The sequence below is a fragment of the Centruroides sculpturatus genome, unplaced genomic scaffold (genome assembly GCF_000671375.1).
Source record: "Centruroides sculpturatus isolate CEXI.00-Female unplaced genomic scaffold, Cexi_2.0 scaffold849, whole genome shotgun sequence".
NCBI classification, from domain to species: domain Eukaryota; kingdom Metazoa; phylum Arthropoda; class Arachnida; order Scorpiones; family Buthidae; genus Centruroides; species Centruroides sculpturatus.
The window spans coordinates 145,500-217,588 of NW_019384940.1; the positions used below are offsets into that span (position 1 = coordinate 145,500).

A 72,089-nucleotide genomic window follows, 5' to 3' on the forward strand; every position below is an offset into this window, starting at 1 on the left:
TGATAGGAAGTTGTACTTCTTGTTTCACTTTTAAAGTTTCGTCATCTTTACGTTTAACATTTTCTTCTATTGTTGGAAGTACAGGAACGGATTTTCCTTCATTTTCTGATAAATTTTCACTCGAATCCAAATATTTCTCAGCGTTTTCAATTAAATTTTTACATTCATTCGTGTGCCAATCATTAATTTCCGAAGAGTTTTTATAGATTGATTGATTTTGTTTTGTCGGTCGATCAGCTGGAGGATTCTTTTCCAAAATTTCAGGAGATAACTCTAATGAAGCAGATGACTTCTTTATAATTGATAAAGAAGAGTTGCGTTCATCTGAATCTTTCGTTTGCTCGTCTTTCTTTTCCTCGGAAGTAGCGAGAGGAGAGGAAATGAGTTTCGAATCTCTTATTTTGATTGAAGGATGGACACGTTCTTCGATTTCTGAATGATGTTTCTGCCGAAGATACCTTTCTTGTTCAAGATTTTTATTATTTTGCCTACAATATTCTTCTGTAGATTGCTGTTTTGGTTTTCCTTTAAAAATTCCATCTTGAAGACTTTCATTTTTTAAAATTTCCTCTTCTTTCCTTCGTTTTTTCAGATAATATATTACTTTCTTCGTCGCCTTCTTCCACTTCATTATCACAGTCCTGGGGCGGCTGTTGCTTGATTTAGTTGTTCTTTTTATATTTTCCTCTTCTTTATTTAATAAATTTTCGTGTTTGCAAGTGATGTCGGAGAGTGCGCTCGCTCTTTTTAAATTAGATTTAAATGAAGTTCTCTTCCTCTGTTCGTTAGAGCTTGAAGATGATGATTCTCTTCCCGAAGACGAATGATGATGCTTTTTCCTCTTAGATTTTTGCCTTTCTGGAATCAAATTAAATTTGGAAATTTCTTCAGAAGAATCCGAAAGTGAAATAGAAATTGATTCGGAAGCAAAAGATGAGAGATCATCATCTTTATCTTCAGGAAACTTTCGACTTTCTTCCGAAACAACCGTTCTAGTATACAATGGTGCATTCTGACGAGTACTCGAACGATTGTTAGTTTTCTGTGCGTGAATTTCTGGCAAAATAATTTCTGTAGAAGAACCAGGATCTTGAATTTTGTTAAGCGATTGTTTTTCGATTTTTGTTGTCTCTCTCGATCTAGTTGCGTGTCTTATAGCCGGAAGAGTTTCGGAACTTTCACTAGACGAAGTAAAGCTGTCGTATTTTATATTTTTCTTACTGTTTTCGGGTATTTTCTTCGTATATTTTGTCTTATCTGCTCGAATTGTTAAATCCACAGCGTTATCTTCTCTGGAATTGTATCTTTCGTACGTTTTTCCTTTATGATAGTTCTCGTTTTCAATGTTTTGCAAATGATCAGAACTAACTTCCAAGATCTTCTTTCTATCTCTTCGCCATTTTTCTTTTTCAGGAAAATCTTTCTGATTTGAATAATTTGCGTTTTTATCAAATTCGCCATCGCTTCTTGACGTTTTATCCTTCTTAATCGTCTTATCTTCTCCACATTCTTCCGTTCTGCTGTCTAAATGAATGGAATTATTATATTCTTCTCTTCTGATATTTTTTTGATGATAAGTCTTATCAAAAGTTCTATTTTCATGATGTTTCCTTTTATACAAATCATCGTCTGTTGACGTCTCCCTATCTTCAATGTTATTCTTCTTTCTCCTTGTTGTTCTAGGTGCATTTTTATACGAATCGTCCTCGTGCAATTGTTTCTTCGCGTACAGAGAAGATTTCTCGTTCCTGACATTCCTATTTTGTATCAGATTGTCGGAATGTCGATCAAAATCGGAAATAGAGAGTGATTTTTTCATTTTCCTTTCAGACTCGTGATCTGCTCCTTCCACATCACTTCTACTCTTTCGTCTTATCTTCGCGTTATCCGCTCTTTCTAAATGATTCTCTTCAATATTTCTTTCCCTGTCGCAAGAGATGCTGCTCCCATTTCGATATTCGAAATTCGATGTTCCGTTGGATTCCCTATTCATTTCCATCACTGTGGGCAATCTGTTGTTTTTTCTATGGCTCTCTTCCGATACTTTAGCATTTTCTGGGGTGCTCCTGGTCTTCTCTTCCTCCTTATACACGTAAATGTTATTTATGATTAACTGATTTGAATTATCGTCTCGTTGATCATCCTCCTCTTTTTGTGTAGTGGGAAGGCGCTGAGAACTTTGAGTGAGAGATTCCCAAAGGTCCCAGATGTCCACTTGAGACAGTCTGACGTGCACACCCGAATCGAGATGTTCGCACCTATCGCGCGCTGGCTGATGAGAAGGGGATGGAAGACTTTCTCCTCCTTCGCTATTGGCAATGGGCGAGGTGGTTCCTTCGCTGCTAGAAGGTCGAGCACAACTTTCAAGGAGGTTAACCAATGACCTAGAAAGTAAAATTAATATTCGTGTTCAAATTTGCAAGCTAAATACATTAAAAGATTGACTACTCCTCCTTCTCCGAATCACTCAGCGTAATCACCGCTTTGGGTATTAACTCTTGCAATGTTAAATCAATAATATTGATTTAGTCGTGATTAGAATTTTTCATGGTCTAAAATTAAAGTGATTTTTGTAAAATTTTGCATTGACCTTGCTTCCAAAAATTGCATAAATCTACTTGGTTTGACCTCCATTTTTTATAACGTCACAATTGTCCCCAAATGGGATTATGATCAGAAAAGTTTGAAGTTCTCTCCAGGAAAATTAGCAATTCTTGGAAAGTTTTCTGTACATTTGAAGAAAATTATAATTTCGACGTTAAGAATTATAGAATATGCAAATGTAATTTATTTGCGCTTCTGGAATTATTTTTAAGATGAAAGAGGGCGTTAAATATGCCAACTGTTTCAAGGTAAAGAGGTGCATATCATACGAAATTTTAAGAAACATGGATAAAAATTAAGTAATTAATCTTACCTGCTCATTTCGCACTTTTCCAGCAGTTTATTAGCAGGTAATGCCCCTTGAGATTGAAGGTATTTGGCACATCTTCGATATCTACGGGAAATTGCAGCATCTAAAGGAGTCATCAATACACTCTGCAATTCAAAAAGTCAGATGTTATTTACATAAAATTATTTAAATATATATTTTGAAGAAAGATTACTTTGCTAGTTTTCATGAGAGCATTGAGCGAAGCCCCTCGATCTATTAAAAGTTGACATAGTTCGATATTGTTATTTGTAGCTACGATATGCAATGGTGTCTTTCCATGAATGTTCGGTGCGTTGACTGCATTGTTTCTTTGGTCTAAAAGCCAGCATACTAAGTCTGGAAGAATCAGAATCAAAATTCTGAAAAATCATTTAAATAATTCAATTTTCTCTCACCTTTTCTACCGAAATGCACCGCTTCGTGAAGAGGAAGATCACCCTTGAGATTTCGTATCCACAAGTTGGCTCCGTGGTTTTCCAAAATCTTCAGCATTTCTAAATGACCCTTAGCGGCACCGCAATGGGCTGGTCTAAAAAATGACTTGTTAAAATCGCGTTTTATGAAAGTTAACAGAACATATAAGTGCATAGCTCACGTCCTTCCTTTCAAATCACGATGGTCAGCATCCGAACCGTATTTCAGCAATAGCTGGGTGCAGTCGGCTTGGCCCATAGCCACCGAGTAGTAGAGAGCCGTGCATCCACTGTTATCCGTTTCGTCAATGTTGGCACCACATAAAGTAATCAACACGTCCACGCAATCGGTGTGACCCCTACTCGCAGCATAATGCAAAGCTGAAAGCCAGAAACTTTAGTAAATCAGAGTGCGCCTCATTATATTTAAAATGTGTGGATTAATCACCCGAAAGTCCATCGTTATCTTTTGCATCAATGCTGCCGCCAGCCGAAATGATGCTCAAAATGGCGTCGCTGCTACCCGAACAGGCGGCCCAAAGAAGAGGTTGCCTTCCCTCTTGATCCCTGCAGTCGACTTGAGCACCGTGTTGTAACAAGAGACGAAGCACGCCCAGAGCAGCCCTTCTATTTGGATTGTATCTTCCACTCATCTGAGCCACGTAATGCATTGGATGAGCTCCGTGGATATCGGAAGTTGATATCTTAGCACCTGCATCGATCAGAATCTCCAGACTCTCTACATCTGCGCAAACTGAGAGTATCAAAATTGTTAAGCTCCCCCTGGTACATACTTAGTTAACCATTTAAAATTACTCACCCGTGGCCCAATGAACGCAAGTGTGTTTCTCGTTATCCACGGCATCGACGTCAGCACCCATTCTGAGCAGGAACCTGGCCATCACTTTATTACCACTGATAACGGCCAAATGCAGAGGAGAATATCCATCGTTGTCCTGAGCATTAACAAGACTCTTTTCTATAGAAAGCACCTGATAGGCGCAAGAAAGGGAACTATTTTCGGCGCAGTAGTGCACAGCCGTCTTTCCATAACGGTCTCTATTGGAGGCCAGGAAGGGCTGAAAAATAAAAGTCACAGATTAATATAATTCTTCTAATAAATTGTAAATTTACGGAGTGAAAATTTGAAAGCTTTCTACTAAAAGGGTTCGAGTTAGATTTTTTAGATTTTGTTCTTTTTGATCATATTTAGGCTCCAGTCAATTAAATCTTTATTATATTCAACAGAGATGGCATTAATAGTAAAGGACAGACGGCCGGGTGACCAAGGCAATTGTAGTGTCATCCTACCGCTCTGGGGAGCCCGAGATCGAATCCGGGAGATGAAGAAACGTGGGAATTTTTCATGGATTGTCTTTCTAGGATATATCAAACCCTATCCCTCACTACTGGGTCGTCCCATTCTGGGCCTGTGAAAACCTACGATGGATATGTGAAAAAAACCCTCTTGGTGTACATAGGGCGAAAAGTGTTTAAAAATATGGTAAACGATAATCACAGTTAGATATAATTACTTTCAAGAGTAAGAAAAATTAATCCTCATATCTAAATTTGTATTTAAACGATAATAAAATGATTTCTGACTTTTAAAAACGCTTTCTTCCTTGTGGACAATAAGAGGGTCTGTTTTTAGCAAGGCCATTATGAGTTCAGTTCAGACACACAATGGGAGCAAACTGCCAGCAGAAACGTACTTACGTATTGCAATTTTACATAACTTTTTAAAGATCTTATTAGAAAAATCTCATAAATTATAATTAAAACTGGCTTTCTGGAAGTTCTCGACCATAAATTTATTATATTTTCTGTTATAAATAATGTTTTATAGAATAAACTTAATAGATAGACGAAGAAATATTACCCAAACGAATTAAACTCTAATTTCAAAGATAAAGAAAAGAAGAAAAAAGTTTTCTGTCTTTCCTGCTCGAAATTAACTTACCGATAACATGCCATTTTATATAACAAGAAATAAATTAAACATAAGCTGACCTCTTTTTTCGCGCTTACGAAACAAAGATCGTTGAACCAAGCCACTAGTACAATATAAATTGCTAATCTTCTGGAAATAAATCTTTCAGCCTCTGTAAACTTAATTTAAAAAAATATATTTCATGCTATGTGACTACGATATTACCTACCTTTTGACTTAGAATCATCTTAACATCTGCATCTCTTCCTTGTTGACAAGCGAGCATCAAGTTGGTAACTCCGGAGGACATTTGCCTTCGATTTCTTTGATCCATCCAAGATTTTTTTAAGTCACGAAAGCTAGGTGGATATCCCGAATCCGCGGATATCCAGCCGATCCGGTAACTTTCTTCATGGCGGCTTGTTATGGAATCTGAAATCAAAAGAATCTCTGGTATGAATCGATACATCTGCTAATTACAAATTGGCTTTATAGATCAAATTTAAGCACATAGATAAAGGACCATAACGTTAAACTATTTACCATTAGTATCAAGATATTCTAGCCAGAGGAAGGAATTAATTCCACTCTTCACTGCTCCTCTACTCCTGTATCACGATCTTCATATCTAATCCGCAAGAAGAGCAAGGTAAATTTGTTTTTAATTAAAAAGCATTATAAATTTTCATAATTACAGCTTATGGCTTCATTTTGTAATCATTTTTTATGTATAATCATAAAAATCTCTCAGATTTACCTGCATCAATGATGATATTTGAGCAGAAAAATGATCCGTTTCCGTCTGAATCGGGGTAACTTTTACCTTGTCACGTCGTTAAGTACATGACGATTGACGTGGAGATCAATAACAAAATTAGTTTTTTTCCGTACAGACCACTTCAATATATCAACTGAATTAATTGAAGATTCATGGAGCTCCTGCAAAATAATTACAAGAAAGGTAAACACCTTGACATCAAAACTCTATAATCTTAATGATAATTACTCTACCAGAAAGTTAGCGACCTTCTCTTCTTCTTTTTTCGTAATCCAGATCGTTTGTCATTATGGGGCGTCTTCTATAACACGTTCCTAATAATAATAAAAAAATTATGATGATATTTTTAGATATTTAATTATTTTTATTAATAACAGCTCACGTATTCACTTTAACTTTAGCTTTTCACTTTCTATCTCGATGCTCTAATTAATTTTGAAAAATTATTTCTCTCTTCCCTCATAAATTTTATACTATTATATTCATCTAATTAAATATTCTAAAGCTTGAAAATTCATTTAAAAAATATATTTTTTTGACGTTGCCAGTCGTGCTTGCTGATGGTTGGCAACATTGACTCCATTTCACGTTTTAAAGGAGGAAGCAATGTTGCCACCTCATTCATTTTCTACGAAATTTAATTAAAAATTTCTACGAATAAAAACTTTTTACGAGAATTCTTTTATAGTTTTATGGATTGATAAATTTAAAATGGAGTAATAATATTTAAAGTTGGGGGTTTTATAGTTAAATGAGAATTAAAATTGTTTAACGATATTCATAATTATTTCAAGAATATAGAAACAATATAAAGGATGAAAGCCCTATAAATCTAGCAGTGGACTTGGCCGAACTCACGTTGAAGACTGGAAGATCTCTGTAAAACTCATTGTAGAAGGTTCTGTAAGTGGTCTTCGTAGTACAATCTACTATCTACACTTACAGGGATGGCTTATAGTTAAAAGGCTTTCGTGGCAGAAAGAAGTTTTCAAAACATGTTTAAAAAATGGCACAAATTAGATGAAATCGGTTCAGAATTTTAGCAATTATTATGGATTATCTACACAAATTGTTAAAAAGAACTTAAACATACTCACTTATGAAACTTCAGCCTTCTATCTGTGCCGCTAACATCCACTTTTACTCATTTGTAGTGTGTTTTAGTAGCCTATAAAGTACGAAAGGTTTTGTATTGGTTCGTAACTCAGATTTTTATTACTAGTTTACGACTTTTCAACGAAATCGAATAAAATTTCCGCTCAAAAAAGAGGTGGTAACGAGCGTAGATGACCCGAATATACAAAACGCCATTGGCTCCGATAACCTACATCTATTTGTTAATAGAGGAAGGAACTAATTTTTTTTAATAAGTCAAAGAAGTAAAATTTAATGGCTACAAAATTGGAGCGATTTGAAATTGAGCCATTTATTTTTGTGTGGCCATCTTTAATATTTCTATGCATGATAAACCATCGAATTATTGCATTATATGATAATTTTCAGCATAGTTAGAGAAGTAAAGGGAGTTCTTATGATATTTCTCTTCTAATTCGAAGAAGAATATCATAATCTAATAATATTTATCAATGGAAAAGTGATGAAGATCTGCATCTTCATACAGTTGAGTAAATTATTAGAAAAATTAATTATAAGTTAATGTATCAGAAGTAGGAAGAAGATCGTCCTAAAATGGCATTTACAGATCATTCCCCTGAAAAAATAAATCATTTACAGGTTTTTCTACGGGTCAAAGAATAATCGAATGACATAATTCAGACTGGCATAACAGATAATAATAATCTCTTTAATAATAATTAAAAGCTAAGTTAAAGATAATCGACGGAAATTGAGGTGATTGCACTCTTAGTTCATTTATAATTTTATCGAAAAGAGATAATTTAACGGCTTAATTATCCGATAATAAATATACAGATTAATTTCTTACGATTAATTCGTGTGATATGATCTAAACTAAAGTGAAACTTTGATGTATTAACAATTATGTACGTTATAATGAAGACAGACATGCACATTGACATTCCTGTAAATCATTAAACCGTTTTTATTTCTAGAAAGGTTCATTTTTATTCTGCAGAAGTCTAAATGTTAAGTAATTCACGTTCTGTTTTGGCTCAAAACATAACTTGATTAGTAATCCCAAAAGTCAGTTAACTTAGAATTGTTTTAAGAATGATTAGAATCGGTTTAATTCGTCATTTATTGAAAACTGACTTTTGGGCCAACCTGTACCTTTAATTTTTCTGTTCTGTTGGATATTTTCTATAAAATCCCAGTCGAATGAAACATAAAACGTTATTTAAAGTGTTTTTTCCCCTCTCTTTTCTCTATTTTCCCAGTGGAATTTTTTTGTTAATCTATACTATAATTTAACAGAAAATTGTAATAATGTCGTCACGGTCGACTCCTATTCATTATCTTTAAATCTATTAAAGTTCTTTCCCCCGAGACGGATCCAGATTCTATTGTTGGTGTGTTTAAATGCCAGATATATTGAGATTCAAAAGAGACGACAGACTGTTATGCATTAAAATAGTTGCATAAACGTTTATATTCGTTACTAAAATACGTAAAAATCTCTCGAAACTATTCTAAAAATTAATTCAAATAACATATCCATACATTGAAGCATTTTCACATATTTTCTAGGCATACAACGTACAGTACAGTACGTAAAACATATCGTAATGTATTTTGCATTACGTTACGTTACATTATGCTGTAGAGTAACATACTGTTACAGGCCATTTTGTTTTATTAAGATACATCTATTCAAACATTGTAGCTCTTCTAGTTATAGAGAAATGAGTTTTATATGTATTCAGATGTTATTATTTTAGTTAATTAAATACTAAATATACAAAATTAGCAGAATTTAATGATGAAAAAAATTCAAGTATTTTATACACGACCATATTTAAATTCATTGTAATCCAGAACATTAAAATATCTGATGATATCTCTAGAATATTAAACGATCTTCCAATTTTATACATCACGATTTTCATCTAATACTCTCTAATGGATTTCTATTTTTAGTAATTTAATCATTAATTTTATTTTTTAAAAACTAACTATATTATTATTATTGTATAAATTCGTTTAATTAATTCATAAATTTTAATTATGCAAATTAACTCTCTCCTGTTATAATCATAAATCTTTGCTCATCTCCATTTTTTTTAATGCTAATTTGTTAAGCAAAATGCGACCTTTTGAATTATTAAGTTTATCAGCTAAGGTAACGCTCCAGTTGGAGACGAACACGCCCGAAACGCGTGGTCAATGATGCAATTATGGACTCGAATACACGAAGAGTCCAACGTGTAAAATTTTCCACGAAAGAATTAAACCTCTATAAACTGTATTTTCGATAAATATCGTGCCCAAATTCATCATTCTTATAAAGGTAGAATGAATTACATCCACAGTTCGAATGTCTTCTTACTAATAAATTATCTAAGTGGCAGGATGACTATTAAATATTAAAGATGATCATCTCTAACCACCATTAAGTGTGGAAATGTTGAAGACTTTGGTACGTTAACCCCTAGACTTTCGTCTTTTAACGGAATATTTGGATAATATTTTATTATTTTCGAACAATTTGAGGTTAATGATTTTGTTCGAATGAATTGGAATACGTCAGTAGCGAAGTTTCTTCTAAGAAAAACTGTAGACTCATTGTTCTGATGTAGAAAATATCGAACCGAATCGATCTCGATAATTTTCGTGTTAAATATGGTTTCTTCTGATATAAAATTTAAGTAATAAAATATATTTTTTTGTTAAAATCTTTAAAAATGTTAATTTTTTTCATTTATTGAGGTTTGCCCCTGATGTTGGTTTCACTGTTAGGTTCTTATGTTTGCAGAGAAGAGTGATTTACAGGAGACACGAATGTTTTATATTTATCTCTTTTTTGGGGGGTTATTTTTATTAAATTTGATGAGTTATATTTAAATTATATAAACCAAATAAACAGACGTTTTTCCTAGTTAAATAATTAATATTTATCCAAATTTAAATTGAATTATTTAGAATTTTTGAGAGCATCTGTCATACAATTGAAAGACTCACTTACTTTAAAATATATTTAAATATTTTCTGTTTATATAAAAAAATTCGTTAAATAAACAAGAAATTTACTCAAATTTATCCTATTTTATGTCATTTTTAATGACGTTTCTATTAAAGTAATGTGGGTATAAAGTAACCTCAAAGATGCTTTTTTTTCTTAATATTATAAGAAACTAAGAAGAGATATTCTTATAATCTTCCAGAATTTATAAGATTTAAGTGACATTAAGAAGGAAATAGTTTCTATAGCGTGTTACAGTTTCGCGTGATGGCACGAAGCATATCTGAGAGAAGAGACGAAGTTATGTTTCATAATACTTAACTGAACTTGAACAGTGATGATAATATAATAACACGACATTGATACATGCTATCATCATCTATCAACTTGTATTTTAAACGTTTTTTTTAAAGATAAAGGTATATTAGCCACCTGCCTAACTGAATAAAAGATCTTCGTGTTTAACTATACATTAACTATTTTAAATTCAAGAAGTAGAATAATCGATGCTTACTAATCTCGATAAAAGTCTATTTGATGAACTTTCTTATATTCTATCCTATTTAAAAAATAGCTTCTATCGTCTCCATCTATTATCTAAAAATTTAAGTTAAAAACTAGGTAAAGTGTACTTACTTTTTATTATATTTTCTACAATTTAAACATCCTTTCCGGGAAGTTTAACCGACAAGAAACAACCTTGACTGCTAGATGGCTATTATCCTTTGATAAAGTTAATCGAAGTTATGTACCTGTCGTCATGGCGACCCGACAGACCTATTTACATGAAGGCTCGTGTGGTGTAAAAACGGCACTCTCGCGGACGATTCTAGAATTATATACTGACTTTCCCAGCTGCACTATGGGAAAATATCAAGCGGTGGAGTCACTAATTTTTCGTATTTTTATGTGTAACAATCTCATTTAACAGGAAAATATTCCATTTGCCTAATTAAAAATGATCAATAGTAAAGGAGGATGCCAATCTATCACGTGAACGAATTAAGGATAAAAGAACGAGATGATTCCTTATCTCTTCAATGAAAATATTATTAATTAATGCGTGTAATTCTCTAAATATTACTCGATTCTAGTTATAATTTTTTATAATTGATACGCAACACAGTTTTATTCGTTACGCGTATAGAATTTACTCAAAGTTCGAGGTCAAGTCTTTGCAATTATCGACTTTTGAAAATGAAGAGTGACATTATTTATAGACTATTTATAATAAAAATTACGCGTGAATTAAATTTATTATAGAATTTTACAGATTTTCTTTTAAAATTTTGGCTTCTTCTCTTTATATTTTTATACATTAAAAGCACTGATACATATCTGATATTATTAATTATAGCACTGATATTATTAATTATTGGATAAGAAAAAGCTTAATTTTGAGGGTAGAGATGAGTTTTATAAAATATTGTAAATGCTAATAACGAGAAGACTTCATTAAATCACTCTTCACTCTAGATATGACACACGACCCCCTCTATCTCCCCATCCATTTGACCTTCAACCACCAAAATTTAACAGAATCAGTGTCCTTTATATACAAATCTCCCTGCAAAATTTTAGAAATTTTCGACAGAAGGTATAGGAGTTATTAAGCCTCAAAGTGGGTGAAGAGGATCGTGCTCCTTCCATATATACACACATACATCCATACGTACATCGATACATACAGAGAAAATCCCGAATTTCTCTACATTTCAAGTCCAAAAAAATGACCCCCATTGATTGGAGTCTTCTTTTGACTCATCACCATACTTTCTTTCTCATATATAACAGCAGGAAAGGAAAAGTAATTAAATTCGATTTTTTTCAATTTATTTTAAACTGTATATTTAGTGTTAAATACCTGGAAAATATTTATAATTTCTAGAAAAATACTGTGAATTTTTCTAGAAATAAACTTTAATCTAGTTGATAAATTAACTCTCAAAAATCCATTTGCCTCTTATGATCCTTCTTCAGAAGATGCTTACTAATTCATCATTTATCATTATCTTTTAGACTAAGGTAAATTTATTTTAAATTTTACAGTTAAAATACAGATAAAAAGTGTAAATTAACGTATTTAATGGCTTAACATTTTTATAATATTACACAAGAGAGTAGAATCTTGCGTGATCATCACTTCTTGAATGATGAATAAACCTTTAATAACTTCCGTTTCCGGTTGTACATCCGTAAGCAAATCGACATACACGATTACGTGGTCCAAAATTTATATATAAAAGCTTAAATTTATGCAATTTTTCTATTATATTAGCTAAAAATAGGGCGCAAGTTTCTACCAAAATTTTGAGAAGATTGAATTTATTTATAGAGTTTCTATAAAGAAATATAACGTGTAGATGACCCCTGATTCTCATTAAAGCAATAGAAATTAGATTTTCAGGTCTTAAGTTTATTAATTAATTGTTTCTAATTATAAAAGAGGACATATTCAATTAACTAATAAGAGAGATGATGGATCACTGTATACTTTAGTTAATTAATTAATAAGAGATATTTTGTTCACTCCACTTTAAAAGTTATTTTTAAAGTGAAGTGAACACGTGCCTTTTGTCAAAAATTTGTCAAATTTCGCACGGAGGTCTGTGTATTTGGGGCACTGACGCTGTTAAATTTTGGGGATTAAAGGTCAAGCGGGTAGGGAGATAGAAGGGGTCGTCATATCTCGAGTGGGGTCGGATGTAATNATACATACAGAGAAAATCCCGAATTTCTCTACATTTCAAGTCCAAAAAAATGACCCCCATTGATTGGAGTCTTCTTTTGACTCATCACCATACTTTCTTTCTCATATATAACAGCAGGAAAGGAAAAGTAATTAAATTCGATTTTTTTCAATTTATTTTAAACTGTATATTTAGTGTTAAATACCTGGAAAATATTTATAATTTCTAGAAAAATACTGTGAATTTTTCTAGAAATAAACTTTAATCTAGTTGATAAATTAACTCTCAAAAATCCATTTGCCTCTTATGATCCTTCTTCAGAAGATGCTTACTAATTCATCATTTATCATTATCTTTTAGACTAAGGTAAATTTATTTGAAATTTTACAGTTAAAATAGAGATAAAAAGTGTAAATTAACGTATTTAATGGCTTAACATTTTTATAATATTACACAAGAGAGTAGAATCTTGCGTGATCATCACTTCTTGAATGATGAATAAACCTTTAATAACTTTTGTTTCCGGTTGTACATCCGTAAGCAAATCGACATACACGATTACGTGGTCCAAAATTTATATATAAAAGCTTAAATTTATGCAATTTTTCTATTATATTAGCTAAAAATAGGGCGCAAGTTTCTACCAAAATTTTGAGAAGATTGAATTTATTTATAGAGTTTCTATAAAGAAATATAACGTGTAGATGACCCCTGATTCTCATTAAAGCAATAGAAATTAGATTTTCAGGTCTTAAGTTTATTAATTAATTGTTTCTAATTATAAAAGAGGACATATTCAATTAACTAATAAGAGAGATGATGGATCACTGTATACTTTAGTTAATTAATTAATAAGAGATATTTTGTTCACTCCACTTTAAAAGTTATTTTTAAAGTGAAGTGAACACGTGCCTTTTGTCAAAAATTTGTCAAATTTCGCACGGAGGTCTGTGTATTTGGGGCACTGACGCTGTTAAATTTTGGGGATTAAAGGTCAAGCGGGTAGGGAGATAGAAGGGGTCGTCATATCTCGAGTGGGGTCGGATGTAATGGAGATTTTATTCGTTATTAGCATTTATAATTTTTTAAAAATGAAATTTGGTACCAGATGGTGCCACACACAATTTTAACTTTTGGCTGGAAGTGTTACGCAACTCTGTATTAGATTTTATAGATGTAAGTCGAATTAATTAATTAAATATCTGATCTTTCATAATTATAGATTTTTGTGTATGCAGAATTTTATACGAAATGAAAAATTTACATGATAATTAAGGTGTGAATATTAAGAATTTTATCTGGGAAATCTGGGAAATAAACCTATTTTTCGGCCAATTTTTTGTAATTTGCTAAGGATAATTGTTTATTTTTATGATTTATAAGATAATTCTTTACTTTTTACTTATAAATTAAAAAGAATTTGATTGGTATCGTCTTTATATTTTCATATAAGATGTATTTCATCCGTTGTTTTCAATAGAATTTTAGACAGGAGCAATGTATTATTGAACGAAAACATTTCCTTGGATTGTTTGCTTAATAAGTTAACAGAATACAAATGAATAATCGTAGTTAAATGCTATTGATCCTAAAGATTTCTTAGAAAGTTCGAAGAAACATCTTTGATTAATTGAACTGTTATCGATAAGAACATAGTAAACACTCACAGAAATTACTTTTATACGAATGTCTTTAATATATATCATTAGAAATTGTAAGAAATAACATTCTAAATTTAATTTCTTACAATTTAAATGAGTAAGAATTTTTTTATCTCTATACAAAACTGATAAAACATTCAGGATAAAGGATTAATGGAGGAGGAATAAAGTCTTAGGATAAAGAATTAATGGAAGATTGTAAAAAGCTTTAGGTTGAAACATAGATGAAAATTAGTAATAAATGTTGAATTTTTTAAGAAACAAGTGAAGGATGCGGAATTTACCTCATAATTTATCATTTCTACGTGATAATTCCAGGCAATAGAGAAGCAGCGTGGCCATTTAGTTCAGGTTTTCAATACAGAGAGACCAAAAATTTAGTCCTTTATGTTAAAAAAATTGCTGGAAAACTTGTTTTATCAATATTATTTATTGCTTTAAATGAGGGATCTTTCTTATCCAACGTAAGAACTTACCTATAAGGTATTAACTGTTTTAAACACTCAGATAAATTCAAATCTGTAATCATTCTTTCAAGTTCTTTTATGTTTATTCTTTATTTATTATTTTCACACGCAAATTTTCAATCTGTTCGCAATAAAATTGTGATTTCTGCATTATTAACGTTCTGGCATCGCACGAATGATCCAAGAACACGCCCTAAACGCCTGGTCGACTGTACAATTATATAGTTTTAAAACAAGAAAGGGGTTTAATTTATAAATTATCTATAAGTAAATAACTAGAATAATGTCTATGTTAATTATATATTTTACAAATGATTAATTATACAGAGTATTCTCGTTTCTTACTCCCTAGAACGCCTAGAAAACTGGATATTAAGCGTATATATTGAAGGATGATTGAAAGATTATATTATGATTTTGTCTCGGTATCTATTACGATGTTTATTAAATATTAAGAAGCAATTAATTGTGGGAAAATCAGGATTAATCACAACCTATTCTCTTGAATTTTCTTTGGAAAATTAATGAAAATATCAAAATATAGAATAATATTAATAAATCTTTCAACGTTATAGCATCTTGATATCATTTCAGCAATCTTTGTTGTATGATAAATGTAAAAAAAACTAATTTATATTATTTTATATAAAATTTTCTTTATAAATTATTTAAAATTTGCAAATTTGGATTATATTTTTTTCAATGAAACTGTAAATACAAGTATAGAAAAAAAAATGACACCTGTTGTTCGGCTTCTCCTTTAAAGTCGAGAGTTAAACAGGAAAGATAGATTTACAGGAGTTGTGGATAAATATTCGATTATTTTATCCGGAGAAAATGCAATTCTATTTATAAATTATTCTTTAGATTAATTTAAATATCAAATCACAAGAATATAATGAAAATGATTACAAAATTTACAAGTTTATTTAGCTTAAACCATTAAATTTTCCTGTTATTTTAATTAAATATAATAGAATATAAAAAAAAAAAACAAAACAGATCTTTTCCCTTTACAAACAGCTTTAACTTAAATTAAAATAAAAAAAAAATAGAAAATACAATATTTAAAATTAATAAAATTGATGGTTCTTTCACTTTAAAATCCATTCAAAATTATAAATCATTTGGATTAAAAGTTTAATTTAATCGCACGAATCTCTTATGTGAATATACTGAAAATCTCTCTATCGTCGTAATCTTTATAATATTAAACTGTAGATATGCAGAATATATTAATTGCGTGCTTAATCGTTGCGTGATGTCACGAAACTCCATCCTTTAAAGGTCATAGACATTTACCATCTACCAGACGTAAATGAACTTGAATAATAAAAATCTCTCAACATTCCTATCGCTTCTTACTTTTATTATTAAAGTGATTTTTATATATTTTCTAAATTTATAATAAAATTGATATATTTTTTCTTTTTCTCGATAGATTCTTTATAAATTTATCTATCTAACGTTTTTCAGCATAACTTATTCTTGCGTGTATACAGTATACATTAAATATTTACAGAATTAAATACGTTAAAACTAAATTATTCTCTTTTTAATCTATTTAAAATCCTTTTAGTTAATAAGTTTATGAAATTTTTTAGTTAATTATTTAAATAAAAAATGGATAAATTCTTATACAAAGCTTCATTCTTTAAGTCTAATGACGTTAAGGATCGTTCTGAGGTATTATTATTATTATTATATTTCTGAAAATTTACATACTTACAGTTTATTGTAGGGTTAATTCTAGAAATTTTAGCAAGTAGGAGTGTAAAACAACCTTGACTGAACGGCGAACACTTTCTTTTGTAAAATAAATCGAAGCTACGTACGTTACCATGGAGATAAGCCAACTACTTATATTTACATCCCCCAATGGTAAAGAAATATTGCACAACACCTTGAAATAAAACTAACTTTAAATTATTTGCAAGAATCTAATAGAAGAGGACAATAAAATACAAATATTTTAGATAAATTCCTCTGTAAGGACACTGTAAAGATTACAATACACGACTCTTATCCCTGATCAATTTAGAATTTCTCAAAAAATTATCAAGAATTAATCGAATATTTATGATCTAGAATACTTAATTTAGCATTTAAAATATAAAACATGTGTTTATATAAGACAAAATACGAGAAAAATCTACAAAAATCGAAGATTTTGAAATAATGAAGATCGATGGAGAATCATTAACGTTAATTATTAATTTACAAAAAGTATCCAGTGTTTTTCGTTCGTTAAAACGAGTAAAATCGTTAAATCGGGGTCCGTTATTTGATAAAAGATTTGTATATATCTTTTAATTTTAATTTTAAATTAATTAAATTTAATTCTGTTGCATCTCGATGATGCGAGGAAGTATCCTTTTGTTTTATTACACAAAACAGGAATTAAATTGTGAATGTGTTTTAGTGTTTAATTTAAGAGACGATAAAAGATAAAATAAAATAAAGGTACCTTTATTTCATATTTAAAAAGAAAGAAAATTGTAAATGATAATAACGAATAAAATTAAGTCCGACATAATCGAGATGCGACATACAACCCCTTCTATCTTCTCACCCACTTTATCTTTAATCACCAAAATTTAATACCATCAACTCCCCTAATATATAAATCTTCCTACAAAATTTCAGAAATTTTGGACAGAAGACACAGAAGTTATTAAGCTTTTGAAACTTACGATTTTGAAACTTAATAACTCCTGTTCCTTTTGTCAAAATTTTGTGAAAGTTTGCAGGAAGAGTTGTGTATTACGGAAATTGATGCTGTTAAATTTTGGTGGTTAAAGGTCAAGTGGGTGTGGAGATAGAGGGGATCGTGTGTCATATCTGGAGAGGGGTTGGACTTAATGAAGATTTTACTCGTTATTAGCATTTACAACTATTTATCAAACTCGTCTCCACCCTCAAAATTAAGTGTTTTGCCACTTTATAATAATTCATAATATAAAAAGTGTTTTTAAGTAAAATCTCGTAACAGATGGCGACACAAGCAATTTTAACTTTTTTGCTAGGAACGTTACTCAACTCGTTACCAGATATTTTACATTTTTAGCACGAAAATCAAAGCAAACGAAGAGAATAAATTATTATTATTTTTTCGTAATTATTCGAGAAATCAAGGATGAAAAAATTATCATTTTCTCTCTCTTATCCTTTCAATTTTCCTTATTTTCTATGTCACATTTTTTTTTATAATTTATAACGTAAAATTTTCGTTTATTTTATATAAATTCGACATTAAAGATTTGATATTAAAGATGAGCAACCTTAAAAGTGTACAAAAATAATGTTTAAAGTCCAAATAAATACAGGGAAAAAATAAAAGCTAACGTTTAAATTAATAGAGAAAAGTCGAAAAACTTTCTACAGTTTTCGTGGAAGAAAAGTCGACAATGTCAGTCCTTTTTTTTCCTTTACTAATAAATAAATATGTCACTTGACTACACTTAAAAATAAATTAAACATAAGTTGACCTCTTGTCACACTTTCGAAACGGAAAACGTTGAACCGTGTCATAAGAACATAAAAATTGAGGAGCTCTTTCATTTATAAATAACATAAACCCCGTTTAAAGTGTCATGTCTAAACCTCCTTTAATAATAATTAAGGCCTGCATATGAGGAACGTTTCAATAGTTTGTGCATTGTTAGCCTTCAATATTATGTAAATTTAATGATAAAATCTTATGTAATAAGGAAATTCTTATAAAGGTTTATAATATGGAATATGTATGACCACGTAAAAAGTGCACGCGCTGAATTTAGGTGGAAAGCTAAACGAGCAAGCCAATGACAGAATCTATTTTGCACGAATCGATGTATGTCATTGGCTGGATTACTTAGCTGCTTGTCGTCTACACGCACCTTATATTTTGTGGATGATCTGGTTACAGTACAGTATATGTTTCTTCACGCATTTACTCAACCTTAAAACAAGAAAATGGAAGAATTACACTTATTTATGCAATAGTTTTCTTCATATTACTCTACTTTTGATTCCTTTACGTCCATTCTTCTCTATTCTCATACTTTCATCCACTTGCTCTAGGTCTTCTTTCTTTACATCCATTCTTCTCTTTACTCAAACTCGCTCTCATCCACTTGCTCTATGGTTTTCTTCTTTCACTAGCTCTTTATACGCTATTTGTGTATATTTTATTCATTATTTTCTTCTCATTCTCTCATAACAAGTCCAAACTACTGACAAATATCTGTAAAAAGTCTTGATTTGCTCATTTTCTCAGATCATCTCCATCACTTTTCACTTCTTAAATACACCTACACGATAATAATAATTTAAAAATAACTTAAAAGTACAAGCTGCATGACTTATATTATATATAAGAATTAATTTTATTTATTAAAAAAAATAAAATAAATTATCTTTCTTAAGCAATTTACAGATTGTTTTTAACATTGATACAACTTAAATTATGAAAGTTTTGAAGAGTTCACTTGCATAAATTAATTGCGTTACTAATTATAAATTTAAAAATGAATTATTAAAGAATGTAAATAAAGTTTTTTTTAATTAATTTAAGTCAATAATTTATGCATTTATACATTTTTTAAAGCAATTATAAAACGTAACGAGAAGGAATGTTAAATTGTTTTTATCGTTTTCTGTGAAGAATAAAGGATTTTTTTCCATTACAAAATAGATATAAACGTCAAAAAGATTATATTAATTAGAAATAAGTAGAGTTTATAAATTATTGTANTCACTATTATGTCCAAAAAATATATATATAATGATCCCAAATATAAATGTGAAAAGGATATTAATGAAGTTTTATGTAAAAATTTTGTATAATTTAAAGAAGAAAATGAGTTTTACAGATGCTACACTGTAACAGTGTAAAGACTGTTACAGTGAATAAATGTATAAATATTTAATACATTTTAAGAGAAAATCTACTCAAAATACCTTAATTTATTATTTTAGAAGCAATTTTAAAACTTTATTTTTTTAAAATAGTTAAAGAAATTCGAAATTTAGAGTTGTAAAGTAAGCTTCACTGCGGTATTTGGGAGTCGTGCAGGAAAGCCGGATTTGTAGGCTAAATTGTTTTATTACACAAAACAGGAATTAAATTGTGAATGTGTTTTAGTGTTTAATTTAAGAGACGATAAAAGATAAAATAAAATAAAGGTACCTTTATTNATCTTTATATATTATGAATAGAAAACGGCGAGTATACAGAAAGGAGCTGGATTTTCTTCTGTTCTTTAGACGGTTCCTTCGTTCAAAATATGAGAATTTCTTTAGAATTTAACGTTGATTTTTGGACCAATTGTCCAAAAAAAATAATGCGTAAAGACACGTGATTTTATAGGCACGACAAATTTATTTATATTCAACAAGCGCATATCTTTATGTAAGAATCATCTGTCTATAATAAAAAAACAATTCAAGGACATACCTTTCACTTCAGACAACTTTGTAAAGTAGGACGTTCATTGTTTTATTATTCACCTTTTTATGATTAATTGCCAATTAAGTTTGACGCATAATTATTTATTATACTTGTATACTAGGCTTACGAAAACATAAATATTGATTATTTCCTACGAAATACAGAGAGTTATTTGAAATTGAATAATAAAAAAGTTTTCTTATTTAATATGAGAGAGAATTTTTGTAGATTTTTTTCTTGCTTAAAAATGAAAAAAAGAATAAAAAATTCAATTAAAAATCGTTCTGAATATAGTTAGTTCTCTGTTAGATAAGTTAGATTAAAAGTATAAATAGTTCATAAAATTCTAAGAGTGATTGGCTGAAAATCTGTGTATGTCTCCGCCTCTTTTAATTAATTAGCCAATCATTGAGATAATAGTAACGCCAATCAATAGACATTAATTTTTTTTTTAAATTTTAGCTGATATATTTCGCAGAGAACCGCCTGTAATAACAATTTCTTTTCTGTTACTTTAAACATCAAAATAATTATGTTTATTAATTAAATTTTCTATCGTTTCTATACAATTATTTAGATAAATTCTGGAGACTATTTTTTTTATAAATAAATTTATAAAATAATTACATAATTAGGAACTTCAGATGACGATCTTTACATTCAGTTCTCAATCTGAATTGGTTTGATTAATGTCTTCATTTGAAGAATTCCTCACTACCTATTGTAATTAAGCTTTAATTTATTAAAATTAATGGCAAAAAAGTATTATTATTGATTTATTTATCAATTAATAACACATTTTATATCAATTCGGAAACTAAAATAGCACAAAATTTATTTTTTCTGGTGTATCATCCCGGATAGATACGTGATAAATAAGAAGAATCTCAAGATTATTGAAAAATTTCAATTTGGTTATTCGAATTTTAGATTACTTTTACAATATATATGAATTTTAATAAAGTTATTATTGATTAAAGTATATTTTTCTTCAATATTTATGCTTAAAATTAGATTAGAAGTATCTGAAAAGGTGCTTGATTATAAGGAAAATGCACTTACTTCTTACTTCTGTGGCTTATTTTAATTTTGTATGATATCAAGATGGATGCAGATATTGTTTTTTATTTTGAGAATTCTTAAATTCGCAAAATGGACAATAAACTTAATTTAAAAAATAGGATTTTATTTTAAATTTAAAATAGGTTTTCTGATTTGCTTCTTAAAATAGTTCTTAATCTTTACAGTTATATAAACTTTATTTATGATGTTTTTCTCCACGAAAAAAGAGTAATAAATATTTAATTAATTAAAACTAATTTTAAACATCAGTATTTGCTAAAATATTAATTTTATAAATAAAAACCAATTGCAAATCATAAGATCTAACGAATAAGTAGAAGACTTAAAATGTAGGAAGTTCTTCGCTTTATATGCAAGATTTAATTCAAAATATATTTAAAATTTTATTTAAAATGATGATTGGTTGTATATTTTAAAACAAAGACGTAGCTCCTCCTCTTTTTTAATTTTTCAACCAATCAAAGAAGTGCTCGAGTTAAAAGTTTGTTTCTTACGCTATTTTGCAGAGGACTGCCTATATTTACAGACCTTTTTTTTGTTGAATTTTGGCTCTAATTAGCGTAAAACTTCTTTCATTTAATAACATATTTTAATATTTAAAAAATTTATTTAGACTTTAAATATTTCTAAACAATCGTGAGTATGACTTTAACTGGAATTTTTCTTCAAGAATTCGTTTCTTCTTATCTCGTTAATAACATTATACAATGCTAGACAAGCTATAAATTTATTTAAAATCATAATTACATAAATTTATGTAAATTTAAATGAGAAAAGCAACATTTGTATGCAAATAACTTACGCAAACAGTCCATTGTTAATTGTTTAAGATGAGGTTTTGCACTTCAAATATTTATTTAAACTTGTTTATGTGTATACAAATCCTGTTTGTTTACTAAAATTAATGGGTAAATCTTATGCAAACGAAGAAAAATTTAGAAGGTTTAAGCCCTTCTAAACTAAGAATTATTAACTTTTAAGAGGAAATTTTACTTCTAACCAATGAAAAATCTCTCTCAAATTTGGAGAAAATAGTAAACCAAGGGGATCAATCATTCTCATTACTTATTTTATGGATAAGATAACTGATGGTTTTTTAGTTTTCTAAGAATTTATTTGTCTTCTAATCAATTGAAATATCACTCTAAAAATCTTTATATATAGAGAGAATAAATCAAGAACAACCCTCATTCTCATCAATTTTTCAAGGATGAAGATAACTGTTACCTATCTGAATAGGGATGAGGATGATTGATGACTTCAAGAGGTCTCAAATTTTTAGAAAAAACGGCCAAAAACACTGTTTAATTGGAATTAAAATTAACTAAATTTGTACAAAATCCACATTTATAGCCTATTATTATACGAATGTGAGAAAGGGTGGAGAAATTTTCTCTTTCTGACAAGCGCAGCGACCACTAACAATAATTAAAGATTGCGGGATATTTTAATCATTTAAACGTATTACTAATGCATTTTATATAAAAATTATCCATTTAAAAGGTAACTTAATTCACGGTCCACCCAAATTTAACTTAAAAGTGGACACATCAAAGAGAAGTCGTCCTCGACGATCATTTCCCCCTCTTCCACTCTTCATATGTGCATTAGTCATCTGTAAAAATAACTTTTTACGTCAACACTTACAAGGATCCCCTCTATTTAACGGATTTTCGCGGATTTTCCCGTAAAATAATACAGTAACACATGCGTAAATACGTAACATAGCAGCAGTAGCACGAAGCATGTTATAATTTTGGCACTTTCCTCCTTTTTACTCCCTCGTTCTGTCGATAGAAGAGGGAGGAAAACGTGGAAGAAAGTGAAACGTATTTCAATTCCGCTCCCTCATACAGCTGTGGGTCAAAGGTGAAGGTTTGGGGGGGTCGTTCGAGTCACCAAGGACGAAATTTTACCGTTAACTTGCCCCAGGTTAGAGAAGATCTTTGAATTCTTGCCCTATTCTTTGTATTCTTTCGCTGTGTTTTCTTGTAAATCCGGTCTGGTGACCGACGTAACAATGTTACGAGTTAGTATTCGTGTATTGCTGCTAATAAATTTGCATATTCGAAATTTAAAAAAAAAGAATTAAAATTAAAATAAACTCTTCCTCGAAAGGAGAAATAAGCTCAAAAGTCAATTTTAGATATAACGTAATTTTGAATTGTTGCCAAAATTCCGAAGATTTTGCATCCCTTTGAGGTGATGCGTAGCGCGCGCGCGCGCGACGTCGCGCCTCTTAGGTGTTTCTGACACGCTCTTATTGTGTAAATAACGATAAAAAATGTATAAATATTTTTAAATTTTTGCACTTTTAATAAAAAACTTAATAATTTATGAGTATTTTTTTGTATTTACTTATATATTCTAATGTTTATACATGTCTCAAATGCTCCGGCGCGTCGCGTGTCGCACATTTTTTATGTGCGACACGCGACGCGCCGGAGCATTTGCGATTGGCGCTGCGTTGCGTTGGTAAGCGATGCGCTTTTACATCTTAAGATTTTTTAATAATTAATTTTTAAAATAAATATAATGAGTATATATTTAAAAATCTTTAAAATTTTTAACAATAAATTTAATACTTTTTTCAAAATTTTCAGTGTGAATTATGTCGCGTGTAGCGAGTTGCGTCAGCGCATCGCGTAGCGCACCAATAAAGATCAGTTATAATATTTGATAATAATATATTTTTTTTAATTTTTTAATTAATTACTAAATTGGAAATATTTCCGAATACAGTTCCATTATTGTATGGCGCATTATATTTTCTATTTAATATGAGTACTTAAAATATATTTTCGTGAGACATGGAGCGGCGCATCCGCTCGCGTCATACCACGCGCCGATAAGTTTCAAGCAGAATATTTTAAAATTTTCAAATAGAACAAAAGTGAAAACTTCTAAACAAATTTCCAGTATAATAATAAATATATTTTGAAGAATTTAGTTTAGAAAATACAAATTTTTAGGCTTCTAAAATGTAAAATTATCACTTAACACACTAAAAAAACAGCTAAGTCGGACGCGCAACGTAAGAAAAATCATTAAATTTCAACATAAATCGTTTGTTACGCATCAAAAAACGCATAGAATTATCTTTATTACTTCAAAATCCTTCTCCATAATTCATTTGCCCTCATAATTTTTTAATATTTGTCATGCAAATTTTGAAAAATTAAACTCGAGTGATGCTCTCTTGTTTATTATCAGTCATGCTTCGTAAGTTTCTTTCGTAATTTCTGTAGTTAAATGGGGTTAAATATAATTTTCTACATGAAATTTAATCTACTAAAATATTTATAAGCAACAAAAATGAACGTAAAGGTCCAAAAAAACATCCAAAAAAAAGGATGAGAAGCACGCAACCAACGTATAACGCGCAGCATTTATAATCAGTAAAAACTTTTAAAAAATCAGTTTAATCTTTAAAGAAACGAGAAAAAATCTTAATTTTTTAATAAATTTTTTGAATTATTTGTTTACTTTTTGGTTATAGCTTATATTAAACGGATAATTAACTTATTATTTTTGTCGAGGCGCGACGCGAAGCGACGCGTTGCGCTATTCAACACGCCTAAAGAGGTAAGGAATAGGCCAAACGAATCCAAAAACTGCTTCCAGCTAAAGAATTTTTTTAGGTTAAAGATTTTTAAATTGCAAATTTTTTATTTATTGTGCCGAAAGGATAATTTTCTAACTGATTTATCTCCTAATTTGCATAGAAAAACATTATTCAAATTGTTACCGGCTTCCTCGTGATTTTATCATCTATAAATTATACAAAATGTTTCCGGTTCATTTTGACCCCTGTACATATTATAATAATGTAAAAATCCTAGAAAATTTCTTCGAGAAAACCATGAAAATTTACCTATAAAATCGGTTAAACAAGGCAATTCGAATGCACTCGTACAAGTAACTTTCTTTCGACTTTCTTCATCAGAAATTCCTAAAATTTCTTTAATTTTTTCTGTTTTATACTTTAAAAATAAGTTTAAAATTAATTATTTTAAAGTTTAATATTGAAAAAAAGAGTTTTTAAAATAAAATTTTCATATTTTTTTAAGCAGGAAACATCACGGATCTCCAAGGAGCTTGGATGATGATGCTATAAAATAACGTTAAAATCACATTTAATTCTCTGTTTAAATCTGATAAAATTTTAAATTTCTAGTTAATTTTGATCAAATTTTAATCATAAAGCTGAAAAATTAGCTTAATTTAACGTGTGTCACTCGAAGAAATAAAAAAAAAATCGATTCTTTCTAGTAGCATCATGCTGTTAGAAATCGTTAAAATATCTATAAAATTTAACAATTTTAATCGATTATAAATAATTATTAAACCATTAAAATCGTATAAATTATTATTTTACAGTTAAATTATAGAGTTTAAATTTATTATACACAATTTTACTTGCAAAAAAATCACGTATCGGTCATGCAAATACGAAATTCCCTTATTGAAACGTAAGAATTTCTTTAAATTTTGCATAAAAATTAATAAAATTTTGAAATTTCTGTACAAAATTTAGCTTTAAACGTGTATCAAGTAAGAAATTCTCAATTTTCCAGCATCATTCATCCTCTTCAAGCGATTTATCAATTATATAACACGATTTTTACTTGAATTAATTAAATTTATAAAGTGGAGAAGAGTTTAAGTTCATTTTGCTTGCATAAAATTTTATTTTTTTTAACATTTTCTTTACAAAAATACTACATCAACACGACGCGCACGATATATATAAAAAAAATAATAATCATTATTAAAATATGGAGCAGACCCGCTGTACAGAAACCTGAAGATTCCTTTGTGTATACTTGTATGCATTTTTTTTACATGAAGAAGGTGTCTTAGGAAGAAACATCCCACCAAAAATGACATAGACAAACTACTGCCGAGGTCCGAGAGCCAATGAGGTAACCTGTTACAGCAACAAATAAGAAAAGTTTATAACTGTCGAAGCTGGTTATGTTTTTCAACGTCAGCATCCTCCAAGATGGGGGTATCAGTCAAACCGATTTTCTGGTTTAATCTATAGAATTCTGGTGCGGATTGGCACGGTGTTGCCTCCTCTGGAGTGGCGCAAGTCATGGTAAGTTGGCTGAAGATAGTTTGATTACCACAGATAAAACTGTAGTGGAATGTTTCCTTGGATCCATCCTCGTGTTCTACTTGATTGCATACGTGAAACACCTGACATCCCGTATCCAGATCGGCGTAGTAGCCTGTAGCCTTGTTTGTACAGTCGAATGTCTCTGGTGGTTCCTTACCCAACAGCAGGAAGGCACCATCGGGTAGTTGGAAAGCTTGACGCTTAGTCTACGTATAAAATTAAAGGTTAAAAAAAACACTAGAAAGATACTAGATTAGGTTAACAACAATAGATAAATCTACTCACTCGAGGAAAGGCTATTACAACTGCCAGAAGAGCAAGAGCTGCGAGGAAGAAAGTGAGGAAAATGAAGCTTATATCCAACGATATGAGGAAATTAAGAAATTTTACACTTACCTAAAAGTATATACTTCATCTTTCTGTGTTCTATCAAAAGTTAAGTAAACGTTAGAAGGGTTGGAATAGAGAAAAAAAAGAGGATGTAGAGATATGTGCTGAGCTTACCTATTGAGGGTGCGTTGAATGAAAAAGTGATGCTAACAGCTTACAGCTGGATATTTATACAAATGGATGACCCTATTGAGGTCAAGAAGGTGAAGGTTTATTAGAAAACCTTGTTCTTCTGTGTCAGTTAAGACGTGATCGTGTACCGTTAGACTCTCCTCGAACAAGAGGAAATATTTGGATAAATGCCTAATTTCTGTTGCAATCGAGTTGTTAGTTATCGTTCACGGAATCTTTTTGAATTGTATTTTTTTGATTTTCATGATTTATTTTCGTGTAGAGTCATACATTTTTACTATATTTTCGAACTTAAAACTTCATTTATAGTAGCTGGAGAAGGTCGTTCGAAGGACGTATAACTTGGGTTGATACTTCTTATATAAAACCCAATTTTACGTGTTTTAATGCAAAATTAAGGCTGTAACGGGTTTTAATTACATTATAATTAAATAATATCGTCATTACCGAGAGTTAAACGTAATTAAATACCCTACGAAAGATTCGGTTTTGAGGATAGCGTGCGTAAAACTATGCAATTTAATGGAAATTAAATAACTTTACTGCGTAAAATTATTGAAATTTAATTAAAACTTTGTCTTTTTTATGAATCTTAATTAATTCCATAATATAATTAATTAGAATTTACTCAAAAATATAACTGAAACTCTTCGGAAATATCATTTTTAGCTTCGTAATGCGAGAATTTAATTAAATTTAAGCCAATTAAACGCTTTTCCATAATTAAAAACTGTAAAACTTAATTAAAATTCAATTATATTTGATTGTCATTTATTTTAAACGTAATTAAGGGTATTTAAACGTAATTAAAATCGATTGAAAAAATGGAATATATCGGCTTAAAACAGATTACATTTTTAAAAATTATAATTAAGAAAATAAGTAATTTTTTTCATTAAAATGTACTGTAAATACCTTCTAATAGTTATAATTAGTTTTAATTATAATTAACTCAAAATGTAATTAAGTGGGATTAAACGAAATTCATTTATTTTCAAAAGAAAATTATTTTAAATTCGAGTTTCATTCATTAAAATGCATTAAAAAATTAATTTTCAATTAAGAAAATAATGTAATATAATGGTAACACCATTAAATTCGAGTTAAACTTAATTAATTATTAAATATTCAGAAACTCCATTAAAACTTATGCAATTTGCGTGTGTAAAGAGCATTATAGAAACGGGATTAAAATTAAGAAGATTTAAAGAATTAAATAATATAATTGTTGACTGTTAAATCTAAATCGTGATTAGAAAGACAATTAAGTGAAATTAAAGGCAATTAAGAGCGTGAAATCGGAGAGTTATGATGAATCTTGCGTGTAGGAAAGCCGTTAAATTTGAGGGAAAAAAACGTTAAAAATATTTTTAAAAACGTTAAAAAATTAAAAAATAATCTGAAATAATTGTTTAAAATGTGTTTAAGAAGATAATTAAGTACAATTAAAGGTAATTAAGAATGTAAAGACGAGGAGGAGGATGCTTTCTTTCCATCAATCTGCAAGAATTTCTAGCAGGAAAAAACAAATAAATTCGAAAAAATACGGTGTAAAAACATAGAAAATGTATTAAAAAATGCTGAAAACGTTCTAAAAAATCCGTTATATCCTAGAATAAATTATTTTGGGACGTGTTATCAGTGCCATGTTCACCCACATTGCCAAACAGGATTAAGCAAGATCCATAAAAGTTCATGTCAACGTGTCGTGACTTTTTGCTCTTATGCCAATAATAAAGCTTTTATAAGTGAAATATTATTTCATTTTTCTTCTTCCAAACTTTATTTATAAGTATTTTAACACGAATTTGTTGGAAATTTTTTCCAATTTTTTTAATCAGTTAAATTGGGTTTTCTTAACGTTTCTCCATTTTCTTTTCCCTGTTTTCTTGGGGATTTAAATTATAATTTAGGGATTTTTTTCCTATTGGAATTCTACTGTGACGTCTCTAAATTTACTGTTTTGTAACTGGAAAGTGTCTATTTTGCAGAGGAAAGTCATCTCTTTTGCAAAAAATTAAAGAAAAAGCAGCATTTTTTACTCTCGAAAAGTATAATTTCCCCTATTTTCAGAAAAAAAACCCTTTTACTTTGCAATAATTTTTCAAATTAGATTCGTTTTATGCATAAAAATTAGCAAAAAATATCATAATTTTTCAAGAAAATCTGTCACATTTTCACAAAATCTCTTTTGTTTTGCTATAATTTTTGCTTTTTTTCAGTAATAAACCACTCCAAATACACAAAAATTCGCAAATTAGTCTCCTTTTCTGCAAAGAAATCTTCATACTTTGCATAAAAATCAACAAAAATGTCTAGAAATTCGCAAGTATTTTCATCAGTCTGCAAAATACACTTTAAAAAATCTCTTGGTTTGTGTTAATTTTATAAATTACAGTGGTATTTTACACGAAAATCATCAGAAAAACTTCAATTTTCTTAAGAAAATCAAGGGAGAAGTCTCATATTTTCGAAAAAATTCCCTAAAAGTCTTCTTCTTTGCAAAAAAAGTACGCCGTATTTAGCAAATCACCTTTAAAAACAATTCAAAGAAGCCTTCAATTTTGCAAAATTAAAAAAAAAAAAACAAAATTATTGCTTAATCTTGCAAAAATCTTCAGCAAATTAAGCATTTAACCAAAACAAATTCCTTTTTTTACTTGGTGTTTACATTGAGTCTAGACTTATATCTACAAGTTTTGAAGGTTTCGAGTATCGTCGCCACGTTTTTGACCCCCTTTCGACGGACAGAACGGCGCCATTCGATTAAAAATCCAATATGGCGACGGGTGCACGGTGCGTAACTTTTCTGTTTCTGTCGGTAACCTAATTAATTGTTCTCTGCTCGTGACCTCGAACTAGATCTTCGAAAATATCGGGTTCTCGACCCAGAACTTGTTCGTCTGGTTGTCTGTTTTCACTTTTAAACTAGTAATTATAAATTTTTCTTTTTATGTTCTCGCATTTAGCTGTTGCGACACGATTACATAAAAGATAAGGAAACGAACGGAGGGTCGAGGTATTTTATAAATTTTTCAGCGATTGTGTAAAGAATATTAAGTTTTTTTTTATGATAAAATTTATATTTTTAGCTTTCTGTAGTAAATTTTTTACTTGATTTTAACACGTTTTCCTATCATCAGCGCGAGGAAGATGCTGAAAAAAATGTGAAAAATTGGCGTAGAATTTTTATGGAAAAATGTAGCGATATGTCAGGACAGTATGCGTAAAAAGTAGGAAAATATTCTAGAAAATATGATGCAAAATTGTGCCAGAAAATCAGCAAAAATTCTAGAAAGTAGGGTGCAAAGTTGTGCAAAAAATTAGAAAAAATTCTAGAAAGTAGGGTGCAAAGTTGTGCAAAAAAATCAGAAAAAATTCTAGAAAGTAGGGTGCAAAGTTGTGCAAAAAATCAGAAAAAAATTCTAGAAAGTAGGGTGCAAAGTTGTGCAAAAAATCAGAAAAAAATTCTAGAAAGTAGGGTGCAAAGTTGTGCAAAAAATCAGAAAAAAATTCTAGAAAGTAGGGTGCAAAGTTGTGCAAAAAATCAGAAAAAAATTCTAGAAAGTAGGGTGCAAAGTTGTGCAAAAAATCAGAAAAAAATTCTAGAAAGTAGGGTGCAAAGTTGTGCAAAAAATCAGAAAAAAATTCTAGAAAGTAGGGTGCAAAGTTGTGCAAAAAATCAGAAAAAAATTCTAGAAAGTAGGGTGCAAAGTTGTGCAAAAAATCAGAAAAAAATTCTAGAAAGTAGGGTGCAAAGTTGTGCAAAAAATCAGAAAAAAATTCTAGAAAGTAGGGTGCAAAGTTGTGCAAAAAATCAGAAAAAAATTCTAGAAAGTAGGGTGCAAAGTTGTGCAAAAAATCAGAAAAAAATTCTAGAAAGTAGGGTGCAAAGTTGTGCAAAAAATCAGAAAAAAATTCTAGAAAGTAGGGTGCAAAGTTGTGCAAAAAATCAGAAAAAAATTCTAGAAAGTAGGGTGCAAAGTTGTGCCAAAAATTAACTAAAATCATAAGAAAGAATGGCATAAATTTTATTCATCTTATAATTTAAAAAAAAAAAAAACAAATATCGACTCTCAAATAGCAAATTTTGCATAATTTTTATTATTAAATCTGAATTTATTACATTAAAAATCCTGCAATTTCTCATACATTCGACCTCATCATTCTTAAAAATCGAAGATGATATTTAATTTAATTCAATTTTCATTAACAAAACTTAATTAATTTTTTTATTTTTTAAAAAATCAATTTGTAACGAGTGATTTCATTCGATGTCGTTATTGTTGTTGGATGCGATTATCTTTCTGACAGAGAATCTTCTATTGATGAAGTAGTAATTGTGAGCATCTTGACAAGGAACCGCTTCGTCTGGGTGGGTGCAAGTCAAGCTAATTTGATTAAAAATGGTTTGATTGCCACACAGGAAACTGTACTGAAGAACACCATTAGGTGAGGGATGACAGATGTGAAAAATCTTACAATCCATCCCCTGATCTGCGAAGTATCCTCTTCCTTTATCTTCACAGTTGAACGTCTTCACTATAGGAGCTCCTATGATGGCTTCTGCTTCTTCGGGTAAGAAGTAAGCTTGTCGTTTAACCTGTTTGATGACAAGATAACGGGATTTTAATCACGTTTTAAGGCTTTTTAGTGTCGGAAATTTCGAATTAACTTGATTAATTACCTTTGGAAGAGCTGCCACTAAAGCTAGGAAGGCTAAGAAGGCTGCAAAGATAGAATATTTTTGATTTAAAATTACTTCATCTTGGTGCTCTTCTGTAGATTATCACTTACCAATTGTGAGGAATTTCATTATTTATGGTTTATTCTGTCTCCGGAAGGATGCTAAATAGAAAAAGAAATTGTTAAATTGTTAATTAAAATGGTTTAAATTAGCGAAAATATAGTGAGGATTTCGCAACAGATTTCAAGTTATGTCGCAATATCGAGGGAAGAATTACCAGACCTGTTTCCACCCCCGTTATTTCGACGTTGCGTAGGTGGATTGGACGGGAATTTTGTCAACATAACGGCTTACTAACGGTTCCTATTAATCAAATTCTAGAGATTATCGAAGTACGAGTGCACTTAAACTGAATATAAACTTAGAGAAGATGCTGCCCTACTGACCCTAATCATCCTTAGAAAATTCATATTAAGATATTTAGTATATACTACTGTTGTTATAATGTAAGAAAAACAAAGGCGTATCACGTTTGAATATGCCTGTTTGTTTGTCTGCTGGTTAGCAAGTATAATTTATGGGTGAGACATAATGCACTGAAGTAGAAAAGTGACTCGACAACTTAATTCTACGACAGGGACATTTGTCTACGTCATTTTTATCTCTTTACTTACAAAAAACACACAATTTTTCATCTACAAACAGTTCGTTTACGTTTATAAACACTATAGCTAACAATTACTTAATTTACAGCGTGATTAAGGGTATAAAACTCGTCACACACGATAGTCCCTTATTAGACTATGTCCTAAACACGTGATTTATGGTATTTAAAATGACAGAGGGGTATAAATTGTGCACGTGAAACGATTCACTTACCTAAATTCGATAGCCTGAGGAAGCTGTGAAAAGCGTAGTTTTCTTCTAACTTTTCTTAGCATTCGCCAGTAAACAACTTCATCCCCGGTTAGCCAGACGCAAGAAGACTCGTTATTGGTTAATTTCCTCCAATTATATGCAGCGTGTGATGTTACACGAGACACCAGATGATGTGGAATCATTAGACAAACTTCCTCATTCGTCTACTCCCTTTTTATAGAATTTACACACGTCTCGTGATTTATTTTCACTTTTACCTGTTTTTAATCGATAAAATTTAAGTTTAAATGCATTTTTACATGTAAAAATTGTGAAATTTTAAATATAAGAGGGTATGATTTATAGATTTTCAATCGGTGGTTCGCGAATCCTCGAGTGTCTCGAGGGTAATGACATAGTTTTTCCAATCGATAAAACGGGGTCGCCACGTGACAAAGGTTGAGAAATGTCGCTTTAGGGGGGTAATACTACGGGAGCTTCTGTATAATCTCCATTTTATAGTTTCGTTTAATGATACACGTGAGGGAATGAAGCTTCAAACATGACACTTCTTAGGAGGAACGTACTTATTTTTTTCCAATTCGCTCTCATTTCACTACTTTTTTAATGTTATAAAATTCAAAACAATTTAGTAAAATGAATTTATGAAATATTATAAATGTCATTCTACATTTTCCACTAAATATTTTCGATTAACGACTTATAAGAGGGCTAAAATTAACCTTCAAACGTGTCGTCTTCGGAAATTCAGATCACAGAGTTGACGATTATCCACCCAATTTATATCCAATCATTTCCTGTTTTACACTTAAAATTTACTTTCTACAGCGTAGAATCGATAAATATTTAAGATAAAACATTTTTATTTACATAAAATTATAATGTTTTGCAGTGAATTCGAGTATTTCGACACCATTTTTTACTTGGCAAACTGTCAGCTCTCGTGTAAGAATCTCATCCTTCTTATCATTTATTTCATAATTATGTAAGGTCAAGTTAATAAATATTTGACTTTTTTGACTAACTTTCTATTGTGCTGCTTAAGTATTCAAAGAATAAATGTTTCACACATGTAAATTCTGTTTCATTTATTCACATTCGTATGCAGTTTTCACACTTGCAACTTGCTCGTTTGAGTTATTAATATTCTAGTATGACGTTTAACGCGTTATTTATGAAATATGAAACAATATCTGCTTTAAAAAAACTCGTAAGAATTTCTTTTATCTTGTTTACCATCAAAAATATTCAATCAACTTCTTCCAAACAACTTAATTGTGAATTAATTCAGCTTTAACATCAATGAAGTCCGGTTATCATTGAACTTTTCAGCATCCCCTACAAGAAGCAGGTTAAGTGTAACTAAGTAACAATATCGTCACTTTGTTGCTTTCATTTAATGTATACTTTATACCATCGTAACCTTGATCTTGTTACGCTTCTTCTTCGTTTATTCGAGACGTTCTCGCGCTTCTCTCAACGATTCTAAAGTGATGCAAAAGATGATAAGGTGTTAATTTTGGATATTGGAAGTTGTGTAACGTGTTTAATCATATGAAAATCTCCATAATTAGTCGTATTTGCAATTACGAGTCTCGGATAGTGTTTTACCACGATATTGCTCTTCTTTATCCATCTTTAAAAGATTTAAGATTCAGGAAACATTAAGATAATTGCAGTTTATTTATATAAAAATTCAACGATAACAAATTAACCAAGGTTCCACAAGCATTGTACCATAGTACCACAACAAGCATTGTTATATTTGCAATAATAGGATGATAAATTTTAACATATAGATGAGGATAAACTATAGAAATTTGATCAGATTTCTTCATCCTTCAAGAAAACTTCCTCCTCATCGAAGAGACGTTCGTTAAGATGGAAAAACTCGTGAGCTTTGTTACAAGGTACAGCATCATCCGGATGACTACACGTCATAGTTTGCTGATTGAAAACTGTCAGATTGCCACAGATGAAGCTATACTGTTCAGTTTTCTTCTCGGTGGGGTGGCAAACGTGGAAAATTTGACAATCCATTCCCTGATCTGCATAATAACCGCCATCTTTGCCTTCACAACTGAACGTATTCTGTAGGGTTTTACTCAAGATCAGATCAGCTCCAGCTGGTAAATAGTAAACTTGACGTTTTGCCTAATAATAAAAGGAACCATTCTTAAATCACTCCTCTGAAAAATGGTAAGAAAATCAAAGAAAAATGCAACTTACTCTTGGAAGAGCTATCACAGCAACCACAAAGATGGAAGCTTTGAAGAGAAATACGTTAAATTTAAGCCATTAAAAAGGTATAAGAATGTAAACTTAGACATGCAACTTACTCAGGATTAAGATCTTCATGGTGGATTCCACTCAAACTTCTAAAAAATTTTGAAAAAATAAGTAGATATAACTATAGTATAGTTAGTGTTGACGTTAACTACTCACCTAATTGTAAGAAGTGAAAGTATGGAGCCGATGAAGCCATTCTTTATATAAGAATTCTGAAGATCCCTGCAGAGCGGACAGGTTAAGAAGGGCGTTGTATGTGTCACACCACCATCCTTCACCCCTCACCTTTTCATTTATGATGTCATCGGATATCTTACTAAATACAACATTTGTAACTGATAGCAAATAATTTCATTATTCTCTCCAACAAATGGCTATTTTGCATATTTGACATTATTTATGTAAATTCTTATTTCGGATGTCAAACGTCACCCCCTTTTTCTTTCAAACCACGCTTCGAGTTACTTATTTAGGAGGAAAAAAAGAAAAACTGAATATTAATGTGTACAAAATTTGCATCTTTTTCCTAATAGTCACATTGCAATTCGTGGAAGAATACTCAGAAAATGTAAGAATTCTATAGAATATTAAATCTCATTCCTGTAAAAAGATGTAGAGTCAGTTGGAAGAATCCGGATGTAAATTTTTGTTTTTCTTACATCCTACACTTTTCTCTTCTTGAAATTTTATCATTTTCATTCGATTTTTACCTATTTTCTGCTGATTTAAACATGTATTTAATATCTAATCTTAAATCAAGTGATGCGGATCCAGCATCCCAGCATCTTCTCTACTAAAGTGTATTTTTGAGTCTATAACTTCAAATTTTTTGAAAATATTTAAATTAATCGAAATTTTATCAACTATTATAACTCTTTTACTGTTAAAACGTATAAAAATGTAATTATTTGGCAAAAAAAATGCTTTAATTTAGCTCATATTTATGTGTATGTCATGAAAATGGCGTGTTATTTTTAACTTTTATCAACTTTTCTTGCCAAGTTTTATGGTTTAAAATAAACAATTCTTGTATTTAACATTATAAATTATTATAAAATTAAATAAAATGTATAAAAATATATTATATCGAGATTTATCTCTTCTTTAATTGAAGGGAATCTGAGAGGAAAGTAAAAACTTTTCTATCAGATTTTTTTTTCTAATAATATAATATCTATATAAATTACATTTATAAAATTTAAAAATTCCATTATATATTCTAATTTATATAAGCATTTTAATGATATAAATATAATAAATTAATTAAAAAACAAACAAAGAATTGTTACATTCCATACATTAGTAACACTCTTACATCAAACGAAAACAGCTTCTTCTCTAATTTTATTCAAGTTTTTATACGAAAAATACTTTAAAATTAATTAAGCAACACGTTTTTAGATGAAATAAAATTAATTTTCCTTATTATAAATTAATTGAACGAGGAAAATTTCATGGTACTGACACCTTTTGCATCACTCTTAGCTTAAGTTATTTCTCTTAAACATACACTAAAATTTATTAATTTTTAAAGAATTAATTCAATTTATACACTCTTTAGGGCATAAAAATCACTTTTAAACATAATTAGAAAAGTTTAAAAATTTATTTTATTAATTATAAACTGTAAAATTCCATGATATAACACCTTCTTCATCACCTGTACTTTAATCTGTTCCTCTTAAATATATAATAAAATTAATTATATTATTATATTTTTAAGTATAAAAACACCGTTAAACGTTATAAAGAGGTAAACAGGGGCCATAGTTACGCCCTAAAAATTGTTACTTTGCTTTAAAGTTCTAACAAAGTAACGTGTTGAAAGCTAATTAATAGTCAAAGCATCCAAAACTTTCAACCCTGGTCTTTCAACAATTTAATAAATTCATCGTCTGAAAGATGAAATAAATTTTTCTAAACACGTTTGTAATACTTTATATATATTATCCATCATCGCCTTATTTTAAGTTTTATTATATTTTAATTCGACAACTAACTTATATAGTACCACAACAAGCATTGTTATATTTGCAATAATAGGATGATAAATTTTAACATATAGATGAGGATAAACTATAGAAATTTGATCAGATTTCTTCATCCTTCAAGAAAACTTCCTCCTCATCGAAGAGACGTTCGTTAAGATGGAAAAACTCGTGAGCTTTGTTACAAGGTACAGCATCATCCGGATGACTACACGTCATAGTTTGCTGATTGAAAACTGTCAGATTGCCACAGATGAAGCTGTACTGTTCAGTTTTCTTCTCGGTGGGGTGGCAAACGTGGAAAATTTGACAATCCNAAGATCTATGGTAAAATTTAGTACATACAGAAATTCATTTATTTTTACTGAAATACGGCATTAAAAATGAGGCAGAGATGAGGAAATATGCCGTTATTTAGGTATAATACGAATTTCTTTACATTATGCGGCTTATTATGGAAGCGGGAACTATTCGTATTCGTTGACAAAATTATGGAAAACTTCCGATTCCGGTTCCGGATCTTAATAAAATTTGGCAGTTTCGAAGCCTCGAAACTAAGGAATTTTTTGACATCAAAATTATTTTTCTATAATAAACCGTTCAGAAGTACATATATATTGTTTTCATAACCTCTCTAATATTTACTCCATATTACTCCTTTATAAAACTTTTATTATAAAAAATAAAGCTTTTGAAGTTTTTTATTGTTATAAAAACTCTGTAAAGGGAGAAAATTAAAAAATACATGTTTATTTTATTGTTATCGAATAGATCGCGAACGATGAACACGCTATATTGCATGACTATGTTTATTATTTACCATGTTTTTGAAGATATAACAATTTAATTTAATTATTTAACAAATATTCTTTTCTAGAATATACCTTACAGTGATTTACAAAGAAACATAAACGTAATTTGATTAGTTTCTTAGAAATCATCAATTTTCTTGACCCTCGTATAAATATATCAAAAATTAACTTATTGGTATCAAATAAATAAAAATTATTTTATTAAAATTTTAATTAAAAATTTTAGAGAATATTTGGAAAATTTGGCTAAAATCTCTCGGAAAAAAACCCATCTCATCCATCTGTAAAATTTGATACTAACATTTTATTGAGGTCATTACTTCTGAGGTAGGCACATCCCTCGGAAGAATATGAAAGATTTCAGTGATTTAAATGTCAAATTTAATATTTATACAGATAAATTTTTACTGGAATATTTAATAATTTTGTGTTTTAGTTCCATAATAAAGAAATACTAAAATGTCTATAATTTCCATAATATATTTGATTCGATCACCAGAGGGATAACGTCGAATTCAAAATTAGTAGTAACGTTTCAGACTTGACCACTAGAGGGCCAATGTCAATTTCAAATTCAAAAGTTTGTAATTTAAATTATGTTTCAATCGTGACCACTAGAGGGCTTTTAACTTTTCAATTATTTCGTGTCTATCACGTGATAGGGCTCACCAATTGAGAGAGATCTTACATATTCAAACTAAACTTTTTGAGCGCCACTATACAAGTTTAATATAAAGGCCAAGATGTCAGCCTGCCATATTGGCCTTTATATGGTGCCAATAGAAGACTAACTTCCTATTATTATCACTCTCCTTTGGCATATTTATAAAGCACACAAATGACGTAATCATCCGTGTAATTCAAGACATTGATTCTCAAAACACGTGCTTGCTGTTCCACCTTTCTTTGACCAATCAGGAGCCAGTTTCCTGATTCTCCAATTAATTTACGATCCTGGCAAAGGAAAAACTGACAATTGGAAATAAGTATAAAAGTGATGTCATATTTTGAATTTACACACGAAGTGGTCAAGTATTTCTTAATAGCCGAGGCAGAAGTAAGTGAAGCGCTATAAGGGAGGTTACAAAATTGCATTTTTTAAGTCTAGTATATTAGCTAGAAATCTAGAATCCTCTTAAATATATAATCTAGCTTGTTTTTATGCTTTTTCATTTATTTATTAAGTTATATTTTACTTAATATTTAATAAATTTATGTTTGAATAATCAGTGTTATGAGGCTATCGATCGGAATACAGTAAAAAAAAAATGAGGGTTTTAAAGAATATAATGGGATTTTCTGTGTTATATGGTGTGTAATTAGTGAAGGAAGGGATATTAGGTAACTTGTAAAGTGTGTAAAATTGTGAATTTCCTATTGTCTAAGGTAAAATTACACAACGATTACTTAAATTCTTGTAGATAAAATGCAAAAATGTGAACATTTTTATTTTAAAAAAATGCAAGCAACGAAGCGTTTATAGATTAATTTATACATACAAGAGCATAAATTATAGAGATCTTTGCAATTTCACATTTTATTAGCTGAAAGGTATTTTACATTGCTAAGGCAGACCTTCACATTCCTATACAACAAGAACAACGCGCTGGCTAGAGGAACGAAGCACAGGATCGGATCAATTAGAGAATGATCGAAAAGTTCTTAAATTTTACGAGCCCTTAAAACATCATCTTCTGTCAAGAAAAGAGCTTTGGGATCTCCAATCTTGTCGTTAACGTAGAAGAAATCTTTAGCCCTGTCACAGGATACAGCTTCGTCTTGTGTGCTACAAGTGAGACTGAGTTGATCGAAAACGGTTTGGTTGCCACAGTAGAAACTGTAGTGTTGAGTTTCTTCGGTTCCGTCGGCATGAACAACAGGGTTGCAGACGTGGAAGACCTTGCAACCATTGGCTTGGTCAGCATAGAATCCTAATCGCAAACCATCGCACTTGAACGATGTTTGAATACTTCCTACAATCAGTTCTGCTCCATCTGGCAAAACGTAGGCTTGACGCTTCATCTGGAAGATGGATTTATCATCATAATTAAAAATAAAAAAACCTGTTGTAATGAAGGTAAATTGTGAAATCCTTATAAGATCTATGGTAAAATTTAGTACATACAGAAATTCATTTATTTTTACTGAAATACGGCATTAAAAATGAGGCAGAGATGAGGAAATATGCCGTTCATTTGCCTACAGTAAGTTATAATTTAATATAAAAAAAAATGTAAGGTTGTAAATTGACTTACCCTTGGAAGAGCGATGGCAACGGTTGCCAAAACAATAATTGCTTTAAAAATAAAGAAGAATATTTAGAAAAATAATGGATAATTCTTCTGTATTTTTGTAATTATAACTTACCAAAAATGTATTTCATGGTTTACAATTTGTATGAACAAATATGGCGAATGAAAAAAGTAGCTAATCCCGGAGGAAGAGGAGGAGAAGTAAATTGGCTTCTTAGAAATCACAAGCTAGTGATGTGTTGGATCCACTCACTCACCCTTTTATATACCGTTAGGAATTCCTAAAGGGTTACAAAGGTGAAGGATGGTGACTCGAAGAGGTTTCTGTGTCACTCATTGATTTAGTAATTTTCTGCCGCTCGACAACTGTTTTGTACGCCGCTCCCACTCTTCAACGCTCGCATATTTTGATTTTTATCTGGTTTTAACATTCTTTTGCAATTAATTCATGTAAATTTTTAAAAAAAAACCGTTAGAAGAGCTAAAAATAACAATAATTTAATACGGATAAATGAAATGTAGAAAATAAGAATAATCCAAACCCGTTTTTCGGTTTCGCATTCAAATAGATGAAACTGGTTGTCAAAATCTCCCCCCTCCATCGACGTCCTTGCATCTCTCCTGCCCGGGAATCTGTAAATATGCTGCAAGGGTCAGATGTTCCATAATTTAGATGCCACTTTATCGATCATTTCCTCATTAAACCCATAATAATTTGTAAAAGATATATCCAGAAGTTGGAGGATGATCATCCCAGGAAGAAAGAACTCATAACCATGTAAAGTGTTAAAAGTTTGTGGCAAAATGTACCAAAAGTTTAGGCTAAACTGTGCGAAAATTTAAAGTAAATTGTGCCAAAACTGTAGTAAAACGAAAGTCATAGTAAAACAAATGGACTAGATGATAATTAAGTGAAAACAATAGATACAATATGGCACAATTGGCACGAAAAAAATGCCTTACATACAATGCTAAAATATTGAAAATTGATTCAATTTATGGTACATTCAACTGTATTTTAGACAGATTACATCGTTATACAAGTGGTTATGTCAGCATAAACATTTGCATAACTGCAGTGATCTTATGTATTGCAGCATTGTATTAGGACCCCACTTGAAGATGACAGGTATTGCTTTTACACAGGATTGAATTTGGGAATTAGCTACAGATTAGAGCCCTAAGTTATATTATTTTATGGAAAAGGACTTCATACACCTTGTATCATAAGGCCACGATTCCAAATCCGGCTGTACTATTATAATTTACAAGAATATCAATGCTAAATATTTTCGATTATTTAGTATATTGATATTTATATGGACAAGCAAAGCTTATAAATGTATATAATGTAATTATTTTATTACTTCTATTCTACGAGAGCATTAAAATACAGGTACTGTAACATAAGATATGCAGAAGAGCAAAACAATTTACAAAACATATTTTTTAAATTTTCCTTAAAGAAAACTAACAGGATTATCGGTAAATTTACCCGATTTCCCGTTTAAAACGAGCTGTTCCAGTTTATAATTTCCATATTAATGCCATTACAAGCTACCAGTAACATAAATGCAATATCGGAATCCCACGCTGGAAAACCTGTAATTAAATGTACCAAAAAAAACCTAGGAAAATCTTTAATTAATTCCCCAAAAATTCGAAATCTCCCTTTTAATTGATTTGAACAAACACACTTGAGGTTCCATCTTTGTAGAAAGTGATAAAAAGTGTAGTACTGTCACGTTCCAGGTTTTTGCCTAATTACAGCAAAAATCTAGAATTAACTGTGCAAAATTGTCATCAAATTTGTTTAACGTTCGTAAAATCTGTTAAGTTGTCTGTCCGTATCCTTCACAACTATGCAACGGAGCGTGAATTTTAAACTTGTTTATGTTCTGCACGTTAAACTATAAAGTATGTCGCATGTTTTTTCCTGGTTGAAGTTCAAGTATCACTAGTAAAAGTATGATTAACGTGCGACGGTGGTATAGTGGTTAGCATAGCTGCCTTCCAAGCAGTTGACCCGGGTTCGATTCCCGGCCGTCGCATGTGTTTTTTTAATTTCAATAACACTACACAATTTTTCTTTATCTTCTTAAACATATAACAAATACATTTTTAAATCGATTAAAATAGTATTTCTTAATCTTATATTACGCTGCGACCCAGTTTTAACGTACTGGAAGACCGTGACATTATCAAGAATATAGTTCGCGACCCACTGGTTGAGAAAGATTCGGGGATTATCTGATGAATGTGCACTTAATATTATGGATACGTGCTTTAAATAACGATGTTTAGTAGTTTTAAATGGGGGGAAATGTAGGATTTTGTTGAAATTTTGCCAAATTGATGGTAACTTCCATCAATATCATGAAATTTTCGCAGATTTTTTGATAGGAAATTGATAATTTTGGCAATTTATGACGACTTTCGGGACAGGCTTAGATTGCAGCAAAGTTTCTGGGCAACAATCGATAATTTTGGCAATATTTTGTGAGTTCTTTTGGGCCACAATTCGTCTTATCTTGCGTATCCTTCAATGTGCCACACGCAGATAAATTCTTGGCAGGAGTTTCGAACTGGATTTGTAGTTAATTTCTCTTCTTTAAAATTCAACGAGTAAATTATCAAAAAACAAACAACATGTAGATTATATGGAAAGACAAAAGATTATAATCATTAAACCATTGATGTGGTTTTTACCTGTTCATAATTGGTTATGCTGTAGTTTCGATTTTTTCTTTCCTCTCGACCTAGAAAATCCCAATGCCTGGGGATGTGCAGGTGTCAAGAAACGAGTTTGTAGACAACTTTTCTTTGCTCCACGCATTTTTTTCTCCTGTTTATTTATTCATACCAATAAATATCTGACTAAAAACTATAAAAAAGAATAACTGTTCGTATGCATTGTTTTATTTAAAGAAGAGAACCTGTGATGATGTCAAAGACGTTTTTCAATTGCGGAATTGCAAGGTTATAAAAACATTTGCCAAAAATTTAAATGAGTTTGAGATAAGAAAGCGTTAATAAATAACAAGAAGAATCATATGAATCTTCTCCTATTTATAAAAAATTCCTGAAGTACTTTTTCAGGTTTACTTCCTTATTAGTCATAACGATAATGTTTCTAGGGAAATTATATTAATTTAACTGTAATTTATATAATTTTTTTCCTCTAATTAATCAGATATCTGTCTCCTTTTGCTATTTAAAATAAAATATTAACCGTATGTCCTCAGTTTTAATTGTGCAGTTCATTTCTTTCATCCTTAATGACCCTTATCTAAATATGAATACAGCTAATCTGCATATGAATGCATCTCATTTGATTATGAAGGCGTTTAGGACTTATTAATTATATTTTTTACATCTCAAACTACTAATAAATTCTAATAGGATCTATTAATTATGATTAGGATGAATATTTAATGAATTATTTAATAGAGCCACGATCAGACTTTAGACTTGTTGTGGACTTTAAGAGGCCTTTTCCTTCCAGCAAATGATACCGTAATACGCGTAAATGCATGTTATTATCCTTTATTACATGCATACCCTTTAAACTATAGTCTCAACGCGAAGTAACTTGTTTGGTTCATATAAAAATTCGGCTCTGATTGCAGTGTATCAATTGTGATGCCATTTTTACGCTCGTTTATTTGTGAATTTTATATAATGTAAAAAAATTGTGTAAATAAACATTTATGGAGCAAAAATATCCATGCGACGGCCGGGAATCGAACCCGGGTCAACTGCTTGGAAGGCAGCTATGCTAACCACTATACCACCGTCGCTCGAGTGGATATTTTCCTCCATAGGTACTTGAATATAAATCAGGAAATAAACGCAAGTCACGTGATAGTAATTTCTTCTATATCACGTGATATAGGTTTATTTTCCTGATGTATGTTTAAGTATTTGAGGAGGAAAACGTTCTTTCAAGCGACGGTGGTATAGTGGTTAGCATAGCTGCCTTCCAAGCAGTTGACCCGGGTTCGATTCCCGGCCGTCGCATGCATTTTTTGCCATTTTATTGATATAAATATTTATATATTTTAATTTTAATCAAATATATTCACTGTTAACGAACATAAAATACGATAAATTATGTTTATTTACATAGAAATTTCAGTTTCTTGAAATGGTAACGGTCTTGAGTGACCATTAAACGAGCTTTACAAATGCTTCAAAAGTTGCCTTCTCTGTAAATTTGTCAAATAATTATGCATATTTAAGACTTTTCGAGGTATTTCTATAATATATTTTATGCAGTTTTTCAATTTTTATTTAAAAACACTTCTGGAAAACTATCATCCAGAGCATCTGGAGGATGTTGCTTATATCTTTAAAGCACCTTCCTAGTCATTTTGAAGTATATTTTATTAAATAATTTTAAAATTTTACTTCAAAACATTATAAAGGATCTATCTGTAAGGTTCTTTATAATTTTCCAACCTAAGAAAATAAAGATACACGTATTAACTAAATACAATCTGCAGCATCTTAGGAGATCGCTAACTACTGATTGAGTGATGCTGCTCAATACATTTTCTAACATCCTTCTACGATACGATACAAGTTTTTAAATGTCATTTAAGTAGTTTTTTTTATAGTTATAACCGCGTTATAAAGGTTACGTTATATCTGATGTTACACTCAAGAATGATGGTGTTGTTGGGGGTGGATCTTACTCTCTGTTTCACTCGAGTGAATAAAAGCGCCTAAAATTAAAATAAATAACTAGTTTTGAGTGAAATTTTGATAAAAATTCTTAAATTTTCTTGGAATTGTAATACTAAATCAACCAAAAAAAGGGGTGTTTTGGCTTATTTTATCCGGAAAGATGAAATTTCAAGCACTCCTTCGATGATTAATTTGCATATAATTGTAGATTTCAGATAAAATATCAAAATTGCATAGGGTCTGCCATTAAAGTATAAAGAAAGGAAGACGTTTGCACCATTCATCTCGTGCTGAAGATTGCAGGAAGCAATCTTCAGCACGAGATGAATGGATAAGCAATGGTTTTACGTGACGTACGTGACTGCAGTTACACAGTATTGTATCTATATTTATAAATTATCACGATTTTAAATCCATAAATATTGATTTAAAATCGTGATAAATTGATTTAAAAAATAAATAAATAAACACCCCATCATTCAAAAACTATAGAAACTTATAATCATGTCACCTCTGAGGACGTGAATCCTCCATTAAAGATTAATTTTTACAAGCATTTATATATATATTTTCCCTATTCATTTACTTTTCTAAAGTAAAATTCGTTAGCCCGGGGTGGTGCAGGTGCGAATAAAAACCAGTTTTAACGACATTTTTTCCTCCTTTCGTAGCATCACATCTTTCGTAATTTACCTTCCGGATAGGAAATTATTTATAAATGATTTTTAAATTGGAATTTTATATGAATATTTTATTAATTTTTGGGAATAAAATTCTTAAAATTAATTATTTAATTGATTAAAATTTACTTTTATTTTATTTTTTTTCAGGTGGAGAGCGAGAGGAGCATCACGACGTCGTTTAAGGATGCGGATCAATTAGTTATAAATTATATTTTTTTAATTATAATTATGCTAATATGATTTTATTTATAATAATTTCGAGCTTATTTTATAGTATTTTAAGTAAAAAAACCACTTAAAATGTTACAGATTGTGCTTGAAAAATAGTTTTAAAATGATGACTTGGAGCATCATCAAGATGGAAAATATTGTTGTTTTTTAAACAAATTTTCATGTTTATGGTAATAGATAAGTAAATTTACATAAGTTTTATAATTTTTTTAAAGATTTTTGGTAGAAATTTGCTTTATTTAATTCAAATTTTACATTTTTTACAAGTGGAAGTGATGCTGCAAAGTAGGTATTCATCATACACTAATTTAGCAGAAAGGAGGGAGAAGTACATAAAATAGAAGACATATATAAAATTTTATATAAATTTTCAATTTTTTCAGTGGAAAAGTGGCATTTTATTGAAATATTTTGTACACAGTAACGGTTTGAAGCTTCCTTACTTTGAAGCATACAAGTTAATTGCATTATTTTCTATGGCAAATATATATAAATGTTAAGCAGGTTAAAGTAAAATCACGTGACATCTCCATATAAACACGTGCTTAACTCCTTTTAAACTTATCAGGTGTGCAATAATAGGTTATTCTTCTCATAAACCTGAATTTTTCCTCCTTATCTTCGTGTTACTAACAATGGAGAGAACGTACTAGAAACTGTTTAAAACTTCTCAAAAACTTGCCAATTGCTAATTAAATTTGATTATTTTATGATTTAAGCTACTAATTTAGCTTAAAAATTATTATATTACAATAAAAAATAGGCATTAAATAGGTTTAAATTAATTATTAATATGTAAAAGTAGGATTTTAAGCATCAGTTTGCTACTCTACTCAAGTATGTAGAATTGAATGATCTCCACAGCTGTGTGAAGTAATAAGTTAAAATTAAATAAATTTTATGTTTTTAATAACTTTTTCTCATTAAAATTTCTTAAAATAAATGTTTTACATTTGAATTCTTGAAGAAAATAATACATAAAATGATGAGAAAAGATCAGCAAGATCAGCATCTTTATCTGGATGCTGAAAGGATGCTGACCTTTCTTTGTGATCAGAAAATGTCAGCATCCTTGTAAATTTATGATTGTTTACCTTGTTAAAAATTTCATAAGGTAACTTTTTATATATATTTTATGTAAAAGAATAGTTTATAGAGTTTTATTGATGTTCTCCAGTTAAATTTCCAAGTGTGAAGCCACACTGAGAGGTTATTTGCGATCTGACGAGTATGATGTTTAGGTGACAGATAATACTCGATTATCATCACCTCCTGCAGCTTATTTTCATGTTTTTAATCACAGCTTGACTTCTTAATGTGATAAATTCACATTTTATTTAAAGTAAAGTATTATTTAATCAAGAAACAGTTCATTTTCAGTCGAAATTTCTATTTTATTTATGACTAGAATTCTCTGTATTTAAATTAATTAAACTTAAAATTTAGTGATCTAAGATATGCAAAATAAATTCATTAATTCACTTTCTTATTCTATAAATAGGGAGCTCCTTATTTTTCCTTATTTATAGTGTTCTACCTTGAAGAAAGACTCGCTATACGAAGGGGTCAAATCTGACACGATTTTGAATCTTTATAGTATTATTATGTTAATCTACAGTTAAATAAATCCTTAAATTCAAAATTTGAATGATTTTTAATGAAAATATTATACTTTTACACACTTCTAGGATGCTCCAAAACGTAAGAATGAGTTTAAAATTCGTCAATTTTTCAAGAGAAAGATGCTTTAATGACAAACTTTCCTGGTACTCCAGAATGGATGGCCAATATAAATTCAAATAGAAAAATAAAAAAGAAAATAAACCTGTACTTGCATCAAGAACTGCATTAATGAATCTGTCAGGAAAATAGGTCTACTGCATTTTTATCACTAAGGACATATTTCACGTAAGACGAAGGTAGACAAGAATCCAAGATGAATGGCGCCCACTTCGATCACTGCTATCGACCATTCCTGTTGAATCAGTAGTAAAATTAATCACTAGATCATAAAAAAGTAAAGTTGAAGAATCAAAATTACACTCGTGGATCTTTTTAATGGGTTAAAATTTAAGAGAAGGATGCAACATCCACCTCCAAACTCTGAGGAAAGTAGGTCTCGGATCTTGTGCAAATGAAGGGTTGAAATTGTGTTTATGGCATTAAAATCGTATGAATTTATGATTTATGTGGGGGTAGAATTGAAGAAGAGGATGAGGAATGTAGGTTTGAAGTTAAAATCTAGCAATAAAAATATATAAAGAAGAAGAGGATGCAGTTAGATGAATACAAAACATCTGGAAGTTAGGGAAAAAAAAAACATGAATAAACTCTGTTGTAAGAATACGAATAATAGTAATAAAAAAAATGAATTTAATTGCTGTTTAACTTTAAAATATAAAGGAAAAATGCGGTTAAACTAGTAATTATCCAGCTGTTAACTAAAGAAAAAAGCAGTTATAGTACAGTTTATGCATCATAAAATAGTTTTATTTGTTTGTTTTTAACTTATATTTTATTAAAATAAATCTTTTAAATTGTAAAATATAATAAAATTTATTTTAGAAAATATTATAAATTTATTTTTGGAACAAAATAATTGCAGAAATATCAAAACTGGATGTAATATAGTTAAGAAATTTATGCTAATCTCCGGATTGATGCGGATTTATTGATGCTAAAAGCATCAAAAATCCAATGATGATGATGACAAGTAAAAAATTAATTCTTATTTTGTATTTAAAACACGAAAATATATATTGTATATAATCATCTTGGCATTTATTAATGGCAATGATGATGATGCTGAGAAATCTCGAGGAATCTCCAGCATCAGAAGTGATGGAGATTTATCTGAAAATCAGCATTCGCTTCTTAGAATGTGCTTTTCTAGTAGCCATTTTGTACCAAAATTTTGATTTTTTATACCATATAATTATAGATTTATATTACATTTATTAAAAAGTATCCAAAAATGTATACATGTAACGTTTCTACTCTCCAAATTGAAGAAAATCTTATAGATTTTGAAGTTGACACTCAGAAATCGGTTTGAAGCTTCCTTACTTTGAAGCATACAAGTTAATTGCATTATTTTCTATGGCAAATATATATAAATGTTAAGCAGGATAAAGTAAAATCACGTGACATCTCCATATAAACACGTGCTTAACTCCTTTTAAACTTATCAGGTGTGCAATAATAGGTTATTCTTCTCATAAACCTGAATTTTTCCTCCTTATCTTCGTGTTACTAACAATGGAGAGAACGTACTAGAAACTGTTTAAAACTTCTCAAAAACTTGCCAATTGCTAATTAAATTTGATTATTTTATGATTTAAGCTACTAATTTAGCTTAAAAATTATTATATTACAATAAAAAATAGGCATTAAATAGGTTTAAATTAATTATTAATATGTAAAAGTAGGATTTTAAGCATCAGTTTGCTACTCTACTCAAGTATGTAGAATTGAATGATCTCCACAGCTGTGTGAAGTAATAAGTTAAAATTAAATAAATTTTATGTTTTTAATAACTTTTTCTCATTAAAATTTCTTAAAATAAATGTTTTACATTTGAATTCTTGAAGAAAATAATACATAAAATGATGAGAAAAGATCAGCAAGATCAGCATCTTTATCTGGATGCTGAAAGGATGCTGACCTTTCTTTGTGATCAGAAAATGTCAGCATCCTTGTAAATTTATGATTGTTTACCTTGTTAAAAATTTCATAAGGTAACTTTTTATATATATTTTATGTAAAAGAATAGTTTATAGAGTTTTATTGATGTTCTCCAGTTAAATTTCCAAGTGTGAAGCCACACTGAGAGGTTATTTGCGATCTGACGAGTATGATGTTTAGGTGACAGATAATACTCGATTATCATCACCTCCTGCAGCTTATTTTCATGTTTTTAATCACAGCTTGACTTCTTAATGTGATAAATTCACATTTTATTTAAAGTAAAGTATTATTTAATCAAGAAACAGTTCATTTTCAGTCGAAATTTCTATTTTATTTATGACTAGAATTCTCTGTATTTAAATTAATTAAACTTAAAATTTAGTGATCTAAGATATGCAAAATAAATTCATTAATTCACTTTCTTATTCTATAAATAGGGAGCTCCTTATTTTTCCTTATTTATAGTGTTCTACCTTGAAGAAAGACTCGCTATACGAAGGGGTCAAATCTGACACGATTTTGAATCTTTATAGTATTATTATGTTAATCTACAGTTAAATAAATCCTTAAATTCAAAATTTGAATGATTTTTAATGAAAATATTATACTTTTACACACTTCTAGGATGCTCCAAAACGTAAGAATGAGTTTAAAATTCGTCAATTTTTCAAGAGAAAGATGCTTTAATGACAAACTTTCCTGGTACTCCAGAATGGATGGCCAATATAAATTCAAATAGAAAAATAAAAAAGAAAATAAACCTGTACTTGCATCAAGAACTGCATTAATGAATCTGTCAGGAAAATAGGTCTACTGCATTTTTATCACTAAGGACATATTTCACGTAAGACGAAGGTAGACAAGAATCCAAGATGAATGGCGCCCACTTCGATCACTGCTATCGACCATTCCTGTTGAATCAGTAGTAAAATTAATCACTAGATCATAAAAAAGTAAAGTTGAAGAATCAAAATTACACTCGTGGATCTTTTTAATGGGTTAAAATTTAAGAGAAGGATGCAACATCCACCTCCAAACTCTGAGGAAAGTAGGTCTCGGATCTTGTGCAAATGAAGGGTTGAAATTGTGTTTATGGCATTAAAATCGTATGAATTTATGATTTATGTGGGGGTAGAATTGAAGAAGAGGATGAGGAATGTAGGTTTGAAGTTAAAATCTAGCAATAAAAATATATAAAGAAGAAGAGGATGCAGTTAGATGAATACAAAACATCTGGAAGTTAGGGAAAAAAAAACATGAATAAACNTTTTCGTATGTAATATTAATTTAAATGTTTAAAAATAATAATAAAATTTGTAAAATATATTTAAGGAAATAAGGTTTATTTTTCCAGCTTTCTTTTTCTTCTGTACATTGTAATTTATGAGGATTTTTATGGATATATTCTACACTCAACAGATGTTTTCTCATTAATTGTTACATGTAAAACTCTTCCTGCTATCAAGTAGGTCAAAATTATTTACTGTTTATCACTTAATTACTGTAATATATATATATATATATATATATATATATTACAGATATAACAATAAGCATTTCTTAAATCAATTTACTGGTTTTAAACGGGTTTAACTTGTGTAGGTTTTTTTAAACTCTAAATATCTATAATTATCCGCGTATAATGCGCACTAAAATGTAATAATCTTGATTATATTTTTAATTAAAATTAGATAAAATATAATTAAAATTTTAGCTTACCGATCAGTAAATATTTGACCATTGTTAAGTAATCCTTTAGCGAGAATTCGTAGAAGACAGTTGGATTTTTTTTATGACCTTCCTCACTAGAGAAAAGCGAGAGAGGTTCTGAGATGGTAGAAGGACCCTCTGGGATTTTTTATATCTTAGGGACCAAAACTCGGGGGATCCGAAAGGTGAAAGGTCGTCGAAGTCCTCGTTCATTTCTCGAAAGAAACGTGACGAGAAGACAAGAAAGGGGGCAATTAAACAGGTAAAGGCCCCATAGACTCCGTTAGAAAACGGCTCCTCGGGCTTTTGTCTAGAGAAATTACCGAAAAATAGAACTATTAGAACTGTTCTAAATTGTAAAAAAAAAAAAAAAATGTGTATTCAAGCCAAATTGTAATGGTGTTTGAGATTAATTTATTTTTTTCTCTTAAATACAAAGAGTTTATAGATAGGTTTATTTGAAAATCTTTTAGATTATTTTCCGGTATCTTTGAGAAAAAATATATATATATCGAATTATATATTTTAGAACAAAAGAAGAAAGGAGGAAAAAGTAAAATGGTGTGGCCTCTAGGACATAATATCAGCATTCAAGGCTATGCGGGTCCTCCAATTTACTGTATAGTAAAAATGGGGAGCGGTTTGGGTGTTGAATGTCTACCCTAAATTGAAATAGTCTCCAGGCAAATTGGATGAGATAAGAAAGAATGAAAAGTTGGCTTTATTAAGCAACTAGTTCCTTTTTTTTTTAATGAGTCATATCTAGTTCAAGACAAGTCCCATCACTCTCAACTTGTCTTTCTTCATTTACGTTATACAAAAAAGAATTTTAATTATTAAAATGAGAGATGATATTCGTGTTTAACAGCTTAATTACTTACCATACAGGATTTAATGAGGTTATTATCATAAACAATTCGTTTTTAATACGGTTGATGGATGAAAATGATTCGTAGTAGAACCATCTTTATTCTCTTCGTTATGGGAAGATTCAGAATAATTATCTTCAGAATTATGCTACTATTACCTCTAGTTGACCCATTGTTGTTTTATACACTAATTACGCATGTAATAATTCAATTCTTTGAAAGATTATGAAGATTTTTTTAAGGTCTTAACCGGGGACACTTCCTGCTCACTTTCATACAAAGTGTCATGCCTTTCTCCGCCCATATAATACCAATACTTATAATCACCCCCGCCTAAATACTTTTATAGGTTGGATGAAACGTTCTACAAGTAGAAATTACCAGACACACCAAGAATCTTTCGAAATTTCGAGGCCTGAAAAGGGGTGCTTCTACTCCACCAAATTGTCCTCTTCGTGGTAAGGCCTCTAACGTCAGAGCCCACACGCGTTAAAGACCTTTAACTTTATTAACTTAACGGTAATTAATTATATTTACAGCCATCTCGGAAGCGATAATTTATAACTAGATCCATCCTCTTGTTTATAATATAAGATTTAAAATGATAGCGTTGAAGATAGAGATTAAAATCTTTGTGTGTTTCCAGACGTAAATTAAAGTTTATTTTCGGCAGGTGCAGACAAACTTCGTGACAGACATCCCCCAGGCAACACCCTTCATGGCCCTTCCTGTACGGAATGGTGTCTGCGACCTTGTACTTCAGTACAAGACTTTACTAATAGAGTTTTTTTGTGTGTGTTGTTGTTCGACTCCTCCTAGAAGAGGCCCGAAAATTGAGGATTGAAATAATATTTTGGCCTACATTCACTAAAATACAATGACAGAAAGTAAGGAAGACTCGTTCTTCTCTATAACAATGTAAGAAAGTATCTTACAACGCTTAAAAATTGGCCCAGTTTGATTGACAAGTCATGTCAGATATTAACAAGATCCATAATTTTAAAGTAGTTTAATTAATTTTATATGAAATTTAATTGTTTATAACCGATTAAAAGTTTATTTTTATACCTTTCTTTAATATTTTGTATTAATTTTTATAGAAATTTCATGAAAATCAAATTTAAAACAAGACTAGGCATTCAGGAAACCATCTTAATCTTCATAAATCCGTACAAGTTAGTGGTATTTTGTTACGAATATATTTAAATTTTGTATAGAATTTTAAAAAATTAAGTTTTTTATTTATAATTTAAAGTCTTTCTAGTTAAATTATCATCAGTATTTTTCTCTTTAAACGTTGAGAAAGAGTAAAAAGTAGGATAATGTTCGCCATAGTTATGTTACATCTTCAGCGAACATTATAGAGAAACAAGTAAAAAAAGTGGGTTACGACCATAATTCACTTTAAAAAATGAGAAAAAAATCAAGAGAAACTCGAATTGTTTTTCAGTTTGCTTGCTTTTTATTATTACATGAGTATAAAACAATATATTATATACATGTCTTCAACAAACAACAGCTACCATTGTGAAAAATGGGATTTTTTTTTAATAGAACGAAATGAGGCGATGCAGTCTCACAAATGTGCACAACATGGAAAGCAATAGGCTTTCACCCAAGCCGACTTCGTGAGTCTCCTGGTAAACGTGTCTTACCACCAAAAAATTGGACAGGAAAGGGATGGGCAATCCCACTAAAATGCTTCGACAAGGACATTCCGAGGACAATACATTTTTTTTTTTTTAATATATTTATATATATATTTTTTATGAGTTTTGATGCTGTTATGCGCTGTGATTACTTACAGAATGCAGTTAATATTGACTCGTTATTGTTTGCTGGATATACAGTCCATCACGACAAACAAGGATCCAGTAAAATTGCCATATTGAGATCATCGACGTCCTCTTTGAGATTCGATGGCCTGGTTGATTCTTTGAACGTCTGAATCTTCTAAGAAGTATGCCTTTGGATCTCCGATTCTATTATTGAGATCGAAGAAGCTCTGTGCTTGATTGCAAGGGACTGCAAAGTCTGGATCAGCACAGGTTAAACTTCCCTGATTGAAAACGGTCTGGTTGCCACAGAAGAAACTGTATTGCTCTACTTCCTGAGTTCCATCCGGATGCTCTATGGGGTTACAGACGTGGAAAATTTGGCAATTGTTATCGACATCGGCGTAATAACCGTATCCTAAACCATTGCAACTGAATGACGTCTTGATGCTTCCTACTATCAACTCTGCTCCATCTGGCAATTCATATGCTGCACGTTTTACCTATAAAAAGGGACGTCTAGATATAAATTTTACACGAAAAACAGTATAAGAGTTTAGATTAGAGAGCTTTAAACAATAATCTAAGCTTCTATCAATCTTTAAAGTCGATTTAAAGTGAAGTTCTTTCAACCCGTTCTACGGGTGAATGCACTTTCACTAAACGATACTCACGAGGTGAGGTCAGAGAGGAGGTTATAGATTAAGCTTCCTGATCTCGGAGAAAGGATAGAAATTTCTAAGAGTTAAATTTATCTTTGTAATTATTAAACTTACCCTAGGTAAAGCAACAGCCAGAACTGTAATAGCGAGAGCTGCAAGAAAGAAAAATTCATGTTAATACTCAAATTGGCTTTAAAAAAACAGTAACATAACGTAAAAAATTTACCAAAAATCAAACTTTTAAACATTTTTCTTATATAAAGTGACGTAATCTGTAAGGAGAAGATGTAGAAAGTCTTGTTAAAGAGATGCCAAGGGAATAATAATGAAAGATTTAAAAAGTTGGCATGGGATCAAGTATCCAAAGGGTTGCTTACCTGCGACGTGAAGTCGTACGAGCAGACGAAATGGCACTGTACATGACCAGAATCCGTTAGGTTTTATATACACCTTGACAGCCCACCCCTGTCTGTTGGGGTCAGCGAGTTGAAGGGTGAGCGAGCGTCCTCGTCCCTTTGAAGTGTGTCAGCAAGAACGTGATGAGTCAAAAGAGAATCGAGACCGGTATGACTGGTAGGGCACAGGTCCCGTTAAGCTTAGAATAGATGGGGTGGAGGATAGACTGATGATGCTTAAAGTCTTCCTTTCACTCGTCACTTTCAGTTCCGCACTCTTCAAAGGATCCTTTATTGAAATTGCTCTCTATTAATTAACTCTTTGCTCCTTCTCTTCTTCCTCAACTTTATCAACTTACATTTTAAAAATTCATTTTTAAAATATTATAAACAATTAAATCAAAATACATTAAAACATTTTTTAATTCTAAAAATTCGCGTAAAAACCTGAAAAAATTAAGTAAAAATTAAGTAAAAAATTAATTAAATAAATATATTTGAGACTTTAATTTGCATATAAATTGCTCTTCTTAATGTTTAATTTATTTAAATTTATTTAAATAATAAAATAGTATATTTTATATGAATTTTATTCTTTATTTAAACCCATTTTAATGTAAGGAGCACGTTTAACATACCATAAAAATGATTTAATGCTTATTTTCGTGTATAAAAGAGTGAGATAAGTGGGAGTGGTGTTGCATCATATTTACCTATCAATATAATGTTTAAATTGTATTCATCCTCCGTTCTCGGCTCACCTTGACAGATGAGATGAAGTTTTCTCCTTGGATTCACATAAAAGTTTGGTAAACAAAATTAATTCACGTGACGAAGTGATTTATTAATGTAATTTCCTGTGGAAAATTGCATTAAATATTGTTATTCTTATAGAATTACATTTTCCTACGGGTCAAAAATTTCCTGTATAATTTATTATTCACACATATTACAATTTCCTACGAAATTTCATATTAAAATTATAATTTCCTGGATCCAAGAGAAATTGAAATTTAGTAGGATCCACAGGAAGAATCTTGTAGGTAATTAGGTTAAAGATTATTCTTCTTATAGAACACGTAGAAATTTGGTTCCTGTGGAATAATGAGAAAAATGGCTTAAAAAACTGAAGCTTTATAGTATAAATCTATGGGCTTAATAACAATTTTTACATTATATAATTTGTGGACTTCCGTCTTAAATTACAATTTTATAGACACAGAATTCACAAATTTCCATGTCGTATCTCACCTTAAGAACTTATATAATTCCATAGATTTCTATGTAATTTTGTATACTTTTTACCCCATAACTTATGAGATAAATAAGCTATGAACTATATAATAATATAACGAAGAGAAAAATAAATATCGGTTAATTCGGCCACGAAAAGAGATTTATCAAAAGGAAAATGAGCATAAACGAAAGTAAAAATAGAGGAAATTTTTTTTTAACAAAAAGGGCATAAAAAAACTATATATATGTCCCCCTTTCTTGGACTCATTCGCTTGTTTAATAAGAGTTTTAGTAAATGCACCCGCGGGCCGAAGAAGCTCTATGATGCTGTGTCACGAAGCCAACTTGTCTGACCTACATACTACTTGTTCACTCCACCTGCGGCCAGGTACAGTACTTGGTTGACCTTTAACCTTACTCACTTTCCTCGTCTGACTTTACTTACACAGCAAATACGACTTTACTAAACGACTGGCGATCATCAAGAATCTTAAAATCGAAAGTCGCGTGCGTAGTTTATCACCCTTTAGTATCGAAAAATACACGTATATACACAGAAAATAATGAAGCGTAGATACTGTGACGTAAGAAAAATGGAGTGAAGAGTATTATGTTAATAAATTTTTTCGAGAAATTTAATTAAATAGAGCGCGATGCTTCGCATCACCCATTTCGCATCATCGCATAGCTTCACGAAAAGATGATTATAATCATTTCGTGTCACTTTTTTTTTTCTTCTTGTCGTGGGAAGGATGATGATGATGATGCAGTCGATAGGATGAGAATTTCCATAAAGTATGACGCATCATTTAAGGGGGGGAAAGGTTGATAAAAGTAAATAGCTAACACGCAAGAGACGAAAACATTTTAACTCCACTATACCGAAACATCCGCGTGTTTATGTCCTTGACTTAATTATTACAGGTTTTCTAGTATTTTTCCACTTTTCTTAACGTAATTTTCATGATGCCACGAACGAAAAAATAGTAATTTTACTGTTTTTTTCTTTTTTTTTAAGTAATATAAATGATGATACCGGGAAAATTTAATTATTATTAATTAATATTAAGTCCTTTTTAATGTTTTTTAAGATTAGGGGAATTATTTCTACGTAGGGAATGAAATTATTCCACGTTGAAACTCTCGTACCGTGTATAATGCGCACTTTTATAAATGCGAAAGGATTAAGTTATCTCGAGCTTACATCAAAACGGGTAGTTAATAATTGTTAAGTTTAACAATTATTAGCGTGTAGAGAACAATTAATTTTGTTCTTACTTGCTTAGCTTTCGGGAAATTCCGATTTAGTAAAGGGAACTTGGCATCTCGCGATCTTTCTGACCCACTTCCTTCCGAAATACCGGTTTAACGGTAAAGAAAAGGTTAATATGGCAAAAAGGAGAATCCGTTTGTGTTTCTTCCGGGTGCCTCGTGTCCGTTTTGAGCCTCATATAATGCGTGCCTCTTCCTTCTTATAAGTTTATGACGTGCGACACGATTTCCTATCGAGGATCGCTTTAATAGAGAAGAAAACCGAATGATACACTCGAAAACGTCATTTCCGGTTCTTAAGCGATTTCGGCACTTTGATATACGCTAAATTTTACAGGTTACTTATACGTAAATCGACTCGTCTCATAAGGAAGAGCACTGACATATATACAGATAGCATCCTCCTCATTAAGTAATTCACTTGATTAATGAGTTCTTTGTTTACTATGCTAATTGATAATGCAAATTTAATATGATTTACGACCGCAACTACCGAAAAAATTTCTATATGTTATGGAGAAGATGAGAATTTCGGAAATGGAACCAGGATAATACCTCAGTTACACAATCTCAGATGAAGACCCTCGTTTGTTACATAAGAGGTTAGGAAACACAATGCGGTTTGTAAGACGTTCAGGTTAGAAAATTGTATGAAAGATGATCATTCTGGCTTGTATTTACAATTGAGAGAGGCCAAGTTTAATAGAATCACGCTGCAGCTTTTTTCGTGATTGCTCCCACTGACTCAGAACTGAACAATGTGTGTTTCCGCTCTGTAATTTGGTTGCAGCGATGATTCACGCTAGTAAAGCAAACGTCTTTAAATTTATTATGGATTTCACGTGTTCCCGCTTTCTCTACGCGTGATACGCGCGCGATTTTATCGCGTCACGCATTCTTAAACGAGAACGAAAAGGCATCGAAGCGCCTTGCAAAGAAGCGCCGCGACACGCGCGCTCTACTCTTCCTTCCATTTCCTTTTATAGATACGAATTGAAAGAGAAATTACGTAGGTAAATTACGTTTCCTTTCTCCTGCAGCTCGTACATTACAAATTGACTACGCACCATAAGCCAAGAAGCATATTATCTATGCGCGCTTTCGCATCGCGTAAGTTAAAAATAGGCTATAAATACTGCTAGTTATACAATCTTCAAGCAAAGAGAGGAGCGCATACAAGGTAAAATATAATAAAACTTCCTTGAATACACTAAAATCGTGAGCGACATAACGCATTGCAAATTGGATCTTGTATAAACTACGCGGCCTGAATTCCTATTATCAGTTTTTAAGAAAGAAAATCAACCATTAATCTGTAATTATTATTAATTACTTCACTCTTAACAGCTGACCCCAGCCTACGCCTTTAATAATTTGGCAATTTATCTTTAAAAACTCTTTTGTATAGAAAGTAGCACAAAGGATTCTCGGTATAAAGAGATTTTCTTTTATATCGAGGTATATTAAATCGATCTTTAAAGTCGATAAGCTCTAGAACATTTTCAATTAGTAAAAGAACATAAAGATGATCATTGCAAAGTGGACTCGACAAAGATTCAGGGCCAATTTTCGTACTTCAAAATAGAATAAATGGATCCAGAAGTTTTTATGCTGGATCTACAACAAGCAATAATGAACACTGAAAAAGGGGCACTGAACAAAAGTTAATTTATAAGTGAAAATAATATATATATTTTTAAGGTTATTTATCTTTTTGATCATCTGTTGACCTAAAAAAATCTTTCGAAAATTCCATTACAGTCATTTTTATCATTCGAATGCTTTCTAGATCCGGTGTGGGCCTCTTGCCCTTAATCTCACTTTCTAAATAAAAAGCGAAAAGATCGTAAATTATGTCTTAACAATGAATCAAACTGAATCCTAACTTCTACTAAAGAAAAAAAAAGGCCTTCATCCACTTAAAACTTTCCTTATTCTCAGAGGGGGATCTTCAGAAAGAAATGAGTTAATAGTTTTTTAAGAGAATTTAGAAAAGTTTAACACATAAACAAAGGTATGAAGAATGATACCCCCCCTTTTAATGAGTGAAATATAAGTGGCACATGACCTCTACCCAATTTCCATTTACTAAGAGGTATTGTTTCTTTCCTTTTTTTAATATAGAGTCGACTCCTTCAGGAAGGGCGATGCCAACAGTGCCCTTACCAATCATCTGTGGTACAAAATTATGGAACGATGCCAAGTGATAGTGTATTATTTAGTGTGTAATAAAGGTCCAACCCTTCTGTCATATGCAAATTATTCCATTCTTTTGACTAATTTGGCCTCTTGGGGTACTACTTTAGTTACAAATTTCTTTTTTTCTATTGTTGCGAGGAGTAACGAATTCATTTAAACGTGTGTAAACACGCATAAAGAAGAGGAACAGAGTAATTAAACGTGTATAAACTTGTATAAAATAGTGTAAGAGATTAACTTGTTCTTTGAATAAACGTGCAGCAACGTAGATTGACTCTGTAAGCGTGTTTCAATGTGAAATAATATGTTACACCTTAAAATTTATGAGAAAAAATGTAAGTATATGATAAAAATAAATAAAATTCCCATACTTTTGAATTAAATTTAAAATAAAACTAACATTCAACACGTGTAAGAACTTGTGCCAATTTTTAGACCAGGAGTGCCCATTTTCGGCATCACCAAATTTGGTTCATATTTTAAGAAACGGAGGCTTCATTAAAGAGAAGAATATTACGAATTCAGCATATAACTCGTGTTCAGTTGACGAAAAGGTAAAAAGTTCGTGGAGTTCCTGAAACCTCTTGCCCCATTTATAGGTGGGGTCGGAAGAAGGAGCAAGAACAAAAACCTTCTGGCAAGCGAATGACCCCCTTTGCTGCCATTAAAAGAGGGAAAAATCCATAAAAATAAGTTTCCTATTTTCTTACTTTCCTGGGAGAAAGTGTTTTTTTAAGAGTTTTTATTCCCTCAAACTATAAAGTTTGAGGGAATAAAAACTCGAATCCCTCTAAATCCCTCCTTCGAAATTACATAAATCCACGCTTCTATGCTAAATACGGTTAATTTATTCAATTTAATGGTGTCTAAGTTAGAAGTTTGTAATATTTTCTTCATAAATATTACAGAATGTATAAGTTTATAACCCTTTAAACTACATAAAAAAAAAACTAACTTGTAGACATTAAAATTATTACTGTAAAAATTGATGTCAGAATAAATTTTACAAGGAACTAATGTTGACATAAATCACCTGAATTTTAAGTTTCTTTTACGCATTTAAAATGAAGAAAAAAAAAACAAAAATGCATTGCTACTACGTTCAGACGTGATACAATCTTACACCGCCTAGGGGTACAACTCCTGTAATGTGCATAAGTTGCTCTACTTTAAACATCGTTAACAGTTGCGACGGTGGTATAGTGGTTAGCATAGCTGCCTTCCAAGCAGTTGACCCGGGTTCGATTCCCGGCCGTCGCATAATTTTTTTTAATTATTTGTTACATAAAAGTGGCACCCTCATATTGATGTAAATGAGGAGTTTAATTTAAAACCCCTATCCTATACTTTTATGTGTAATTTTCGAGGCACCTGTCTATCAAAATTGTTATAAAACAAGGTGGAGATGATACCTTAAATACGAGATTACCCCGAATTTAGTTTTTGGTGTTATGTGCCACGTTATCCTCGGTGCAAAAAAGGGCAATCGTTGAAACTTCCCTCCAACAGGAGGTCTCAGACCAATCTTGCTTTTATAAAAAATATTCTCCCAGTGGAGTGTTATAGGCAGATTTGAATTAGGGGTCCCCATGTACAGTGTTGATTTCAAACACTTTTGTTTGGTGGAATCTCTGGTATCCTCATTCGTTTTTTAACCAGTGCACGCCAAATCAGCAATTTAGGGTTAAATTTCGATATTCTTACTACAGTAATAAGTATATAAAAGATTGGTTTGGGCCTCCTGTTGGTGGGGTCCCAAGCAATTTCTCTTCTTGCCTGTAGGATAACGCGCTATTGTATTTCCCCCCGAAGAAAATTGTCCCGAATTCGACACTACATGGGGACCTCTACTTTAAATTCGCCCGGACCATCACACGCGCCACTGGGTGTTCTTGCTCCTTGTATAACGTAACAGGCGCCATTTTAGATTTACGTAATTAACGTATACGATACGAGATTGGGAAAGAGGCCACCCAATTATTGAAATTAGAATGGAAGACGGGGATGACTTTCGACACGTGCCACTGCCAGAGTAAGTAGCGAAAGTGTTACTTTGTCTTCAATGTGTGCGGCTCAAAAAACTTACAAAACCGGAATGTGTAAGGCAATTTTGATCAATAATCCATCACGTAGGCTATATTCTAACAATCTATTTTTGGATAAGCAGGAGGGGGTGGACAATAAGGAATTCTAAGTATATATTTAATAACATCTACGATAAATCGCTTCGTAGCAGAAGTGCGATTGTTCTGTAGCATTATTGAGAATGGCTTCATCATTATTCATAAATGGGAGGGATTTACAATGTACTATACTGTACATCCTTGTATGATCCATTTGAATCACTCGTATCTTAACAATACGTGTTTATCTATTTTAAAAGAAATCCGGTGCTTGAGGAAAAATGAAATACGAAGAATTTGCTACATTTGTGATGCTATTTGTCAGTGGGAAAACGGGGTTAACTATTTATCAATACAGTTTTTAACTGGACAAGGAAAGTAATTGTATTGTTCGTAGTTGAACTCTGTTTAGAAATTACAGGAAAAGTTTTGATAATGTTATTTATATTGGTCAATCCAAAATAAGCAGTTTTATTTTAAAAATATAACCCGATAAAGTATAACACCGACCTGGAAGGTTATTCTGCACCCCATTCTGATGTCATTCTCTCTTTATCTTCCTCATCTCTTAACATGAGGAGTGAGTTTGTATCAACAGAATATATTAATTAATCGAAATTTTTGATTAAGAAAGCGAAATAATGAAATTTCAAATGTAATTTTGGCATAATTACAAAACACTAAACTCGTGAGGCCCTTTAGTTTTGCTCTGTTAAGTAATGTACGTGTCTCTTACATACATGGATATTTACAGTGGCTCTTTATCCTATGGGTAAAATGGGCAATTATCTGAGGCTCACACCGACAGGAGGCCCCAAACCAATCTTTTATAAACTCATTACTGTACTAAGAATATCGAAGTTTAAATTTGAACCATAAATTGCTGGTGTGTTGCAAGCGTAGGGTGCACTGGCGCAGCGTTGAAATAGAATGAGGATACCCCCAAAATTTCCCGAACAAAAATGTTTGAAGTTAATATTAATACTATACAGTGCATAGGGCCCCCTAATTCAAATTTGTCTAGTGCCCCATGAATCTATAACACGCCACTGGATATTTACAAGAATATATACGAGACTCTTCTTCCTCCACTAAATAATCGTAAATTTAAAAGCACGAGGCCCTAAATTTTAGCCTTATAAAGAGGCCATAAGCCAAAGTAGTTTGTCTAGCTTTTGTATAAATTTGACCCTGGCTAGACTAATTAAATATTGGGTAGGAAATCTTGGAGAGAGCATCCAAAGAAAAAAAATGGATGTACTGTATAAGATAACGTTTTCTAGGTAGATTATGGAGGAAATGAAGTGTGATTAATGCTAGAAGAGGAAGCTATACATCTGTCTGTCCGCTAGAAGAGATTAAAACGTGAAAAGAAGCGAAAAGAAGGCAATTAATGATGCCCACGAGCATCGAAATTTATCATTCTTAACAAAGAAATTAAAACGAATACGTTTCGTGAATGTAACTGTTTAACACGAACAATCTTCATTCATTTATAGTGATTATATATTCAACAATTTATTAATATAAATGCATTAAAACTTATTAATTCTGATTTAATTCTTAACACGCTAATCGAATATAGTTGTAAAGGGAATAACCTACTTCTTAATTAGCATCAAAATGTTACAGAATCGAAACAAATAGTTTAGATTTTCTGCAATTCATATTTTTGTGAATTTATTTAATTATGGTATGACAAAGTTTTATTAATTGAGACAGAGAATTTCATAGGAAGAAAAAGGACTGTTATTCGCACTTATTCTTATAAAAGAGTACTCTAAGAAAGATTAGCAAAGGAGAGTCACTTCACGAGAAAAAGTATATTGCAAAGGATTAACAATGAATTATTCTCTCTTTGAATGCATTCAAATATAAAACAATAAAAGGACTTTCTTTCCTATTATCTTTAACTGTATGCAAATAGAAACCAGGACTCTTCTGTAGAGTCCTTTCCTTATTCTCTATCTATATTTTGCAAAATGCAAATACATTTCTAACGGACTATCCCTCATTTTTCTCTAATACTTCCATCAAAAATTCATTCATATTTATATATTTTTAAATTAATCACGTCACCTAATATAATCCTGGGCCAGGTATGGGTTCAAAACACTGTCAAAGAATCATAAGAAAAGAATTCCTGTTCCTTAGTACTTTGCAATACGTGCAAATAAAGAATAAAAACAGAATTCTCTACAAACATATTGATACAAATTAGTCACGACGATGGCGAGCAAAATCCTCCCCTTACTTCCACCGAAAAAAATACATTCATATTGTTAATTTTTCTTAAAAAATAACACATTAATCACACGTAATATACTACTCAGCCAAGTATTTTTCTCGGCCATTTTAAACAAAGCAAGTATTTAATTAATTATTCCAGTTTCGAAGCTGTCATTATAATTTCTCTTCGTGGGATGTTTGATTACATTCGAGGATACAGAGAGGAGGTTTCTTTTTTTTTTTATAGTTGTTTCTCTTACAATAACTATTATCATGCGGTGTGATTTATGTTTACCGAGTAACAATATCCGCCTTTCTACAGTGGATAGAAAATTAAAAACGTGAATTAATTCTTGTAGAGTCATTCAGACAGGATCCGAGTCGTTGGCCCGACTGTGAAATTGGCATTCGATTCGCCTTTTCCAATTCATGAATGGTATCCTTGCAAAGAGAAGAATCGAATTACCATTCCATACGAAACACCTGTTCGATTAACTTCACTAGATTAACGTCTGTTGCATCAATTTAAACATCATTTACAAACAAAGAGCCGGTCTCCTAGTTTGACCTCATACATCATTGATAACATCTCCCGAAGGCATAAATCCCGGGTATATCGGATCTTTGACGCTATTGGGAGGGATTAGATGCCTCTTAAATAAGATATAAAATACGAGAGGGCGTTTGCTTGTTCGTAGATTTGAGAAACTTTCCATTACCACCCACAAAATAAATATGGAGAACCCATCATTGTGGTAATAAAAATCCTCTATCCATCTCTATATTTTTTTCTTTTACTGCCTGAAAATTCGTATAAAAAGGAAGGTTTTTCTGTGTTTATCACACACACTTAAACGAAATATCTAGTAGTAAAAATTCCCCCATAAAAACGAAGGTTTCATGCCCCTGTAACATTTAATATACAGCATCTTCGAGTTCTCTAATGATAAAGTCCTTTATTAAATATTTAGAGGTTTTCTAATCCTTCAGCATCTGTAAAAAATTAATATATAAAGATTTCGGACAATCTAGAAATAAAAAAAACACATAAAATACGGCTTTTCTAGTCCTTCATCGCTCATAAATAAAATACTTACATCTTCTAACTTAAAAAAATCAGAGGTTTTTTAACTCTTTTACCATTTTTATAGATAAAAACGTGACAGATATAGAGGATTTCCGTCCTTTATCATCCCATAATACCCTATAGAAGAGACAGAATATTCTTATTATTAATAGATTTCTTTTTTTATCACCGGAAAGCTTAAAATTATGGGCTATTTACAAAATGATAAGGGAGAAATCTGGTTTTTGCCTCCATATCTATCCCTTTTACCATTTTTATACATGAAGAAAGGGGTGGTAAGGGGGTAGAAATCCTCTGTTTCTGTCAAAATGGGGTGTGTGATGATATTCCATAGTTAAAACACCTTATAAAATAACTACAAGTTTTCTGATTTTTTACCATTTTTACTGATAAAAACAGGGGTTATTATAAAAGAACAGAAACAGAGGATTTCTGTCCCTTATCAACCCATAAATATCCTATAATTCTGAGCCTTCTGGTGATAAAAATAAGAATTTTCTTCCCTTTCTTTCGTTAATATGGACGTGGTGGGGTTCTGTTTTCTTGCGATTAATTTTCATTCTCCCGTTTTTTCTTCCCTCTGGAAATTATCTGCCCTCTTTTTACTACCCATTAAATAAATATAATGTAGAATTTATTCTACATTAAAAGAAAAAAGAGAAGAAACTGAGAGATAATTCGCTTGATTAATTCCACGATGCGAATTGGGCAGAAACTTGCTACTCTTTTCCACTAGATACCGGCAGTTTTTCATCTTTTTGGGCCATTCTGTACATTTTTATCTCATTCTTAATGGGCTTCCGGGTTTGATTCGTTCGGGATAGGGCCAGGATCCGTAGGAGTTGTCAGTTACCTTGAGATAATCTAGGGGTGAAAGGTGAATAAAGATCACCTGCATGGTTTCTAAACGCTCTTATTTGGTTCCGAGTAAATGTAAGGGCCCCACAGGGACACCTGTGCAGTAATAAGACTTAAGGAGGTCATCTATTTTAAAATGGAACTCATCGAGAAATTTCTTCACGTCGATTTTTGATCGTTTTTTCTATTAAATTAAAGTAAAAATCCTATTTATAATGAAAATGTATTGATACAGACTTTACCCAATATCAAAGTCAATTAATACTAACAAAAAAATCCGAATTTTATGCGAAGAAAAAGGTAAAATCCAAAAAAACCTCATCCTTCATCTAAAAAAAATCCAAATTTTATCATAAAAAAACCAAAATTTGATCAAAAAATGGCAAATTTTATCTTTAAAAAAGCATATTTCAAATGGAATTTTTCCATATTTAAACAACAATTTAAACAGTGAAAGAAATCTTAATCACCTTGAAATAAATATAAACATCGGAAACAATAAAGTTTTTGTTCAATTTACTTAAAAAATTCTTCGTTTCTCGAGTTGAGAAACAGGTTTTCGGATGAAAATAACTTTGAAAACGGTAAGAAAATATACCCGAAACGTCCTTCGAGAAAAAAAAAATCCCTCGACCCGTCTAAATTACACCTCAAATAATAATAATAAATAAATCCACATTTAAAACGCTAAAACCGAATATTTTTCAAGCAAAATGTAATCTCGGAACGGCCGCCATTTTTGAAGATTAACAAGAACTAATCTCTTTCCTTAACGCCATCTATGAGAGAGGTCAAAAAGCATCCTTGCAACGACCTTGTGTTTTTATAACAATTGAAATCCGTACGTAGGAATTTTACAGGAAGCAATACGAAGATCTAACTGGGCTCATTGATTTATTAATGGTTAAATTTATTCCTCTACAATTGCGAAATGTCCACGAAACGTTTAATAACCGGCACGTTTAATTTTTTTTTTTTTTTTTGGCAAGATGCCCCGTTATAACGTATCCTAATCTTTACGTCACCTTGACCCAACTGTCTGTCATCTCTGCTTAACAATATCGGAAACCCGTGAGCATCCCCGCTGCACCTGTATCATGACGAGGTGTGTTAGTTACAATGAGTATCGTTATAACGAAGGTCGACCGAATAAAACTGAAGCAAAGGGATCTTCTTTATATCGTACGGTCACGCTCTTGTTCATCTTTTGGGTAATTTAATTGATACGCCGATTCGAAAATAGTTTGAAACCTTAACTACCTTGATATTGTTCGTTTAAACCACCCCCTTTATAGCGAAATCTTCTTTATATTACTCGTTTAAACGTCACGTTTCTATCGTATCCGGGAATAAGTTCGGGTTAATAGTTTTAAAAAAAAAAAACTCTTGGATTATTTTTAATCCTGTTTGGAATTTATTTTGGTTAAAATTTGAAATTAATTTCGAATTTTTTTAAATAATAAAATTTTTGTAATATTAATGAGCGTAACAGGACGTGACTTTCATTAAAATATTTGGTTCTGCTTGATTAATATGTTCTTGAAAGTTGATTAATGCACCTGTTGTTCTACCTCTTAATAATCGATAAATGTTCTGAAATGTAAAAAGACCCGACAGAAATCAAAGAAAAAATTCAAAAATCACGATCTGTATACATTAAAATTTGCTAGAAACTAAATAAAAACTCCTTCTCCCCTATACAAAATATATAGACGAGGAGGAAGAGGAGGAAGAGGAGGAAGAGAAAAAAGAGGAGGAGGAGGAAGAAGAGGAGGAAGCTGGATTTACATAAGTTTAGAGCAGTGTTTCCCAACCTTCTTTGTGCTATGCCCCCACCTAAGCCTTTCTAAAATTCTTATGCCCCCCTAACATATACAGCGGCTATACGGTTAACTTAAAATCTGGACGAGTCCATTTTCGAATTGCCCCTCTTAAAAATAAAATTGCCCCCCTGTGGGGCGTGGGCCTCACGTTGGGAAACACTGCTTTAGAGCCTCACACTAACTTAAGGCCTCGTGGTCTTCAGTTTATTAGTATGTGGCGGAGGCGAAGGGCCTATATTTTAACATAAGATTTTTGTAGAAATGTATTTAAAATGGAACATGGAAAGCCTTTTTAAGTTCATGCAGGAGTAGAAAGAGAAAGAGGAAAATTCTAAATCAAAGTTGTAGGTTATACACGTGAGATACTTTAGATTCTTGCACCCCATTTGTGTAATTTATAATTTTAATTTATAACTAACTAAACATATTTAGTTGTAAATTAAAATTACAAGCTGTATAAGTGAAGCGCGAGAGTATAAAAAATCTCACGTGTAGGCATTTAACACATGAACTTTCTTTTATCATGAAATATTAGCTTAAGAAAGTTTTTAAATATATTTTTACGAGTTAAAGTTAAAGTTAGACAGGAGAAAATAATAAAATAAACCTTTCAGAAGCTAATATAAGGCAGAATAAGCCTCTGTTCATTCCTCTTTATATTTAAAGAGGAAGAAACAGATGAGGAGGATGTAGAGACCATACTGTTCTTTCACAGAACTTAAAACGATTTAAAATAAGAAAATAAATTATATTTTTATAAAATACAGATGAAAATAAATTAAGAACGTTTAAATTCTCTTTAGAATGTAAGATAAACATTTAAAAAAAAAGCTGAGGAAATTGAACAGCTGGAGCGAAAAATGGTGTTAAAAATAGAAAACAAAAGCAAAACAGAAGCATAAATTTCCAGTCGAAATCAAAAGGAAAAGTGTCATATTTATTATCATGCCAGGAAGTCTTTGTGTGTAGTTTGAAACAATGCTCTTTCGTGCAAGAGTGGGTGGAAAAGATGACTGCAACAACCTCTGATCTGATGTCATCCATCTAACTGTGTCAGCCGCATTTCTAGATGATAATATAATAGATTTCGTACCGAATCCACTTCACTCTTCTCTAAATAACTGTGACTCTTGCGAGATGACAAATATTTCTAGTGAAATCCGTGTGAAATTCTTAATGATCCAGCAACTGAAAATAGGAAGATTTACAAAGGATCTTAAGGAGCTTAAGAGTGGGGGGAAACGATTGGCAATTGTGATATTGCTAGAGTGAAATTGTTAAATTATATATCTAAGAGATTAAAACAAAGTTATGACCCCAAAAAACACAAAAATTTTCCATCTATAAATAACTGTTTGAAGTTTCCTGCATTTACAAAAACCGGATTAAGATGTTTAATCAGTGTTTTAAAGAGGAGAGAATGCAGACAATGTAGAAAAAGGTCATGTCAGGGACCCCGGATCACATCAATGAGTATTTGTTCTCCAGATTAAACTAAGCTAGGAAGCTTTTATATAGTTTAAAAAACATAAAAACTCGTCAGGTTTGATGTTTTGCAGATTCTATAAATGTCGTTTTTATATGTAATTAAGGAATCAAACTGCTCCTTATGTTTAGAATTTAATAGTTTTGTGTACAGAAAATTATCGTAGCGTGACCTCGGGATCACGTGTCTTTTCATTCTCAATAGGAGAATGTCGAAGTTTAAGTCACGTCGCCATATTGGATGCGGTCGCGCCGACTAATTTCAAAACTAAGTTGGCGTAACCTCCATTCTGTTACGAATGAACTGTAACGGAAATAAATCTTTATGTAATTTTGTTCTCTTCTTAGTGATAAAAATCGTTCCCAACACCTCGTAATTAAGAAAACAGACATCCAGACAGATTCATGACTTGGATATTTCGATAGAGATCATAAGAATTATTATATTTCTAATAATAGAAACGGGAACAAAAAACAGTCACACGTGGTTGAGGAACATGTGCACTTAATTCAGGTTCCTTAAAGGTCAATTGTTGCTAAGGGAAATAATAAATATATAAACGTGTAACTTTATCTATTTCATTTATATGCAGATGAATTTTCTGCGCTATTATATAAGAAAAATATATTAAATTTGTTTAAAATAATCTCGAAATGTTCAATTTTTATCAAGAAACTTAAATTAATTAACATTTAAACCGCCCGAAACTATCGAGAAAAATTAATTGTCCGTTCTCCCTAAGAATATAGTAGAGTAATTATTGTCGTCATAGAAACAGACAAGTTCATTCTATTTAAAAGGGAGTGTCTGCATTTAAATCTACATTATAAATACGTAATTAAGCTAATTATTATTGGTTTTTTTTAAAATTATCATAGCGCATTAATTAATTAATATAAAAATAAATAGTTTTAATTATAAAACGCAAATTTTTTTTACTATTTTAAGCCTCGAGGAACATTTTTCTATATTATTATTAATTACTGCAAGGGTATTTTCTTGATAGGAAGGTAAGAGAGACAAAAGTATGGCACTATTGTTTACTTTTACACTAATTCGACCCTGGCCCTGATCGCATTATAATCGGATGAAGATAATTATCATAATTTTTCAATGCATTATTCAAGAACTAATCCATTGTAAGGGAGGGTCTACAAGAAATATATATATATATAAGAAAGGAAGAAAATAAGGAAAGATCTTGTATCAGAAAATTATAGCGCAACCCATCCGAGTAATTTTCTGAAAAACGTGACCAGGGTTTCTTTGGATATCACATATGTTACTGTAATAGTTTCACAACTGTTACTTTCCTGCAAGAAAGTGACAAACTCTAGTTTCTTTCTCCATTTTTAATTGCCGAATATTATCTAATTTATGGCATGAAACTTTCCAAAAACAACTAGTTAACTCGGCCAAAGTGGGACGTAAAAAAATTGATATCTTTCAGAAATGGTAAATGTCAAATATTTAATAATTTTACAGAGATTTCGGTCAAGGTCGTCGCGATAATTCTTCCAACAGAAGCTATCTTACGGATATTTTATGGCCCCTCGACACGTCTGCAATGCTCTGATGAGGATTCAAACTGTCATCTTATACGCATTTGTCAACTTAGAAATATCCCAGAGCTGCCATAATAAGTGTTATAAAAGAATTTAAGGTAGATAAATTATAGGTATTACTTCGAAAGCTGTCACTGGAGAAAAATATCAGCACAGTAGAAACGTGAATGTAAATTTTCTTCAAATACCTATTCATAAATCGTTCAGTCAATACAAACAACTAAGTAACTCGCCTTGTTTGGGACATAGTTTTAATATATATCTTACGTCACACTATTGTTTTGTGTCTTGCAAACTGTAAATTCGAGTTATGTCAGTGATTTGAAAAGGCATTTTAAACTCTATTTGGTAATGTTAACTTCTTACAAGGAAATATATAATATTTAAGAATATGGCATAAAATCCATTGTTTAGAACCTACCATAGTCCGTTCTCGTTAAGAAAATAGTAAAGTAATTAACGTTGTTACGGTAACGGATGAATTCATTCTATTTAGAGGGGTGTTCGATATATTAGTTGACTCTATTATTAAGAAAAATAATGCAATCAAGTGTGTATTTGTTCAGATTAATCAACCCTTCGATTTTTTTAATGGCACAAAACACCACCCGTTTTATTGTTTAATTGAATGTTGAAACCACACAATTTTCCATAAACCAGCATCTATTTTGTGTTATGTGGCATGACTTCAACGATAAGTTACTTCATTACATGTAATATAAATAATCAAAACTGCATTTAAAATGTTCAAAACTAGGATTTGCGTGAATGCAACGAATTGGAACAGTGGTCAAGTGTTTTGAAACAAAGAATTCCATGTGATAATTTTCTGAAAAATTGAAGTTTTGCAAGAAGTCAGTTTGGTGTCTTTAAAAAACGGAAAAGTAAATTAACTAGATATGAAACTGGTTTAACAATTCAACTTTAAGTGTATTAAAAATACTTCTATTTATAATATATTCAATTTTACAATAAGAAAATGATTTATTTATTCTATAAGCAGCCTTTTCTTAACCTTACTCTATCAAAAGAAAAATATAAAAGCTGTTAATTTATTGAATTATTTAGAGAAAAATATAATATTCACAAGAGGTGGGTGTTTGCTTTCTAAATTTAATTATGTGGCCAGCAATTATCTCCAGTTTGCAACGCATTGGAAGGGAAAGTGAAGAGCAGTGACATATTTCCCATAGAGACAAACCTCATTCATATTAATTGGCTTACAACTCATCTGGTTATAGCACAAAACGCGCTTTTGACACCTCTCGATGAAGAAAGGTCGAAGAGGGTCAAACGGACACGCCTATTTGGATCACGCTGCAAAGTAATAGAGGGTCGTCAGGGTGAATGTCCATAGAGTGTCCTCTTTTTTTAAGTGAGAAAGTCTATAATCATTCTTAGTGTTGAGAGTTTTGATCTTAATGACTTTTTTTTTTGTCATTTTGTTACTGAGACAGTCATTAAATGGA

At 30.9% G+C, this 72,089-nt stretch overlaps 6 protein-coding genes and 4 non-coding genes across 10 annotated transcripts in view; 3 read left to right on the top strand and 7 right to left on the bottom strand.

Moving 5' to 3' along the window:
* Positions 1-10,850, bottom strand: part of LOC111632114 (titin homolog) — a 19,872-nt gene extending 9,022 nt beyond the window's left edge. The window contains exons 1-13 of the mRNA XM_023376485.1: positions 10,795-10,850; positions 7,157-7,227; positions 6,293-6,373; positions 6,039-6,220; positions 5,825-5,909; positions 5,511-5,713; positions 4,169-4,427; positions 3,797-4,102; positions 3,531-3,729; positions 3,331-3,464; positions 3,108-3,271; positions 2,918-3,039; positions 1-2,384 (exon numbers count right to left, since the gene is read on the bottom strand). The exon at positions 1-2,384 is cut by the window's left edge and continues 491 nt beyond it. Of these exons, the coding sequence (XP_023232253.1) occupies positions 1-2,384; positions 2,918-3,039; positions 3,108-3,271; positions 3,331-3,464; positions 3,531-3,729; positions 3,797-4,102; positions 4,169-4,427; positions 5,511-5,615 (3,673 nt within the window). The 5' untranslated portion in view covers positions 5,616-5,713; positions 5,825-5,909; positions 6,039-6,220; ... (1 more) ...; positions 7,157-7,227; positions 10,795-10,850. The remainder of the gene's footprint in view (positions 2,385-2,917; positions 3,040-3,107; positions 3,272-3,330; positions 3,465-3,530; positions 3,730-3,796; positions 4,103-4,168; positions 4,428-5,510; positions 5,714-5,824; positions 5,910-6,038; positions 6,221-6,292; positions 6,374-7,156; positions 7,228-10,794) is intronic.
* Positions 10,851-26,168: 15,318 nt separating this feature from the next.
* Positions 26,169-27,182, bottom strand: LOC111632111. Its single transcript, XM_023376482.1, has 4 exons — positions 27,117-27,182; positions 27,009-27,038; positions 26,898-26,935; positions 26,169-26,818 (listed from the first exon to the last, which is right to left on the bottom strand). The coding sequence occupies exons 2-4, from the start codon at positions 27,025-27,027 to the stop codon at positions 26,447-26,449; spliced, it is 429 nt and encodes a 142-aa protein (XP_023232250.1). The 5' UTR covers positions 27,028-27,038; positions 27,117-27,182; the 3' UTR covers positions 26,169-26,446.
* A 4,049-nt stretch (positions 27,183-31,231) lies between these two features.
* On the bottom strand, positions 31,232-32,842 carry LOC111632112. The gene is made up of 4 exons (XM_023376483.1): positions 32,701-32,842; positions 31,932-31,982; positions 31,822-31,862; positions 31,232-31,737 (listed from the first exon to the last, which is right to left on the bottom strand). Exons 2-4 carry the CDS (start codon positions 31,948-31,950, stop codon positions 31,402-31,404), a joined length of 396 nt encoding a protein of 131 aa, XP_023232251.1. The 5' UTR covers positions 31,951-31,982; positions 32,701-32,842; the 3' UTR covers positions 31,232-31,401.
* A 1,522-nt stretch (positions 32,843-34,364) lies between these two features.
* LOC111632113 lies at positions 34,365-35,182 on the bottom strand. Its single transcript, XM_023376484.1, has 4 exons — positions 35,146-35,182; positions 35,040-35,078; positions 34,930-34,967; positions 34,365-34,854 (listed from the first exon to the last, which is right to left on the bottom strand). Exons 2-4 carry the CDS (start codon positions 35,056-35,058, stop codon positions 34,525-34,527), a joined length of 387 nt encoding a protein of 128 aa, XP_023232252.1. The 5' UTR covers positions 35,059-35,078; positions 35,146-35,182; the 3' UTR covers positions 34,365-34,524.
* Positions 35,183-39,310: 4,128 nt separating this feature from the next.
* On the bottom strand, positions 39,311-40,269 carry LOC111632108. The gene is made up of 3 exons (XM_023376477.1): positions 40,157-40,269; positions 40,045-40,085; positions 39,311-39,811 (listed from the first exon to the last, which is right to left on the bottom strand). Exons 1-3 carry the CDS (start codon positions 40,170-40,172, stop codon positions 39,452-39,454), a joined length of 417 nt encoding a protein of 138 aa, XP_023232245.1. The 5' UTR covers positions 40,173-40,269; the 3' UTR covers positions 39,311-39,451.
* A 1,751-nt stretch (positions 40,270-42,020) lies between these two features.
* On the top strand, positions 42,021-42,092 carry Trnag-ucc. Its single transcript has one exon. It is a non-coding gene; the product is annotated as a tRNA-Gly (tRNA).
* Positions 42,093-43,769: 1,677 nt separating this feature from the next.
* Positions 43,770-43,841, bottom strand: Trnag-ucc. The gene has a single exon. It is a non-coding gene; the product is annotated as a tRNA-Gly (tRNA).
* A 148-nt stretch (positions 43,842-43,989) lies between these two features.
* On the top strand, positions 43,990-44,061 carry Trnag-ucc. Its single transcript has one exon. It is a non-coding gene; the product is annotated as a tRNA-Gly (tRNA).
* A 9,418-nt stretch (positions 44,062-53,479) lies between these two features.
* LOC111632107 lies at positions 53,480-54,991 on the bottom strand. The gene is made up of 4 exons (XM_023376476.1): positions 54,725-54,991; positions 54,574-54,619; positions 54,462-54,499; positions 53,480-54,188 (listed from the first exon to the last, which is right to left on the bottom strand). The coding sequence occupies exons 2-4, from the start codon at positions 54,593-54,595 to the stop codon at positions 53,805-53,807; spliced, it is 444 nt and encodes a 147-aa protein (XP_023232244.1). The 5' UTR covers positions 54,596-54,619; positions 54,725-54,991; the 3' UTR covers positions 53,480-53,804.
* A 5,646-nt stretch (positions 54,992-60,637) lies between these two features.
* Trnag-ucc lies at positions 60,638-60,709 on the top strand. The gene has a single exon. It is a non-coding gene; the product is annotated as a tRNA-Gly (tRNA).
* Positions 60,710-72,089: the final 11,380 nt, after the last annotated feature.

Excerpts from the sequence above, each read along its gene's own strand:
- LOC111632107 (XM_023376476.1), bottom strand. The coding sequence starts at position 54,595 with ATGTTTAAAAGTTTGATTTTTG. Across the intron at positions 54,500-54,573 it reads GTTTAAAAGTTTGATTTTTG|CTCTCGCTATTACAGTTCTG; the intron begins GTAAATTTTTTA and ends TCTTTCTTGCAG. Across the intron at positions 54,189-54,461 it reads TGGCTGTTGCTTTACCTAGG|GTAAAACGTGCAGCATATGA; the intron begins GTAAGTTTAATA and ends CCCTTTTTATAG.
- LOC111632111 (XM_023376482.1), bottom strand. Across the intron at positions 26,819-26,897 it reads TTGTAATAGCCTTTCCTCGA|ACTAAGCGTCAAGCTTTCCA; the intron begins GTGAGTAGATTT and ends TTTTATACGTAG.
- LOC111632112 (XM_023376483.1), bottom strand. Across the intron at positions 31,738-31,821 it reads TAGTGGCAGCTCTTCCAAAG|GTTAAACGACAAGCTTACTT; the intron begins GTAATTAATCAA and ends GTCATCAAACAG.
- LOC111632108 (XM_023376477.1), bottom strand. Across the intron at positions 39,812-40,044 it reads TTGCCATCGCTCTTCCAAGG|ATGAAGCGTCAAGCCTACGT; the intron begins GTAAGTCAATTT and ends TCCATCTTCCAG.
- LOC111632113 (XM_023376484.1), bottom strand. Across the intron at positions 34,855-34,929 it reads CTGTGATAGCTCTTCCAAGA|GCAAAACGTCAAGTTTACTA; the intron begins GTAAGTTGCATT and ends TTTTATTATTAG.